Source organism: Diceros bicornis, chromosome 1, assembly GCF_020826845.1.
Source record: "Diceros bicornis minor isolate mBicDic1 chromosome 1, mDicBic1.mat.cur, whole genome shotgun sequence".
NCBI lineage: Eukaryota > Metazoa > Chordata > Mammalia > Perissodactyla > Rhinocerotidae > Diceros > Diceros bicornis.
Window position 1 is genome coordinate 92,059,118 of NC_080740.1, and position 61,036 is coordinate 92,120,153.

Here is a 61,036-nt window from a genome sequence, read left to right on the forward strand (position 1 = left end):
TTAAAAAATCATTTATTCAACACTTATTGAGCACAACTATTTGGTATGTACAGTGCCAGACAACGAGGATGCAGTTTGAAGAAGGGGTTTATAGTCAACGCTGGAAGACACGCTTTATGATTTAAAGGAACCATTTTAAAAGAAATAATGAGTGTCATGAAAAGGGAAGCACTAGGTTTATGCTTTTGTTTTTACCCAATGTGAGCGTCAGTTAAAAATACATCTTTTACAGGTTACAAAATTTAGCCACAGTTTTTTTTTAAATTCAAAAATGTGTACAATAGATTTTAACAGTTCTCTCACCGACCAAGAATAAGCAGCAGCGGGCGGCTAGTCTTCCACATTTTTCAACACATACTCACTTTTCCTTCTTATCATCATTGTCCTTACAATTATGAATAAAAAGGTGCACGAGAAGATACGTGGTTAGATCTGATGTTGCAAGACACGGCTTCACCCTGCTCGGCTCCTAGCATGACCGCTTTCTCTAGTCTTCCCGCCGTTGGCTCTTCTCGGACGCCGTAGAGGGCGCGCCGCGGCGACGTCTGGGAAATATAGTTCGAAAGGAAAAGCGCTGCGGGTCAGCCCGGGGACCCGCCGGCTCTCTCGTGCGCAGGCGCAATTGCGCCCGGCGACCTGGCGGCAGCGGGGAGAAATGTTCCAGCGGTAGGTGTTCCGCTTGCCTCGAGCGCGGTCCGCCGCGGGCCCAGGTGCAAGCTGGCGGGCTCGGGGCGTGCGGCTCTTGCGGCGGGGCCCGGGCAGAGGGTCGGCCGGCGCGAGTCCAGCGGAGTCCGGTCTCGGCGCGTCCGAGCCTCGGCGGCCCGGCAGGTGACGGCGGCCAGGGAGGGGGCGTTGCCTGGGGAGGGGGGTCCCCCACCCCGTGGAGGCCGGAAGCCGGAGCTGCCCCCGGCTAACCCGGGGCTCGGGCCGGGCTCCTGGAGAAATGGCCCCAGAAGGGAGAGGCAGGAAGCCGCGTCTTGTTTCAGCGTTCGTGAGCCTGGGGCGGTTTTCGGCTTGTCTTGTTTGTTGTTTTTTTTCCCCCTGGAGTTTAAACTTAAAATTATTTTATGTTTATCCGTTTTTGCCAGCCTTGCTTGTTTGGCATTGTTATCTTAGAGTGAATCCTAGAGTCATTTAACTATTTTCTTTTTTGTTTAGAGTAATTTTGTCTGCTTGCTAAGTTACTTCCTTTTTCTCTGAATTTTCCATTCGTTTCTAGCTAGTGACGCTGTTCCTTCTGTGTCTTGTATTTTTTGGAGGCGGGGGGCGGTAAGGGGGGTAGGTAATGTTTCCTTATTCATTTAAGGAGCTTTGAGAACTTCATAAAGGAAGCACAACTTCCAAAAGGAAGAGAAGACAGGACTAATTTTTGGTTGGCTATTCCTGAAAGGGACACCAATTCTTCAAATGCTATTGAAGAATCATTATAATCGTAATTATAATTATTATAGGTTAAGATATCTAAATGCAGCTGTGTGGAATATTTGTCATTTCTCATTGATGTAACATCTCTCTGCGCCTGGTGTGACTGCTATTTACTCTGTTAATGCACCTTAGATGGTTCTAATCCCTTAGCTTGATTCATCTTTATTCATAAACCACTGGCTGAAAGGTAGCAGACTCAGTGACTGGAAGTAGCTTGTTGCCCGCTCCTGTTGGCCATGCCCAGGGCTCCTCAAACAGGAGTGCCTTGGTTGTGCCGGTTTCCCTCTGGCTTCCCTCTGCAAGGTACTCAGTGTGTGGAGATTTTAACCTCCTCTGGCCTAATGAGGGGAGAGCAGACAAGATGGAGAGACCTTACAGCTTATTTTTCCATTTCAGGCCTTCTCCAAGAGGGGCAACAGGGAAGGAGAAATGGCTACAAGGTTGTTGCCAGCCCAGGTTCAGGTGAGTGAAGGCTCCCTTTAACTGCCTTCCGGGTTCAGAGCTTCATGCATTGCTGGGCAATGAAGCCGCTGGAGGGACCAGAGGGCCTGGGAAGTGAGGAACTCTGGAAGGAAGGTGTTTTCCTTGTCTCAGGGCCAGTCTCATTGTGAATTCTCCACCTAACAGTGAAGTGCTTGTTGACTAGGAGATGAATGGGTCCCCCAGCCCGGGGCCAGTGCCACACCCAGAGCTTTGTGAGGGATCCTGGTATGTTTCTGCCCTATGGAGGGCAGAGACATGGGGGAGTCAAATAATTCCTTCCGTTAACACTAGGAGTTCAAAGAGGAAAGGCATCGTCTTTACCCTCAAGGAGCTGAGGACCAGTCAACTAGAGTAGTACCTGGAAGAGTCCAGGTGATTTTCTAGGAAGATTCAAGAAAGAAGACCTCTGGGTCTGCAGGTGTGGTCGGGGATACTCCCTCGTACTGGGTGATTTTGGACTTACCAGCTGGACTGGGCTCATATAGATGGTGAAAAGAAAGGAAAATGCAACTTGGGCATTGGTTTGAGGGGACAGATTCAGGGAAGTGAGCCTTCCCTGAGGTGGGAAGCATCTGGGCAACAGTGATTTCTTCCCTCCTTTGCCCTTTCTTGGCACTTGAGGAAATATAATTAAAAACATAATCTTCTCCAATCCAGAAAACCTCTCCACAAAGGTAAAAGAGAAAGAAAACAATGTTATTATTTAATGTGTTAAGCCAGAATGTAATGTGCCTCATAGGCAATCTGCTAAAGAGATTGCGTAGACAGAAAGTTTACTCTTACATAGCTAAGTGGATACAACCCAGTTTTGCAATTTGGATATTTTTCAGGTGACAAGTTAGGCCCATCTCCTTCCAGGAAACTGAGAGACTGGCACGTTCAGAGAGACTTACCAGCTTCTTGAGGAAATGTTCTTGCATTGTGAGGCTGGCAAGTGACTTATTTAGCCATTAAAAAGATTTACATGCATTTGGAAAGGACAGAGAAAGAAATTGAGAAAGAAAACAGTGGCGGGGGTGGGGGTGGGGGGGTGCACGGGCATGGGCTGGGAGTCTCCTGCCTTATTTCCAACAGCCTCTTGCTTTTAATGTCATGTTGGCTCTTACAGGTCAGAGAATATCCCTAGTCTTGTGACTTCCTTTCTGGGTTTTAGGGGATGGTAAAGAGAAAGCAAGCTGTGACTTTACACTTAACACCTCTAGGAAAGTGTCTGAAGGAAATAAGCTTTGCCCACTTTTCTGATGATGTGCAGGGGTGCTCAGTCCAGCGTTTCTAGAGTTATAAAAGTGGAAACTGAAATGCTCACCAGTAGATAAGTAAGCTGATTCATCTATATGATGAGATACTGGGCAGCAAATAAAAGATATTGAGTAGGGTACTGTTATCTGTATATATTTCATTTCTGTTTAAATCTAGAGCAATATTAACATGTAAGAAGTCTGAAAGGACATACTGCAAGGAGTGAACAAAACTTGTTTCTGGTGGTAGAAATTTAGATTAACATTTCTTTTTCTTTTGCTTATTGGTCTTTTCTATTTTTTTAAATTTTTTCCCCCCAAAGCCCCAGTAGATAGTTGTATGTCATAGCTGCACATCCTTCTAGTTGCTGTATGTGGGACGTGGCCTCAGCATGGCCAGACAAGCGGTGCGTCGGTGCACGTCTGGGATCCGAACCCGGCTCGCCGGCAGCGGAGCGCGCGCACTTAACTGCTAAGCCACGGGGCCGGCCCCTTATTGGTCTTTTCTAAGTTACTTTTTAAAAAAAAAAAAAAAGATTCCTATAAGAAAAGAAAGGGGCCACTAGTTTAAAAGGGGCGACTTGTGATGCGGTGAAGCAAGAGAGAGGTAGAAGAGCAACGGCTTCTAGGGTGGAGAGGGAGAGTCCCAGCCTCAGCCTTCTTCCCTGGCTCTTGTTGGAAGGTGATGCAGCCACCACCCTGGGCCCTCTGCTGGCAGAGCCATGTTGGGGGCATTCTCTCTTAACTGTGAATGTCAGTGTCCTCTTGCCGAGGACACAGAGATGGTGCAAGGTGATGACAGAATCCAAGCATACCTGTTCCTCCCTGAGTGAGTGTCCTGGAGCCTCCTAAAACCTGATTCTCATGTCTCACCTGTAAAACGAGGGCTTGGTCTAGGTGATTGTGCATTTTCATGTCTGAAGGTCTGTGTTTCCATCATCCTGATTTTGTTTAATGATTTCAAGCGCTTATCTTGTTGGGCTGCTGTGCTTCAGCTTTCTGAAGGTACCATACTTCACTCACAGTAGATATGTGAAAATATGTGCTCAGCAACTAGGAGGTGGTCAGGAGGTACTTGGCTTGAAATGCTCAGAACCCTGAGTGGTGACGGGGTTGCTGCTCAGACACCCTATTGGGGGGATGGTCCTGGGTTTGCCGTTACAGGAGTCAGTGACATTCAGGGATGTGGCTGTGTTCTTCAGCCAGGACGAGTGGCTGCACCTGGACTCTGCGCAGAGAACCTTGTACCGGGAGGTGATGCTGGAGAACTACAGCACGCTGGTCTCGCTGGGTAAGGACCTTTCCTCCTGATACAGAATCTGCTGGGGGAGCATCTTGGCGCCCTCCAAGGAGGACATTTGGAGGGCTTGGCCAGGTGCAGCCTGCAGCTGGGCTCAGAGGGTGGCAGTTGCTGTTCCCCTTGGCTACTGGTAAAGGTCTCGGCTTAGTCGAGTTGGTGCTGGGTGTCCTTTCTGTGCTGTTCCTGTCTCCTGCCCCCCACATTCTGTCCCCCTCGGTCTCACAGGAGATTCCAGAGTAGAGGAGTGCACAGCCAGAGCCATAACTTTCGTCCTGTTGCTACCTCCTGACCATCCTCCAGAAGCTCAATTTTAAGCCCCTCTCGGAACAAACCTCCCTCCTTCCTTCAACTGTCCCTCTGCCTTGGAGACCCTGGGGCTGGATCTGTGTACCAGGATGGCCACTCATGTCTGCGCCATGAACTCATTCTTTTTCTTGCCTTTGAACAGGGATTCTGTTTTCCAAACCAAAGGTTATCTTCCAGTTACAGCAAGGGCAGGACCCTTGGGTGGTGGAAAATGGAGTTTCTCAAGGCGCATGTCTAGGTGAGCAACAGTAACTGGGAATTGGCATAGCATTTTCTAACTGCCTGGGTGCTGCTGATCAGTGAGGAGCTTGGGCTCAGGAGACATTGACCAGTCTCCTTGGTGTGCCAGCCAGATGGGAGATGCTGGGAAGGGCATATCCTCACTCTACCTTTTTAAGTACTTGATATGGCACATTCAGAGGGACAGTTGAATTTTGTCCTGTGTCCTTTGTTTTTTGTAAAGTAACACAGTATATAATGTGTAAAGTTTTGTGATTTATATCTTCTCTTTTTTTCTTGCTTTTACTGGGTTATTTTCTTAAAATTTTCCTTCTGTGGTTTGAACAAACCTTTTAACACTACAATACATCTCTCATTGTCCATCTTGGGTTGTTGCTTTCACTTTTTTTCTGCAAGTTTATTACACATGCTTCAGCTAAAAAGAAGAAGCAGACGCATGTGTATTTACATACTACACAAGAGACTGCAGGAGTAGCAAAATGGTAACAAATCGAATTTCGGCAGAAGGTTTGCAGATGTTCAACACGCCATTCTCCTAAATCTTTTGTGTGAAAAATTTCAAAATCATATGTTCCAGACCCTGGCTGCTAGGACGTATCTCTTAGTCTCTAAAGCTCCTCTGGGTTGCTGCTTCAGTAAGCTCTCCCTTCCTGTTCTACTTTGAATTTTGCTTTTGTTTCTAGCACCAGAGGATGGCTCTCTCTTTTGAGATGCTACTTATCCAGAATTTATTTCTCTCGATGGCAGGAGACAGGCTTTCTGTTTCGGCTCAGTTTTGTGTTTCCATTCATGATCTCTGTCTTCAGATTTTTCCCTTTCATGTGACTAGAATATTTTCTTGAATAAGGTTTTCAGAAAGGCTCATTTGTGCTATATTTGTGCATGTCTAAAATCAATTATTTTTCCTGTCCTGTAGGAATTATGTTTTGGATCTAGAATTCTGGCATCAGTTTTTTTTTCCTCTTAGAATTGTTCAAACGTTGCTTCACTGTCTTTGGGCACTGAATGTTGTTGATATAAAGTCCTCTGTTAGTTTGATTCTTTTTCCTCTCTTTTCCTTATAGAAAACCTTTTTTTCCCTTTTTCTGTCTTCTGTCTGGAATATTATAGGATATCCTCTTTATCTTTGGAATTCAGAAGATTGATTAGGTTGTATTAAGGAGAATTTTTTTAAATATTGTTGTTTGGCATTAACAGGGCCCTTTGCTTTGAAGACCCAAGTCATTTTCATTTCTGGGATCTTTTTTTCTATTACATACTAACATATATTCTGCCACATTCCACCAACAATTCGAGGAAGCTGACTGCAAGAATAGTGATATAATAAAATAGAAATTCAGTCAGGACCTTAGAAAATAAATATATCTGTTGTAAGGACGAGAATGGTCACCATGAATGAGTTTCAAATTTGGCTCTGAGCTTTCTGGTTGGTGAAAAAATCATTAATAGTGAATTGACTGAGTTCTTTTTTTTGCAGGCATTTAAGAAAATTAATTATTTTTAATTTGTACAAGATATACATGGTATTATAAAAAAGAGAGAGACAGAGGAACAAAAAATGATCCACCTGAAATTTTACCAACCATGATGAACCTTTGTTAACATTTTACTGTTTATCCTTTCAAGCTGTGTGAATATTTATTTGCGTGTGTTTGTATATGAGAGAGAGAGACACAGACACGCACACACAGAAATAGAAACAGAGAGATTGATTATACGTATTGTTCTGGAAACTGTTTTTAATTGTGAATGTCCTTCAGTTATTCAGCCCTCATTAAATAGAGGTCTGCCTTATTGAAAGAACTATTGTTAAGCCATATTTTGTTAAACAGTCTTCCTTTTGGAAATTTTAGTGTCCATTTTTTCTGTATTAATACTGCTGCAATAGCTGTGGAATACAAAGGCAAATAAAAAGAGAAAAAGGTCCAAAGAGCGAATAATTACAGCATGAATATTTTGATTAAAAAGGCAAGGAATGTGAATTAAAAATTCACACAGGATTTTTTGAAAAACTATTCAACTTCATTTTAATCGATGAAATTCAAGCTAATGCAATGAGTAAATAATTACAGCATGAGTATTGTGATTAAAAAGGCAAGGAACGTGAATTACAAATTCACACAGGATTTTTTGAAAAACTATTCAACTTCATTATAATCGATGAAATTCAAGCTAACACAATGAGATACATTTTTTCCTTATTAAATCACCAAAGGTTAAGAAATTCATTTCCAGTGTTTCTCTACCGCTCTGAGTGGTAAGTAGTATCTTTGGTAGGATTTTGGTTGGTATCGTCTTTCTGGAGGATAGTCTGGCTTTATTCCAGGTTTAGAAATTTATCTTAAAATAATTCCATAATTGTGCAAAGTCGCAAAGATGGTGTAAAAGAATGTCTGTTGTAACAGGCATTACTGGGGGAAAAGCAAGCTAAATGAGTCTCAGAAGGGGATTTATTGAATTATGATGTGTTCATGCACTGAAATGTTGTGTAGCCATTAAAATGATATCAACCTACATGTATTGACATGGAGAGAAGCCTACAATTTTTTTAAAGTCAAGTGGGGGCAAGGGAAGCTTAGTTTCAACTAAGCTTAAGTAAAAGTGTTTTTTCATGTTCAGAAAAATTCTGGTGAGCTAAATTCCACATATAACAGTGATTATATTTACATAACGTGTTTATATGTGAACTGTATTTTCATTTTTATAGTTCTCTGTATTTTCTTAAAATGATTGAATATTTTCTTTTTAGTTAAAATAAAAGCTATTTCATAAAATACATTTATTCCTTTTGAATCAGTGATTCCATTTCTTGCACTGTATCCGAAGTGATCAAAGGATGGACAGAAAATTATTCTCAAGAATGTATTCTTCTCCCAGTATTCCCCATATTACTGTATGGCACCAATCTGCATCAGGCTGCCCAAGTGAAAAGCTAGGCATCCTCCTTGAGTCCTCTCACTTATTCTGTACACCTTATGCATAGGTGAACATACCTGGCATCTCCACCTCCAGAATACCCAGTGTGCCCACTTCCATTACCATGCCAGTGCAAACCATCATCACCTTCATCCAGGAAAATTGTGGCAGCCTCCTGATTGGCTGTTCTGCATTTGCTCTTGTTCTGTTTTCCTCCACCCCCAGTTGCAGTCCATTTGTCAACAACCATAAACACAACAAACAATCTGTTTGATCCTTTTAAAACAAAACATCATGTCCCTGCTAACCCCTACTGATCCTTAGAAGAAATTCCAAACACGTTCCTGTATCTTAGAAGCCTCCACATGATGTTGCCTCTGCCCCCCTCTTTCCCTCACCTTGAAACACTCTTCCATTGTTCCTCCTGCTGAGGCCACTTGGACTTCTTTATGTTCTTCAAACACAGAAAATTTATTCCTGCCTTATGGGCTTTGTGGTAGCTGTTCTTTCTAACTGGAATCGTCTTTACACCCACATTTTTGCATGGCCAGCTGTTGTTATTTAGATCTCATCTTTAGTTTTATTTTCTTATCACCCAGTTTAAAATATCAGCTTGTCCACTCTTATTACACATCACCTTGTTTTTGTTTGTTTTCTTAGTTCTCATCATCCCTAGTACTTCTGTGTTTATTTGGTCACTTGATTACTGTCAGGATCGTGCTATTAGAATGTAAACCTTGTGAAAATTGGACTCTTGTCTGGCATGTTCCCTGTGATCCTGAGTCTTGACTTTTGCATGGTGCATAGTGGGCACTCAGTAAATACAGCAGGAGTGAATCAATGACTGTCTGCCACAACATTATTTATAGCACTCAAATGAGTGCCAGAACAGCACCAGTGGAGGCCCTGTGTTGCAGAGAGCTTTTTAGGTGCAATAGCTTTTCCACTTTTTATGTACAGCTTTTCTGCAGTTTTCTTGGATTTACCCTGAGTGCACTGGTGGCTGACGTGGGAGACAAAGCTGAGGAATGACACAACCTGTTGTGCTCAGAAATGCCCTGTTCCCTGCCGACCTGTGCTTTCTTACTAGATCTGACTCCACCTCCTCCTCCTCCTCCTGGAAGAGCTTCCCTCTGAGTTCCTCAGCCCACCTACACATAGGTTTCTTCAGACCCTTCCCACCCAGGCATATCTTCCATTCTGCTCTCTCTTGTCCTTTTTTTTTTGTGAGAAAGATCAGCCCTGTGCTAACATCTGCCAATTCTCCTCTTTTTTTTGCTGAGGGAGACTGGCCCTGTGCTAACATCCATGCCCATCTTCTTCCACTTTATATGGGACGCCGCCACAGCATGGCTTGCCAAGTGGTGCGTCGGCGTGCGCCTGGGATCCGAACTGGCGAACACTGGGCCACCAGAGCGGAGCACGCGCGCACTTAACCGCTTGCACCACCAGGCCGGCCCTTCTCTTGTCCTTCTTTTCCCCATCATTTCCTAAGTCTCCCAGGATGTATTTGTTAGTTATCCTTGTATATTTTGATGTTACTTTTCTTTATTTCCATTGCAAGGGAGACTTACGTGTTTTGTTTATTTTAGGGTGGGAGAGCTTATTTGAAACCACAGTTTCCAAAGAAGAAAATCAGGAAATAATGAATAAACTCATAGGTGATGGTCCTTTTGACTTCAAGTTGGGAAAAACGTACATAAATGAGGACAAGCTAGAGAAGCAACAAGGTAAAAAGAACAAATCTTTCAGGAAAGTCTTAGTTACCATCAAAAAAACCTACATGAAAGAGAGGAACTTTACAGGTATTGAACTTGGGAAAAATCTCGATCTAAAATCTCACCTTATTCGAAAACCCAGAATCGTTTCTAGAGGAAGGAAACCCCATTCACAGCAGTATTCAGTTCTGTTTAAACAACTGGGAGTCAACACAGTTCGTAAATGTTACAAATGTAATATCTGTGGGAAAATCTTCCTCCACAGTTCTTCCCTGAGTAAACATCAGAGAATCCATACTGGAGAGAAGCTCTATAAATGTAAGGAATGTAGGAAAGCTTTCAGCCAAAGCTCATCTCTAACTCAGCACCTGAGAGTTCATACTGGAGAGAAACCTTATATATGTAGTGAATGTGGAAAAGCCTTCAGTTTCACTACATCTCTCATTGGACATCAGAGAATGCATACTGGAGAGAGACCCTATAAATGTTATGAATGTGGGAAAACATTTAAAGGTAGTTCATCCCTTAATAATCACCGGCGGATTCATACTGGAGAAAAGCCATACAAGTGTAATGAATGTGGGAGAGCCTTTAGCCAGTGCTCATCTCTTATTCAACATCATAGAATTCACACTGGAGAGAAACCTTATGAATGCAGTCAGTGTGGGAAAGCCTTTACTTCAATATCACGGCTAAGTAGACACCATAGAATTCATACTGGAGAGAAGCCCTTTCATTGTAATGAGTGTGGAAAAGTATTCAGTTACCACTCAGCCCTTATTATACATCAGAGAATTCACACTGGTGAGAGACCTTATGCGTGTAAAGAATGTGGGAAAGCCTTCAGCCAAAGCTCAGCTCTTATACAACATCAAAGAATTCATACTGGAGAAAAACCATACAAATGTAACGAGTGTGGGAAAGCTTTCTCTTGGATTTCACGGCTTAATATACACAACAGAATCCATACTGGGGAGAAACCATATAATTGTAAAGAATGTGGAAAAGCCTTCAGTTCCCACTCAGCAGTTAATACTCATCGAAAAATCCATACTGGAGAGAAACCTTATAAATGTAATGACTGTGAAAAAGCCTTCAACCAAAGCTCGGCTCTAATTCAGCACCAGAGAATTCATACTGGAGAGAAACCATTTAACTGTAAAGTATGTGGGAAAGCTTTCAGACAGAGTTCATCCCTTATGACACACATGAGAATTCATACGGGAGAAAAACCTTATAAATGTAGAGAATGTGGGAAAGCTTTTAGTCAGAGCTCATCCCTAACTAATCATCAGAGGACTCATAGTGGAGAAAAACTATAAATCAAATGCATGTGGAAAATCTTCCAACTGAAGTTCATTCCCTACTGAATATCAAAGAATTCATCCTGGGGAGAAAATGATAAAAAATAGTTAATTGTGGGTTAGGCTTCAGAACTTAGACCTCATCAAACATCCAAGATTTCATGATGCCAGATAACCTTAGGAATATTAGGAACACTTCCATAAAATGTTTTTTCATATGTTCTTAAGTTATTACTGACTATGAAATAGAGAATTTGTAAGATCAAAAGGCTGATATTTTATCTTTTTTCTGGTGATGTCTGACAACAGCCACCAGCTGTCAGAAGCATCATTGGGAAACGTTGATTTATGTAAAAGTGTAGCCATAAAATCCAGACTTCAGATTAACCTGGGAATCTATTTTTTGAAACTACATTTAAGTGTTATACAAGCCAGTTGTGCTAAGGAGAATGTTTTGGAGAAGAAATGTAAGCAGGTGACCTGCAGCTACCTCACTGTCACTAAAATTTGTTTTTGTAATAGTTTAAAAGCAAATTGTGTACTTGGTCGTTGTTAAAACTTTTGGGTTGTTTCTCCTTTGCTTTCTAAGCCATTCACCTGAAAAGAAAATCACTCTGTAAACTATGCAGCTATAAGTCCTGTGAGTTTTCTCCACGACTACTTGTTCCAAACTCTGAATCAGATCTAAAGTCGCTTTATTTTAAATCACAACATGCATGGTATTTCACTTGTTTTTCTCATCAAGTGATCACCTTTGCTGTTTTAAGTTGAGAATTAAAGGTTATTCAGACAACTACTGCTTTTGCAAGTTTATTTACTGATAAGTATTGTTTAAAGTTATCTTACAATGTGTAGCCATAGGGAGCATGACTCTTGGCTCCCAGGCTGTGCCTGCTTACTTGAGCTGTCTGGGTACCAGCCACTTCGAAGGCCCAGGAACAGTGTGGAACTCAGGTCATCCTCCCTGCAGGTAAAGTGAACAAGTGATTTTCACCCTGACGTTCTACCTTCACCTCCATCAGATCATCCCCATTCCCTCCCCACACTCTGAAGGCCACTAGGCAAAAGTTCAGGCTTTAAGTTCAGATGCTTTTTCTCCAAAAAATGGGCTGTTATATCCTTTAACAAGTTATTTACCCTAGTTCAGCATTTCTAAACTGTGAATAATAAGTTGAGCAAGTCAAAAACAGTTATCTCAGAAGTTAAAGTAAAATTGTTGAACTTTACAGAGGTCAACATCATCTAGTTTGCCCAGTTTATCAGGAGTAGGCAAGCACTTACAGACTGAAACACTTATTTCATTTTAAACAGTTTTCATTTCTTTCTCTTTGATGAGAGAGAGAGAAAAAAAACTTTAAGTTAAAAAAAAAAAACTCAGAAAAGGTGATGTTGGGGGTGGAGACTAAGCAAAGCAAAAATCATTCATTCATCTTTTGCCTCCTAGAATTAATCGATCTCATTGTTTCAGACTTGTGAGGAACAGACTTTTCTAGGTTATTTAATGCTCCATCTGCAATGCCTCTTTCCCCACAACCATTCTTTAAATTTTCTAATTCCTGGGAAAATTCCTAGGAGAAGATAACATACCTGTCTATTTGGGCTGCTATAACAAAAGATCGCAGACTGGGTGGCTTATAAACAACAGAAATTTACTTCTCAGAGTTTGGAATGCTGGGACGTCCAAGATCAAGGCACCAGCATGGTTGTGTCTGGTGAGAGGGCTCTTCTTGCTTTGTAGCTGGTACCTTCTCGCTGTGTCCTCACATGGTGGAAGGGGTGATAGAGCTCTCTGGGGCCTCTTCTAAGGGCACTAATCTCACTCATGAGGGTTCTGCCTTCATGACTTAATCACCTCCCAAAGGCCACATTTCTAAATACCATCACATTGGGGGTTATGTTTCAACATATGAATTTTGGAGGGACACAAACATTTCAGACCATAGCATTCTCCAAGTATCAATAGTCCTAAAATTATCAAAAAACAAATCTGAATAAAATCACACAAAATATTAGCCCCAGTTATTTTTTTTTTTTTTTTTTTTTTTTGTGAGGAGATCAGCCCTGAGCTAACATCCGCCAATCCTCCTCTTTTTTTGCTGAGGAAGACGGCCCTGGGCTAACATCGGTGCCTATCTTCCTCCACTTTATATGGGACGCCGCCACAGCATGGCTTACCAAGCAGTACTTTGGTGCGCGCCCGGGATCCGAACCAGCGAACCCCGGGCCGCCGCAGCGGAGCGCGCGCACTTAACCGCTTGCGCCACCGGGCCGGCCCAGCCCCAGTTATTTTTAAGGTGAGGTCTATCAAACTTGCAAGTAACATCATTTAAGTCTTATGTAAGATCTTCCCAAGGAGGTAATGTATAAGCACAATGATTCTAATATACCAGTACCCAAATCAGACAAGGCAAGTACAAGAAAGGAAGATTGCAGGCCAATATCCATAAACCAAAATGTAGAAGTCCTGAACAAAGCGTTAGCAAATGGAATCCAAAAATACCTAAACATAGTTAATACATTGTGAGACAGATTTTTCATAGGAATGCACAGGTTATTTAACATTAGAAAACTTACCGATGCTGTGTACCATCTTAATAGATTAATGGAGAAAAATCCATATGCTTATCTCAATAAATGCAGAAAAAGCAACCAAAATACTCAGCCCCTACTCACCATACAAACTCTGAGCCAAGCAGTAGTAAGAAGGAACTTCCTAACCAGGTGAAAGGGTATTTACCAAAAACCCACTGAAAAAATGGTAAAACCTTAGAGGTATTCATGACAGACAAGTATGGAGAAAGAATGAACTATTCAATAATGGCTTTAAGAAACAGAAATTGGTTCATCCACATAGAAGAAAATTGGATGCCTGCCCTTACCATACAAGAATTATATGAAAGGCAAAACTATGACTTTTGGAAGAATAGGGAAAGATTTCTTAAACAGGATACAAATAAGCTATATAAAATTTTTTTACATTATTCACATTAAAGAATTTCTGCTTATCAAAATAGACCAAAAAGGAAGTAAAAAGTCAAGACACAAAATAGAAGGAAATCTTTTCATAACATTACCAACATGCTATCATCTGGAAAATTTAAATAATTTGTACAAATCAATTATAAAAAGACAACCTAATAGCAAAAAGTAGTCTGAATACATGATTACTTATTTCACAGAAGAGGAAATACAAATTCCCAAAAATATGAGAAGATGCTCAACTTCATTAGTAGTTTAAAAATGTAATTAGGACCACAGGTATGATTTTACAAGTACAGGTAGACAAAAACTAAGATGTGTGACAATATTGAATTTTGGAATGTATGTAGAATAACTGGCACTCATACTTTACTAGAGGGAGTATAAATTGATACAGATCATTGACACCTTGTAAAGTTGAACACGTACATACTGTAAAACACGGAAGTTCCACTCCTACATATATATGCTAGATGAATGTTTGCATATGAGCACCAAGAGTCATGTCTAAAGTTGCTTAGTAGCAGTGATCATAAGAGCAAATATTAGCAAGTAGTCTTAATGCCCATTAATAGGAGAATGGATAAATTTTAGAAAACACAGTAGAACAGCAATGAAAACGAATGAACCAAAGCTATATGCAAAACAGATGAATTTTGAAACACACTAATGTTTTAAAAAGCCATAGGAAACTACATATGGTGTGATACCATTTTTTGCAAAATTAAATTTATATTAATAATGATATACAAACATGGTAAAGATAATAAAAACAGCAAGTGATTGAGAAGGCATTCTAGTTATCCATTGCTGTGTAACAACTCATCTGAAAATTAATGGTTTAAAACAACAATTTATTAGTATCTGTCTTGGTTCCATGTTTGGGCTCAGCTTGGCAATTCTTGGCGTATCTAATGCATTTGCAATCAAATGGCAGCTGGGGCTGAAGGCTCAACTGGCCTGATGTCCAAGATCACTGGCAGTTGGTGATGACCCCTAGCTGAGAGCTCAGTTGGGCTTCTGTATGTGGCTTGGGCTTCTTACGGAAGAGTGGCTGATTTCTGAGAAGGAGTGTCCCAAGAGTGAGCATTTTACAAGACCTACGTAGAAGTTGCAAATCTTATAACTGAGCTTTGGAAGTCACACAACATTAATTCTGCTGTATTCTATTGGTTAAAAATGATTCACAGATTTGGCCCAGATTCTAGGGGAGAAGGGTATACAAGTGTGTGAATACCAGGCTGCATGGTTCATTGGGGGATGGTCTTTGGAGACTAGCTACCATCTAAACACAAAAGTCAGGATGGTGATTATCTCTGGGTGTGAGGCAAGGGAATGACTTGGGGAGGAGCATAGAGTTCCTCAGCTTGCTTGATGCCTGAAAGAGTCTCCCTTGTCAGGAAGAGGCTGCCCAGGCCAGCCAGAATGATGATCAGTATTTAGGCCAGTGTGTATATCAGTAAAAATAATTAAACAGAATTTTTTGACCCAACTCAGTGCTGAGATCTTAATGCCTGATCACCCTGGATAAAGTGAACATCAAGTTTAAGATGTAATGACTTCAGAGTTTGTACCCAAGGGCCATCCCCAAGGTCATAACGTTCTTCAGGCCACTATTGGATTTAAATGTGTCTCATTAACAAAACTATCAACACTTCCTTCTCCTGTCTGTACCTTTTCTTCTCATTCATCTGCCTAGATCACCAGAGGAAGAGAATATTGGTTCCTATCCCAAGTAAGGAAACACATAGTAAACCAAAATATGCATATCATAAGAGAACTAGGCAAAGAAAGAATTAACAATCATCACTAAATTGTCAACAGATTTTCTTTGCCTTTGTTGTTAGTGCTGTCAAGTAGATTAAGCTCCCCTGTAACCTGTCCACTATGGGTGACCCTGCTAGTATTTGAAATCCTGGTGGCATAGCTTTCAGCATCACAGCAACACACAGCTGTCACAGTATGACAACTGACAGATGGTGTGGTTCCCTGACCAGAAATGAACCTGGGCCTAAGTAGTGAGTGCTGCTTCTTAACCACTAGATCACCAGGGCTGGCTTTTCTTTGCCTAATTTCTCTTATTCTCAAAGAGACTTGTTCAGAATCTAGATAAAAGAGAAAAATGTCCATTTTCATAGAGTTTCTTAATAAGCCATTTTCAAAGCAACCTGAAAAAGCAAAATGTGCTTTAACTTTTATCATATGGTTGACAAGCTTGATATATTGTATTGATAGTATTCAAAGTAATGAAATTATTTAAAATGTCTATCTTTTCAGGTGGTTTGGGCTGTTGTCTCATTGGCTGTTGCATTATCAAACAGATGTTTTCTCATGAAAAGATCTGTGAAATGAATAGGCCATTTTTTTCCTAGGCTGTTCCCCCATTGGATTTGTCAGATGTTTCCTTATGATTAGATTTATGCTATGACCTTTTTGGCAAGAAAACCACTGAACAGTATTGTATTCTTCTCAGTTCATTATATTTTCACATTAGGAGGCTTGTGATGTTGACTTATCCCATTGCTGGTAATTTTAACTTCGCTCTCTTGGTTAAGAGGGTATCCCCCTGATTTCCCATGGTAAAGTTACTATTTTTCTTTGTGTAATCTTGAGTATCTTGAGAAGAAATCCTATGAGTGTTCGCATATGTATTTTTACAAGTCAAACTCCCCTCCACTAGTTTTAGCATCTATTGATGACACTTGCTTTAATCAATTATTATTATAATAGTTTCCAAATGGAGATTTTATAATTCCATCATTTCTTCTACACTTATTCATTGGCTTTCTACTTTAGGAAACAGTTTTATCTTCTCTCTGTTTCTATGATTGGAAGCATTGTTTCTTATTTTATCCAATGGACTGTAATCTGCTAATATCATTATTTATTTTGATGCTGAAATTGTCCCAGACTTAGCATCTGAGAGCCCCTGCAAGCTGGTTTCTATGTCCCTTCTGTCACAACAAGGTTGGGTTATAGCCAAGATTTTAATTCAGGTACACCTACTTCAGTCTGTGTAGCAAAGTATGATTTCTTGACTAGATGACTTGGGGGTTAGGGGGAACAATTGTGGGGTTAAAAACATTTTGGGAGATTTTCTCTTTTTTTCTTCAGGATATTGTATTTCCTTCTCTTGTTACTTTCCCTCTTGACACATGGTTTCCACACCTCTACCTTTCTGTTAATAATCTTCTCCCCATGAGGTATTACCTTCCCATGGATGCCTCCTCACATCCTGCATATACTTTTTTTTGTGTGTGTGAGGAAGATCAGCCCTGAGCTAACATCTGATGCCAATTCTCCTCTTTTGGCTGAGGAATATTGGCCCTGGGCTAACCTCTGTGCCCATCTTCCTCCTTTATATGGGACGCCGCCACAGCATGGCCTGACAAGCGGTGCATCGATGCGCTCCCGGGATCTGAACCTGGGCTGCCAGCAGCAGAGCGCAATCACTTAACCGCTACGCCACGGGGCTGGCCCCCCTGCATGTACTTTAAAAAAAAAAAATGTGGTGAAATATATATAACATAAAATTTACTATTTAAACCATTTTTAAGTGTATAATTTAGTACATTCACAATGTTTTGTAACCATCAGCACAATTTATTTCCAGAACTTTTTCATCATCTCAAACAGAAACTCTGTATATATTAATCAATAACTCCCCATTCCCCACACCCTGTCCCAGCCCCTGGTAACCTCTATTCTACTTTCTAGAATTTGCCCATTTAGAATTTAGAATTCTAGAATTTGCCTATTCTAGGTAACAGATATAAGTGGAATCATATAATATTTGTCCCTTTGTGTCTGGCTTATTTCACTAAGCATAATGTCTTCAAAGTTCATCCATATTATAACACGTATCAGAATTTCCTTCGTTTCTAAGGCTGAACAATATTCCATTGTGTGTATAGACCACATTTTGTTTACGCACTCCTCTGTTGATGGACCTTCGGGTTGTTGGCATCTTTTACCTGTTGTGAGTAATGCTGCTGTGAACACTGGTTACAAGTATGTGTTTACTCTCTGCTTTCCATTACTGTCCCTGTAGTTTTGCCTTGTACAGGATGTCATATAAACGCAAGTATACAGTATGTTAGTATGATTCTTTGTTTGCGTCAGCTTCTTTATCTTAGCATAGTGCATTTGAGATTCACCCATGTTGTTGTGTGTATCAGTAGTTTGTTCCTTTTTATTGCTGAGTGATATTCTATTGTATGGATGTCCACAGTTTATCCATTCTCCATTTGAGGAACATTTAGGTTCTTTCCAGTTTTTGGTGATTATGAATAAAGCTGCTACAAACAGTTGCATACAGGTTTTAGTGTGAACATATGCTTTCATTTCTCTTGGGTAAATGCCTAAGAGTGGGATTACATAGTCAGATGAGATGTGGATATTTAACTTTATAAGACACCAACAAACTGTTTTCCACAGCGGCTGCACCATTTTACATTCCCATCAGCAACATATGAAGGTTCCAGTTTCAAGGTGGGTTTTTCTACATCCTCACCAATACTTGTTATTTTCTGTTTTGTTTTCATAATAGCCATCCTAAAACGTGTGAAGTGGTATCTCACTGTGGTTATGATTTGCATTTCCCTAATGACCAATGATGTCGAGCATCTTTTTATGTGCTTATCAGCCATTTGTATATCTTCTTTGGAGAAATGTCTATTCAAATCCTTTGCCCATATTTGAGTTGAGTTGTTTTGTTGTTGTTGTTGAGTTGTAGGAGTTGTTTATATATCCTGCATGTACTTTTAAGCATGTACTTATATTTAGTTCTCTTATATACCAGTATACTTTTGCATATTTTCACACACAGGATGGATTTTCTCTTTCTGGTGGTGATTTTATATAAATTTTAGGAATACCACTGCCTCTTCTCTTTTCCCTTGCATATCCTTTATTGTTTTTTTTTTTAAAGGATATGATGGGAGTTTTACATTTATATCACCATCACTGCCTCACCTACCAAGAGTTACCTGAAGAAATATTTTTGTCATCCACTTAAACAACACATCATTTCTACTCCATTTTTATTTTTCTTCATTCCAACAATATTCTTTAAGTACCTACTAAGTGGCATATCCAAGAAATTAGTTGTACCTAAAACAGAACAAACCCTTGTCATGCCTGTGGCAAGAGGAATAAAAGCTGCCAAGTAGTTCTCCAACAGTTGCTTTGTGATCTCTGCTTCATTAGAAAGATATGGGCAAAGAAAAACAAGCTAGCAAGACTTCAATTTCTTTTAAGCAAATAGATTTAAACACAGTCAAAAAATTGTTTGTAGGTTTTCATGACTCACCCCATAAATTTACAGGGTTGTGATGGAAACACCAGAGAGAATTACCCTTGGGCACCTTTATTTCAGCACCATCCTGTCCACACATCTCTTTATCTAGGTCATTTGGGTTCTTTTTCCTAAAAATGTTTACAATTGCTTTTTTTTTTTTTGAGGAAGATTGGCCCTGAGCTAACATCTGTTGCTAATCTTCCTCTTTTTCTTTTATCTCCCCAAAGCCCCAGTACATAGTTGTATATCCTAGTTGTAGGTCCTTCTTGTTCTATGTGGGACACCACCTCAGCATGGCTTGATGAGCAGTGAGTAGGTCTGCGCCCAGGATCCAAACCAGTGAACCCCAGGCCACTGAAGTAGAACATGCAAACTTAACTGCTACGCTGCCAGGCCAGCCCCTGCAATCACTCTTGATTGTGGTTGTACAATTCTAATATCATTTAAGCTTCTACAAGAGTTTATACAGGACAGGAAGATGTAAATAGCTCATGGCATGTTTCTATCACAACATTCAGGTTCTCAGGAGGATCTGGATGGCATTTGAAACAGCACATCTTGTGCTCCTCAAATCCAGCTGGTCCATCTGCCTCGATTCAACACAGGGATGGATGCCATTAAGATCATCTGCTGATTAAGAGAATCAGATTGAAGAGGAACAGTAATCTGATTTTAAACATTGCATATACTTTGTTTAGCCTTTCAAATCCTGAACGGTAGTTAGGAACAATTCCCATTTCTCCTTTTCTACAATTTTTCTTTTTATTTCCTCACTGTAAAGAGAAGGAAGGGAGGGAGGAAAGAAATGAAGGGAGGGAGGGAGGGAAGGAAAAATAGCCCATCTCTAGTTACACCACACTGGACCCAAGGGGCCTGCTGCGTCAGGAGAGCGGGTTTCTTACTACACATTGATGCCGTATGCAGTGTAGACATTTTTTCAAATAAAGTAGATGTGAAGCTGGGTACTTGAAGGTTACTGTAGATATTTAATAAGAACATGATTGCCTTTTGACCTTGTTCCCAACACAGACATAGATGAATCTTGTCAATTTGCTGTTTTCTTTTTTAACTTGAGAGGTGACTCGGGTCTTGAGGATTTGTGAGCTTGTTTTGCAGAAGAAAGAGAATGCCTTGGGAAGGCTGTGATCACCAAATGGCTGGCCCCCAGCAGCCACTGCAGATTGCCCAGGGGCTTATCGGGAGTGACCTCTTTGTTTCTCTGAAGCCCCTCCTGCCAAGCCCCTCAGCTCTATAAACCCCCTGCTTTCTGCTCTTGAGGAGGCAGATTTGAGCCAACACAGGCTCCCACCTGCTCGTTCTGGCCAATTCGAATAAATCTTTCTCCATCTCCAAGCACTGATGTCTCAGTGTTTGGCTTGCTGTGCATGGGGCACACAAACTTGAGATTAAGAGGTTTGGTATCAGATGGTCATTTTTTTTTTTAAAGAATAAACTATATTAGAAAGAGAAAGTCACAAAAAAATCATTTTAGAAATTGGAAGCTGTAAGCTTGGAAGATAAATTTGAAGAGTCCTCTCAGAAAATAGAGGAAAGAACAAAGAATTAAAATGTAAGACTATCAGAGATATGAAAGCCAGACACTAAGAATAACAGTTTAATATGTTGCTAATGAAGAAAGCAGAAAAAACAGGACAGAGTCTTATCTTTTTTTTGTGTCCCAGACAAAAATAATGCAAAAATTGATCGTTAGATATAGGAGGGAAAAAAAAGCAATACTTACAGATACAGGAAACAAGAAAAAAATTATGCGTGAGTGTAGAGAAATAAACAGCAACAACAAAAGGTTACCTACAAGAGAAGAAAAATCATACTGACCTCAGATTTCTGCAGAAAACTAAGTACAAGAGGCCTGTTGGAATAACAAAGTGCACTGATAAAAACTAGGCTATGCCAGTAAGAAAAAGGAACAGAAATATCAAGACCAAAAGAAAAACAAAATTAGAGAAGCAGTGTTATAGACGTGGCCAATAAAGAAACAATTTAAACTTTAATTTTAAACTTATAAGTTTAAAATTTATAAAATTTATAAAAAAAAGTTTAAACTTATAAGTTTAAACTTATGATTTAAACATAAGTAAATATAAAACTCAGGGAAATCGCCAAAATTCATAGTTGAGAGAGAAAATGGAAGATGGAAGTATTAAAAGTGGGTTCTAATGGTCCTGGTCTATTAGCTCATGTTAAAATCCTAAATGGAACAGAAAGTAAAATAAATTTGCTTTTGGTTAAATGTAGAAGAAAGTCAGAAGAGAAGCTAATTCTTTTTTTTGTGTGTGTGTGAGGAAGATCAGCCCTGAGCTAACATCCATGCCAATCCTCCTCTTTTTGCTGAGGAAGACTGGCCCTGAGCTAACATCTATTGCCAATCCTCCTCCTTTTTATTTTTCCTTTTTCTCCCCAAAGCCCCAGTAGATAGTTGTATGTCATAGTTGCACATCCTTAGCAGCTGTATATGGGATGCCACCTGAGCATGGCCGGACAAGCGGTGCGTCGGTGCGTGCCCAGGATCCAAACCCAGGCCGCCAGTAGTGGAGCACGTGCACTTAACCACTAAGCCATGGGGCCGGCCCCCAGAAGCTAATTCTTAATTTTCATTATCAGAAAAATAGAGCATAAAGAATACTTTTAACGTAATATAATTACCAGGGCTATTTGAAAAGAAAAGATATACTTCATAGCTAAAAAACATTATATTCTAGGGGCCAGCCCGGTGGCGTCATGGTTAAGTTCACGCATTCCGCTTTGGCGGCCCCAGGTTCAGTGGTTCGGATCCTGGGCGTGGACCTACTCACCGCTCATCAAGCCATGCTGAGGTGGCGTCCCATATAGAAGAGCTACACCTCCGCAGCTATGATACACAACTATGTACTGGGGCTTTGGGGAGAAAAAAGAAAAAGAGGAAGATCGGCAACAGTTGTTAGCACGGGGCCAATCTGCCTCAAAACAAATAAACAACAAAACCCAGAAACCTTAAAAAAAAAAAAAAGAAAAACATTATATTCCAAATGTTGTTAACATCTTCATCTTTTCCATATTTTGAATTTTGAACTTTTCCAACCACTTCTCATAATTTCTACTCAGTCCAAATGGCTGTCTTCTCTCACAGAGACTACTACAGTAGCCTTCTGACAAGTCCTAGTCTTTCTGCTTCTTTCTTTGACCCTTTAGTTTATTCTCAGCACAGCAGTCAGAGTGATTACTTAAAAATGGACATCAGAGTATGTCTCTTCACTGCTCAGAGCATTCTGTTTCAGAGTAAAATCCAGTGACATCATAACCACTAAGAGCCTACACATTCCAGTCCTCTTGCCTCTGAGCTACTTCTCTCTCCCTTTCTCTTTCTGCTTCAGCAACAGTATTCTTATTATTCCTTGAACAGGCCAGGCATGCTCTCAACTCAGGGCATCTGCTTTTCAGTTGGCCAGGAAGTCTTACTGCAGATATTTAACTTAGCTCATTCCTCACCTTTGCAGGTCTTTTTTCAAATGTCACCTTCTCTGTCAAACGTTTCTTAACCACTTTGTGTAAAATTGCAACAGTCCCCTCCACTTCCACCAGGGTTGCTGTTCCCCTTTCTTGTTCTTGTCAGTGCTCATCCCTATCTAAAAACATACCATTTATTTTTCTTTTTTATTATCTTTCTTCTCCATTCCCCACGAGAATTTAAGCTGCATGAATGCAGAGGTTTTGCCAGTTTTGTTCACTGGTGTATTTCTAGCATCTAGAACAACGTCAGGCACAAAATAGGTATTGAATTTTGTTGTTGTTGTTGAATAAATGACCAATGGAACCTTATACTGAAAATGAATGCTCTTTGCAGGTATCAAGATAGACAAATCTAAAAGTTGTTACACACAACACAACAGGCTTAAAATGGATTTGCTCATGCAAAGCCCCATGTCACCAAACCAAGACTTCATTATAGTTTTGGCTCTGGCAGGAATGGAATTTTAAACCAGCCAATCAGGAATCACCCGATCGGCTTTAGTTAGGGAATCTGTCTGATAAACCCCTGCCATCTTCTATAGGGAGAGTAACCTTGCAATAACCAATCTGCTTTTTGCCTAGTATAACTTCCTTGTTTCTACCCCTTTCTGCCTTTCATAAAGTCTTTCATTTAGTACAGCTCCTCGGAGTTCCCTTCTGTGTGTTAGATTGGATGCTGCCCAATTCATCAATCACTGAATAAAGCCAATAAGATCTTTAAAATTTACTCAGTTGAATTGTTTTTTTTACAAAGTGTTCACGTTGAGCATATAAGTCTCAAATGAACATAGAGCACATTCCATTTATATAAAGATCAAAAACCTTGCAAAAGTACGCACATTGTTTTGGCACACATATATATGGAGTACCCATCAAGCTAAGCAAGGGAATGCTTAACAATTTAGAAAAATGACTGGAGAGCATTGTGCACAAGGCTTCAAAAATTCTGGTCAAGTTGTCTTCTGTAAGCAGAGTATTGGATATATGGGTATTAGTTTTATTCTTAATCTGTGCCTATGCATACATTATCTTCTGGTTATGGGACACATTAAAAAAATTAAAAATAATCATAACTAGCTGGTGAGAGCTATGGCGCACTGATCTTCCTAAAGGCGTGTAAACTCAGGTTTTGTTTTTTCAAATCATTTTGCCCGCCTAACAAAACAAGTCTCCCAGCTGATTTAGGCAGGGAGGCTCCCACTGCCTTATTCGTCACACGCCCCCGCTCGCATTGCCTGCACCACGTGGACAGCATGGCAAGAGTATTTTCTCCCGCGCTGGGAGAAAATACTCACTGGCCAGACGTCGCTCCGCCGCGGCGCCCTCTGGGAAGTGTAGTCGGCGCGGAGCCCGGGGCATGCCGGGAGTCGTAGTTCGCCTGGGGTTGCGGGGTAGACTCGCCGCTGCCGCCGCCGCATTTCTGGGGCTCGGGGTGAGGGTGATCTTGGCTCGGCTACGGCGGCTTGCCTGGGGCTGAGAAGCTGCTGGTTGCATCTTGCGGACGGCGGTCGGGGCCAGCGCCTGTCTCCATCTGGGTGGGGAGGTGCGGAGCCGGGCGAAGCCGCGCGGGCACCAGGGAGACGCCGCGGCCCGGGTCAGGAGGCCTGTCCGCGCCGTCTGGACGGCGGTGCCCCGCGCGTCGCTGGCGCCCGGAGCCTTGCGGGGACGGAGCGCCCGTGCCAGGTGAGCTGGGCGGGCCCGGGACTGCGGTGGGGGGTGGTCTTTGGCGGGGTCTTTTCTGAGACTTCTAAGCGAAGCCGACGACGAAAACAATGGCTGCTGCCTGTAGGGAACGTCCGTGCGCCAGGCTCTGGTCTAGCGCCTGGGGTGGAGTGACTCAATCCGCCAATAACGGGGAGGGTGGCGGTACGCCGCCCTCATTGTGCAGATGAGGAAACTGAGGCACAGGGTGGCCAGGAAATTTGCCACATTTAACTGGGGCCTTGAACTCGGACCAGGATTCCTTTCCTGCCTCTACTGCTTACCTTTTTGTTTCTTTGGGCAGGTCGCTCCGACTCCCTGGTTCTGTCTCCCTCAGTCGTAGAGTGTGGTCGCAGTACTCCCTGTTTAGAGTGTTGTGAGGATTAAAAATGGTAGATGAAAAGCCCTCAAGATTCCCGGCGTGGAGCAAGTGCCTCGTAGAGTATCTTCTGACTGTGTCATCAGAAGTGCTGACTTCTGCAGCAGCTTCCCTCAACTGCTGAGGGCACCAGCCCGAGGTTACACCCCGTACTGGGCTCGTTGGGCCCTCACGCCGGGTGCCGCACCCCGAAGAGCCCACTGCCAGCTCAGGCAGCTAGAGCAGGCGGCTGTGGCCGACACTTGTCTTACCTGCTCTCTCAGTTGGGGTTCGTGTACGAGGAGTGGGGGTCTGTTTCAAATCATGGATACTGTAAGAGGTGGCACCTGTGGAATTTGTGTTTAGGAGGGGCAGCAGAGAGCAGTCTGGCGTGCATCTTGTGTGAGAGGGGGTATTTTAACCATATTACCCTGGGTGAGCTATGGTAAGGCCAGACGCAGATCGCCAGAGACAGAGACAGGGAAGGTTCACGGATTGTGTTTTACTCGTAGTTAGCCGGGGAGCACACAACGCTCCACGCGAGGCCACTCAGGGGAAGCACCTGGGTCGGTCATGAGGCAGAGAGAGGACAAATGTTGTGGGCAAGCACCTTTATTGTGGTTTCTTCACGAAGGAAAGGGTGAGGCAGGGCAAGCAGGCTTAGGATTGGCTAGCTGTGTTTAAAAGTGGGCAGTCCAGGAAATTCATGTTCACTGTGACTGTTAAGAGTGTATAGTTTAAAGCTATCTAAGGACTCTGGATATCTCTGGGTGAGTCACAGTTTTCATAGAGATAGCTAATAGACCTTAGGTGGATGTTAAAGCGTCAGTCTATAGAAATTGGAAGTATGCTTAATACAAGGAGGAGATGGGGACTGGGAAAATATCTTAGAGCTTCATTGGCTTGGTAAGCACACTTTTTACAGTCATGCGCGGCATATTGGTGTTTCAGTCAATGACAGACTGCATATATGAGGGTGGTCCCATAAGATTATAGTGGTGCTGGAAAACTACTATTGCCTAGTGATGTAGTGGCCGTGGTAACATCATAGTGAATGCATTACTGATGTGTTTGTGGTGATGCAGATGTAAACAAACCTTCAGGTCCTTCAGGAGGTATTCCAGAAAAGGGCATTGTTATCATGGGAGATGACAGCTCCATGCATGTTATTGCCCCTGAAGACCTTACAGTGGGACAAGATGTGGAGGAGGAAGACAGTGATATTGATGATCCTGACCTGTGTAGGCCTAGGTTACTGTGTGTGTTTGTGCCTCAGTTTTCAACGACCAAGTTTAAAAAGTAAAAAAAAAAATTTAAAAATAGAAAAAGCTTATAGAATAAGGATATAAAGAAAGTGCTTTGTACAGCTGTACAATGTATTTGTGTTGTAAGCTGTGTTATTACAAAACAGTCAGAAAGTTAAAAAAAATTAAAAAGTTTGTAACGTAAAAAGATTACAGTAAGCTAAGGTTAATTAGTTATTGAAGAAAGAAAAATATTTTTATAAATTCCACGTAGTCTAAATGTCCAGTGTTATCAAGTCTGCAGCAGTGTGCAGTAATGTCCTAGGCCTTCACATTCACTCACCACTCACTCACTGACTCACCCAGGGCAACTTCCAGTCCTGCAGGCTCCATTCATGTAAGTGCCCTATACAGTGTATCATTTTTTATCTTTTATACCATATTTTCACTGTACTTTTTCTGTGCTTAGATATGTTTAGATACGCAAATACTTACCATTGTGTTAAAATTGCCCACAGTATTCAGTACAGTAACATGCTGCACAGGTTTGTATCCTAGGAGCTAGGTGTGTAGTAGGCTATCCCATCTAGGCTTGTGTAAGTGCATTCTATGATGTTCACACAACAATGAAATCTCCTAATGACACATTTCTCAAAACATATCCCCATTGTTAAGCAATGCACGACTGTACTTGGTTTGCATCATTTATGTGAGGTGGCTTTGTTGGGACCTGATGGACATTATGGGTCATCATAACTTCTTCTTTCCAAGCCATCCCTTGACACTAGAGTTCCTCATGACACCTCTTTTCTCTCCAGACCTACCTTGTCAGCACTCTGCTCTCCCTTGACAGGAAGACTAAGAAGGAAAGAGTGGCAATGGATTTGCTACCCACTGAGGTGACAGTAAGTGAAGTTTGTCTTTTTCATGAATTGCCTTCTGGGTTCAGAGATGGTGGATGTGTTTCCATCCTTTGGGTACTTTTCTTTCCCACAAAAGCTATGGAGAATCCAGAGCCTTGTAAGTTTTCTGCAGGATCCAGAATTTACCGAGGGGCTGCTGAGGAATGTGCCTCCTCTGTCCCCAGGTCACTCTTAATTCACCCTAAACTCACTTCATGATTAAAGATTGTCAACCCTGAACATATACTTCTGGCTGCCGTAAGTGCTTGGTGAGGAGTATGGAGTATTAGACAGTCTTTGTCTTCACAGAGGATATAGTCTCACTTGGGGCAAAGATGTGGAAGGGTCAAAGATACCCTCAGCAAACATTTATTGAGCACTGACTATGTACAGGATACTGTGCAGGGCACTGGGGATTCAAAGAGGAAAGATGTTATTTCCATCTTCAAGGAGTTCATGGTACTGATCTTAGGAAATGATTAAACCTCCAGGAAGAGTCAGGGAAGAGACCCTAGAAGTGGGGTCATTTTGAGCTGGTACTGAAGGTCAGGACTGATACTGGTGGGCATCCAAGAAGGGGTTCAGCTTGGTGTGGGCTCTGAGGCTGGTGCTGGGGAGGACGAGGGCTGGGACTTGCCCAGAGACCTTCCCTCTTTGTTAGGAATTCCTCTGCATAGTGCGACTGTGATGTCAAACTGTCTACAGGTTCCTCTTATCTGTCTGACTGATGCCTCTCTTCTCTGATTCTTTTTTCCCCTGCTACTTTAGACTCCCCTCCTGGGCCCTTTTTTCTTGCTCTTTCCCCTTTTGCGATCCATTTTCATTACTTTAACTATCACCTTTCTGAAGATCTTTCCCAAATTGCTGTCCTCAGGCCTGAACTTTTCCCTGGAGTTCAGTCTTTCATTCCTAAACTCTTTGGAAATATTTCCACATGGAAGTCCCATCTTTCCCCCAATACCAGCTCCCTTTCCTATGGATTTTCTGTTCTGCCATACCCAAAGCCTCTCTTTTTCATTGGCTGCTTTTCGAAAAAGTGATGGTAGCCCATAGGGAGTTCATGATTTAGGAAGTTCATGATTTTGTGAGTTCACATCCAAGCTAGGGATGTGACTTCGGTAAGTTATTTTATCTCTCTGTGCCTCATTTCTTCATTTGTAAGTGGGGTTAATTATGTACACACTTTTTGAATAGACATTTTCCCAAAAAAGACATACAGATGGCCAACATGAAAAGATGCTCATCATCACTAATCATCAGGGAAATGCAAATCAAAACCACAATGAAATACTACCTCACACCTGTCAGAATGGCTGTTATCAAAAAGACAACAAATAACCAGTGTTGGAGAGGATGGAAAAAATGGAACCCTCATACACTATTGGTGGTTATGTAAATTGGTGTAGCCACTATGGAAAACAGTATGGAGGTGTCTCAGAAAATTAAAAATAGATCTGCCATATGATCCAGGAATTCCACTTCTGGGTATTTATCCAAAGAAAACAAAAACACTAATTTGAAGAGATATATGCACCCCTATGTTTATTGCAGCATTATTTACAATAGCCAAGATATGGAAGCAATCTAAGTGTCCATCAATAGATGAATAGATAAGATGTGGAATATATATACAATGGAATATTACTCAGCCATGAAAAAGAATGAAAGTTTGCCATTTGGGACAACATGGATGGACCTAGAAGATATAATGCTAAATGAAATAAGTCAGAAAGAGAAAGACAAATACCATATGATCTCACTCATATGTGGAATCTAAAAAACAAATGAACAAACAAAACTAAACAGAAACAGACTCATAGATACAAGAAACAGACTAGTGGATACCAGAGTGGGGAGGGGATGGGAGGGCAGGCAAAATAGGTGAAGGGGATTAAGGGGTACAGACTTCCAGTTATAAAATAAATAAGTCATAGAGATGTAATGTACAGCGTAGGAAATATAGTCTGTAATATTGTGAGGCCAGCCCCATGGTCTAGTGATTAAGTTCAGTGTGTTCTGCTTCAGCAGCTCAGGTTCAGTTACCAGGTGTGGACCTACACCGCTTATTGGTGACCGTGCTGTGGTGGTGACCCACACACAAAATGGGAAGATTGGCATGGATGTTAGCTCAGGGCAAATCTTCCTTAAGCAAAAAGAGGAAGATTGGCAACAGGTGTTAGCTCAGGGTGACTCTTCCTCAGCAAAAAATAATATCGTAATAACTTTGTATGGTGACAGATGGTTACTAGACTTACTGTGGTGATGATTTCATAATGTATATAAATATTGAATCACTATGATGTACACCCAAAAATAATGGGATATTGTATGTTGATTATACTTTGATTGAAAAAAAGTATTGAAAAAAATGTACATACTTCATTTAATCCTTCCATGAGGACTGTTAATATCTGCATTTTACAGATGAAGAAACTGAGGCACAGAGAAGTAAATAACTTGCTCAAAGTTGCACAGCTGGCTTTTGAACCCAGACAAGACAGTCTATCCAGTTAGCATTGTGCTCTCAGGATGGATATGTAAAGTGCTGAGAACAGTGCATGGTACCTATTAAATCTCAGTAAATCCTAGCTGTTACTGTTAGCATCAGCAGCAGCAGCAGCAGCATTATTTTAGGACCTGTCAAATTTGGTATGTCTCTCCTCACTAGGCTAGACTTTATTTTGATTCTTTAATTACAAGGAGATGGGTGTTTCAGGAAATCAAGATAGAAAGACTAGAAAATGCGTCAAAGCAATACCCAGCTGTTACTGGGATTACCTTCTGTGCAGAGGTAGGACTCTTCACTGAACTTCCCACAACCCCTCGCTGCAGAGACTGACTTCATTTTAGCTAACGGAAGCTGTAGAGGAGGATGTTTGCAACTCAGAGCCAGTTTTTATGGACAGCTAATTTAGTATCTAACCGTTTTGATTATTAAGTCTCCTAGGGACCCGAGGAGACCCAACCACAGGTCTCATTACCCTATTTGAGTCAGTTCAATGGTAATATCCAATCTCAACTTCTTTCATTAGGGAACTGAGGGGCAAATTTCTCTCTGTTCTTTTAGAAAAATCAAACAGCAAATAAGCATAATTTTTGGAAAAAGTAGGATCTTTGTGGATTTTACAAATACTCCTTATTCTATTGTATTCCCAGGTAATATATAATTTATCTTGTTGGAAAAAGTCACATGAAACTTGTTGTTTATTGCTTAATAGTCATAGTTCATCAGTTACATCTCTTTTTTTTGTAGGAAATTTGTTTTTCATATTGTCACTACTTTTTTAAAAAATAACTTTATTTTTTTAGAACAGTTTTAGATTTAGACAAAAATTGCAAGGGTTACCAGTGTTACCATATACCCTATACCAGTTTCCCCTGTTATTAACATCTTACATTAGTATGGTACATTTGTTATAATTAATGAACCCATATTGATATATCTGTAGTAACTACAGTTCTTTCTTTATTCAGATTTCTGTAGTTTTTACTTAATGTCCTTTTCTGTTCCAGGATTCCCTTTAGGACACCACATTACATTTAGTCATCATGTCTCCTTAGGCTCCCCCTGGGTGTTAGTTTCTCATACTCTCCTTGTTTTTGACCATAACCGTTTTTGAGGAGTATTGGTTAGGTGTTTTGTAGAATGTCCCTCTGTTGTAATTTGTCTGATGTTTTTCTCAATGTCAGGCTGAGGTTATGGTTTTTGGGAGGAAGACCACGGAGGTAAAGTGTCATTCTCATCACATCATCCAAATTACATTCTAATAACATGACTTGTCACTGTTGATGTTGACCTTGATCACCTGGCTGAGGTGTGTTTGCCAGGTTTCTCCACTGTAAAGTTACTATCTTTTTCTGCCTTCCCGTGCTGTCTTCTTTGGAAGGAAGTCGCTATGTGCAGCCCACACATACGGAGCAGGCAGTTATGTTCCACCTCCTTGAGGGCAGAGAGTCTGCATAAATTATTTGGGATTCAGTGTGGAGGATTATCACTTCTCCCCCATTTGTTTATATCTGTATGGACTCACAGATGGCTATTTTATACTTTGGGTTATAATTCAATACTACTTTATTCTTTTGCTCAAAGTCTTCCATCTTTGGCCATTGGGAGCTCCTTCAGTTTGCTCCTCTGTCCCTTTGACATATCCCCATCAATGTGCTTTTTTTTTTCTTTTGTTTTTGGAACATTTCATCGCTTTTGACACCACAAGATGCCTTAGGCTCATTTTGTATTTTTCCTGGCCCAGTCTAGAATCAACCATTTCTCCAAGTAGCCCTGGTTTCTTTTCTTGGAGAATGGTTTTAGAAAACAAGATCCGGGCCCTAAGTTTACTCATTGCTACTGTGATGTCTTTGCTTTGAGACCTTATAAGCTGACAGAGCAAGGATATGTATGTGTATACTAACCTGTGTGTGTGTCTGTGTGTCTGTGTGTGTATAAATACTTCTGTATGTACCATCTATATATGTGTGTGTGTGTATATACATAAAACCTTCTATATGTGTGTATGTGTATATGTATTTCTATATGTAACCATCTGTATCTATATTAAGCTAAATATAAGTTCATACTGATATCTCCAACTCTAATTCATTACATGGGTCATTGTAGCCTCATCCCCTTCCTTATCTGTAACCCCCTGCTCCAACAGTGAGAAACCTGACTCCCACCATCGGCCACCCATTGACTTTAACCATTCACTTCCAGTATACGTGTATAGCAGCATCTGAATTGTTAACCCATACCCCCGTGGGAAACTACTTTACCAACCAGAGTTGATTGCTTACGTGCAGTTCCTTTTGTCTTACAGACTCCACTCATTTTACTTGGGTTACTTAGGTCAGCACCTTTTCCACCACCTCCTTCATAAGGTTGTATCATACATTTGTATTGTATTTAGATTGTTTTGTCACATTCTGCATTTCATTCTGGGATCCACTGATATCCTAAATGATATTTTTAAAATTTGCCTACATTAAGTTTCACTCTTTGTGTGGTAAATTTCTGTGAGTTTTGAAAAATGCATAGTGTCGTGTAGCCACCATTATAGTATCATGCAGAATAGTGTCACCACCCTAAAAATTCCCCTTCGCTTCACCTATTCAACAATCTTCCCCTACCCGACTCCAGACTCCTGGCAACCACAGATCTTTCCACTCTCTCTACATATTAATTATGCTTCTTTTAAAAAAAATTTTAATGGTTGCCCTGAAGTTTGCAATATAAATTTACAACTGATCTTTGTTTTTAAATAACACTATACTATTTCCTGGGTAGTGCAGATGTCTTATAACGAAGAAATCTCAATTCTTCCCACCCATCCGTTATCCCCATTTCACTAAACATATGCTATAATCACCCAATCATTGTTATTACTTAAGCAAACAGTAATCTTTTAGATCAATTAAGAATAAGAAAAATAAAAGATTTTATTTTGTCTTCACTTATTCCTTCTTTGTCGCTCTTCCTTTCTTTATGTAGATTCACGTCTCTGACCTATATTATTTTTCTTCTCCCTGGAGAACTTCTTTTACCATTTCTTGTGGGGCAGGTCTGCTGGTAATGAATTTTTTGTTTGTCTGAGAAAGTTTTTATTTCTCATCCCTTTTGAGAGATAATTTTACTGGATATAGAATTCTAGTTTGGTGATTTTTTTCTTTAAACACTTTAAATATTCCACTCTCTCCTTATTTGCATGGTTTCTAATGAGAAAATCCACTGTAATTCTTATCTTTGTTCTTCTATAGGTGAGATGGTTTTTTCTCTGTCTTCTTTGAAGATTTTCTACTTGTCTTTGGTCTTCTGTAGTTTGAATATGATGTGCCTACCTGCTTGGTATTCTCTGAGGTTCCTGGTGTCTGTCACTAATCTTGGAAAATTCTGAGCCATTATTATTTCAAATAGTCCTTTTGCTCCATTCTCTCTTTCTTCTCCTTCTGATGTTCCAATTACAGAGCAATTTAATTGATCAGATAGTGTTGTATTTTTAACATGGAAGAATATACATGACATATCAGTGAGAAACTTAGGGGTGGTGAAATAATAATCATTATTTCTCACAGTTTCTCTGGGTCAGAAATGCAGACAGGCAGCAGAAACAACTTATCTTCCCTATAAAAAGTCTGGGGTCTCAGCTGAGAGACTCAAAGGCTAGGGGCTAGAATCATCTGAAGTCTCATTCACTCACCTGTCTGAGAGTTGATGCCAGTTCTTGGCTGAGACTTTAGCTAGGGCTGTTGAGTGGAACATCTGCCTGTGATCTCTCTGTGTGTCTTGGGCTTACAACATGGTTGCCAGGTTCCAGGGATGAACATCAAGTGAGCCGGGTGGAAGGTATATTCTTTTATGACCTCTCCTGGGAAGTTACATAGCATCACCTCTGCTGAATTCCTCTGCTCACGGTGCTTATAAGCCCATGCACGGATTCAAGGGAAAGAAACATAGGCCTACTTCTTGGTGGGAGAAGTGTCAGTGCCACATTATAAAGGAACATGTGAGATGGGAGATATATTCGTGTGGTCATCTTGAGAAAGAACAATCTGCCACATCTGTCAGAATTAAAAATACAAATATCCTTTGACCCAATAGTTCAGTCTCTGCCAGTTGACATTAAATATAAGTGGACATGTACCCAGAGAAATCTGCATGAGAATTGTTATTGTCCATTGTATGTGGCAGCGAAAAACAGAAACCATCTAGATAGTCATCAGTGAGGAAAATGGTAAGTTATGGTATTTATACAGTGGCATATATCATGCAGTTGTTAAAAAGAATGAGGTTCGTATATGCAGATGTGGCAAGATCGATAAGATATAAGTAAAACAGGATTCAGAATTTTTCCAAAAGAAGGATACACATACGTATGTGTGTATTTGCACAAAACATTTCTGGAAAGAAAGAAACTTGATACCAGTTTCTTGTAGGATGGAACTGCTAATCTGGGATAGGAGGGGACACTTAACACATCATGTGCTCTTTTGTACTCGTCGTATTCTTTGGCTTGTGGCTGTTTTCCTTTTGTTTAAAAAATGGTCAAAAGAATATATGGATGTGCAATTATATGAATTCTGGAATATGTTCTTTTTTTTTTTTTAAATTTTTTGTTTATTGCAGTAACATTGGTTTATAACATTGTAAAAATTTCAGGTGTACATCATTGTACTTCTATTTCTGCATAGATTACATCATGTTCACTACCAAAATACTAATTACAACCCATCCACCACACACATGTACCGAATTATCCCTTTCACCCTCCTCCCTCCCCCCTTCCCCTCTGGTAACCACCAATCCAATCTCTGTCCCTGTGTGTTTGTTTATTGTTATTATCTACTACTTAATGAAGGAAATCATACGGTATTTGACCTTCTCCCTCTGACTTATTTCACTTTGCATTGTACCCTCAATGTCCATCCATGTTGTCACAAATGGCTGGATTTCATCGTTTCTTATGGCTGAGTAGTATTCCATTGTGTATATATACCACATCTTCTTTATCCATTCATCCTTTGATGGGCACTTAGATTGCTTCCAAGTCTTGGCTATTGTGAATAACGCTGCAATGAACACAGGGGTGCATGTACCTTTACAAATTGGTGTTTTCAAGTTCTTTGGATAAATACCCAACAGTGGAATAGCTGGATCATATGGTGGTTCTGTCCTTGATTTTTTGAGGAATCTCCATACTGTTTTCCATAGTGGCTGCACCAGTTTGCACTCCCACCAGCAGTGTATGAGAGTTCCCTTCTCTCCACATCCTCTCCAACACATGTTGTTTCCTGTCTTGTTAATTATAGCCATTCTGACGGGCGTGAGGTGATATCTCATTGTAGTTTTGATTTGCATTTCCCTGATAGTTAGTGATTTTGAACATCTTTTCATGTGTCTGTTGGCCATCTGTATATCTTCTTTGGAGAAATGTCTGTTTAGGTCTTTTGCCCATTTTTTAATTGGGTTGGTAGTTTTTTTGTTGGTGAGATGCATGAGTTCTTTATATATTTTGGAGATTAAGCCCTTATCAGAAGTATGGTTTGTAAATATCTTCTCCCAATTGTTAGGTTGTCTTTTTGTTTTGTTGATGGTTTCCTTTGCTGTGTAGAAGCTTTTTAGTTTGATGTAGTCCCATTTGTTGATTTTTTCGATTGTTTCTCTTGCCCGGTCAGACGTGGTGTTTGAAAAGATGTTGCTAAGACCGATGTCGAAGAGCCTACTGCCTATGTTTTCTTCTAGAAGTTTCACAGTTTCAGGTCTTACATTCAAGTCTTTAATCCATTTGGAGTTAATTTTTTTTTTTTTTTTTTTTTTTTTTTACATTTTTATTGATATTTTAATGGTTTCTAACATTGTGAGATTTTGGGTTGTACATTTTTGTTTGTCCTTCACCCCATATATGACTCCCTTCACCCCTTGTGCCCACCCCCCACCCCCCACCCCCACTTCCCGGGTAACCACAGTCCAGTTTTCTCTGTCCATGTGTTTGTTTATATTCCACATATGAGTGAGATCATACAGTGTTTGTCTTTCTCTTTCTGGCTTATTTCACTTAACATAATACGCTCCAGGCCCATCCATGTTGTTGCAAATGGGACGATTTTGTCTTTTTTTATGGCTGAGTAGTCATTTGGAGTTAATTTTTGTGTATGGTGTAAGGTAAGGGTCTACTTTCATTTTTTTGCATATGGCTATCCAGTTTTCCCAACACCATTTGTTGAAGAGACTTTCTTTTCCCCATTGTATGTTCTTGGCTCCTTTGTCAAAGATTAACTGTCCATAGATGTGTGGGTTTATTTCTGGGCTTTCGATTCTATTCCATTGATCTGTGTGTCTGTTTTTGTGCCAGTACCATGCTGTTTTGGTTACTATAGCTTTGTAGTATATTTTGAAATCAGGGAGTATGATACCTCCAGCTTTGTTCTTTTTTCTCAGGATTCCTTTAGCTATTCGGGGTCTTTTATTGTTCCATATAAATTTTAGGATTCTTTGTTCTATTTCTGTGAAAAATGTTGTTGGAACTTTGATAGAGATTGCATTGAATCTATAGATGGCTTTAGGAAGTATGGACATCTTAACTATGTTAATTCTTCCAATCCAAGGGCACAGAATATCTTTCCATTTCTTTGTGTCTTCTTCGATTTCTTTCAGAAATGTTTTATAGTTTTCGGTGTACAGATCTTTCACCTCTTTGGTTAAGTTTATTCCTAGGTATTTTATTCTTTTTGTTGCAATTGTGGAATATGTTCTTAAAGCACAAACAAAACTCATCCGTGAATAATAGGATGTAGTGTGATATATTTTTTGTTATTGTTTTCAGTTTTTTTCTGAAGTGATTATGTTTAATTTGTGCACTTTTTAAAAAGCCAATGAAATTAAAAAAGAAAAAATGCCATTTTGCCGGAAGTGTTCCAAGGCCCGGGGAGATGGGACTGGAAGTGAAGACAGAGTGTGAGATTGCTGTGAGTGCTCTGCTTACAGCAGCAAGGAGCCTACGTTAGTCTGCTCAGGCTGCCATAACAAAGTGCCACAGACTGGGGGACCTAAACAATAGCAATTTATTTTCTCACAGTTCTGGAGGCTAGAAGTCCAGGATCAAGGTGTCAGCAGGTTTGGTTACTTCTGAAGCCTCTCTCCGTGGCTTGCAGATGGCCACCTTCTCACTCTGTCCTCACATGATCTTTCTTCTGTGCAGGTCTGTGTCTTAATCTCCTCTTCTTATAAGTACACCAGTCATATTGGATTAGGGCCCAATTTAAAAACCTCATTTTAACTTAATTACTTTTTTTTTTTTTTTTTTTTTGCTGGGGAAGATTCCCCCTGAGCTAACATCTGCTGCCAATCTTCCTCTTTTTGTATGTGGGTCGTCGCCATAGCATGGCCACTGACAGATGAGTGGTGTAGGTCCGCACCCGGAAACTGAACCCGGGCCGCCAAAGCAGACCACGCCAAACTTAACCACTAGGCCACCAGGGCTGGCCTTAATTACTTCTTTAAAGACCTTATCTCCCAATAATGGTTACATTCTGAGGTACTAGGACTTAAACACATGAATTTGGGGAGGGGGGCAACACGCAATTCAGCCCGTAAGAAAGTCCTTTCAGCTGGTTCCTGTTGAAAGATTACTCTAACTACCATCTCCTCCATTCTTTCAATTCAGACATATTTGACATAGTTCAAAGGCCTCTCCCTGTAAGGCTCTCTTTCCTGTGGTCTCTGGATTATAGAGGGGGTGGTTCCTAAGCCTAATAAAGCCTGGGCTGAGGCAGGATCTCTGAGCCCGTGGCTGGGCCTGGCTCCAAACACCCAGGTCACCGGCTCTAGTCCCAGCAAAGCTAAGCAGCTCGTCTCCAAGAAGCCACAACCCACAACCAGGTTAAGTAAATATGGAGTTACCACACAGCATTTTTTGACAGTTTAACATCTAAGCCACATTCCTTTGTTTGGGGAACTCCCCTCTTTTTGAGTCTTAGGAAACAGAACCCACCTCACATTGTAGAAGCGAAAATCACCAGATACCTGCTTTTCCAGCTTCTCTTATAGATAAGGTACAGGTATGTGATCCGAGTCTGGTGAAGCAGTTGTACTTGCCCCAGACTTTGAATCGGTAATTAGGGTGTAAAGAAACAGCAACAATGTAGCGCACACTCTGGTGGTTGTGGCAGCAGCAGTAACAGTGAGTTTGTAGAGAAAGGAGGGGGAGTACACAGCAAAAGCAGTGTCTGTCTAGTGGACATGGGGGTGATAAGAATATACTGTCTGCTTTCCCACGGTAACAGCAACAGTATTCTCACAAGTCTGGTTTTCTAGTGTGATCCTGGCTGTGGTCCAGAATGTAGCCTGGCCTCTGCTAGTTTCTGCTCATTTCTAGGCCTAGTTCTATGACTCTCAATGATCTTGCAGCTACCCAGTCCGTTTTCTTTATAAACGAGCCAAAGTCAGTTTCTGTTGCTTGAAGTCTGACGAATATACTTCTTATAAAATCACCTGCTGAAACCTAGATTCTCATTTTGCATCTTTAAAATACAGCTTATACTACCAGTGTTTCTAAGTGGGATCATTTTAGCATTTTGGATGAAGCAGTCTTTCACTGTGCAGGGTTGTCTTGCACATTGCCAGATGATTAGTAACCTTGATCCCTTCCCTTAAATGCCAGTAGCACCTTCCTTAGTCATTGTGAGAAACAAAAACACCCTCACACATTTCCAAATTTAACTTGGGAATGGGAGAAGGATACCATACACTCATGAGAACAACTGACCTAGATGATTGATAAGATGTCTTTCAGGTCTGCAGTTCCAGGATTCTGTCATTTTGTTATTTCTTAATGTTTCATGAGCTAGTCTAGACTCACTGAGTGTTTTGTTTTATATTTAAAAAGTTATACATGGGCTTTCAGCTTCTGGGAATACAAGAATAGCTCCTATCAGACCAGTTCATCTGTGGATAACAAGTAAACTCTGGACAAAATATATGAAACAACCACTGAAGGCTCTGGAGAGAAACCAAATCAGACAGATACTGGACAACTGTCTACATTTGGAAGAAGGGACTGTCACAGTGTAAATAGTGCAGTTTTTATAGCATTTTGCCTAGGGACAGACCACTGTGAGCACCAACAGAATGGTTAAAACTTGGTTAGAAATCTGGAGTCTTACTAGTGTGAAGAATCACAAGACAGAGTTTGGGGCAACCTTAGCATCTGGAAAGTTGTGAGGGACCTTGGAAAAGAGAGAGCCAGAGAGGGAGAGCCCCAAATTCTGTGCATAAACTCTGCCCAAATCTCTGGCTGACCCTTGAACCACACATGCACAGGACAGACTCAAAGTAGCCCAACTAAGAACTGAACAGAGATTTTTGCTGCTGCCTACTACACAGATGACAGAGTTTGAAATTTGAGTACAGCCAAATTAACTACCTACTTAAAAAAAAATCAGTACTCTTTAAAGAAACATAAAACAAAATCCCGAGTCTGCATTATATACTACACAATGTCCAGGATAAGGTAGACATATGAAAAAACAGGAAAATGTGACCAATATTCAAAAGAAGGCAATCAATAGATACTAATCTCAAGGTGACCCAGATGCTGGAATTAGCAGGCAGACTTTAAAACCACTATTATAAATATGTGCAAGGACTTAAAGGAAAATATGCCTGTAATGAACGAATGAACGAATAGGTAATCCAAGCAGAGAAACAGAGACTGTGAAAAAGTAATAGAAATTCTGGAACTGAAGAACAAAATATCTGAAAACTTAAAAATAAATCACTGCATAGGCTTGACTTTTAGAAATGAACATAAGGAAATGTCACTGAGACTTGTAGGTAGATCAGTGGAAATTGTCCCATCTGGAGAACAGGGATGAAAAGAGCTTCAGTTACCTGTAAAATAATGTTAAAGGTCTAATATACATGTAATTGGAGTTCAAGAAGGAGAGGAGAGAGCAAATGGGGCAAAAAATATATCGAAAGGAAATAATGGCCATAATTTTCTCAAATTTGGTAAAAAACATATTTACAGATTCATGACACTGAACCTCAAGCAGAATAAATACAAAGAAAACCACAGGTAGGCACATCATTGACCAGTGCTGTGCAATAGAAGTATAATGTAAACTATGAGTAGAAACCACATGTGTAATTTAAAACCTTCTGGTAGTCACATTAAAAAATAAACAGAAGCAGATAAATTAACTATAATAATATATTTTATTTAACCCAGTATATCCAAAATATTATTTCAACATATAATTAATATAAAATTATTGAGGTATCGTGTGTATATGTGTATATATATGTTTTCTAGTAAATCATTTGGAATGTATTTTACACATAATAGCACATCACAATTTAGATTAGCCACATTTCAAGTACTCAATAGCAATTTTTTTCTAGTGCCTACCATATTGGGCAGAAAAGTCATAGACAAATCACTGAAAGCCAAAGATTTGAAAGCAGACAGAAAAAAGAGAATCAGTATTTCAATGTCTGTTGGCTTCTCCTCAGAAACAACAATGGCCAGAAAACAGTAGAATGACATGCTGCAAGAAAAAAAACTCAATCCAGAATTCTATAGCCAGTGAAAGTATTCTTCAAGAATAAAGGTGAAATAAAGACATTTTCAGATAAAAGAAAATGAAGCTAGTTTATCATCAGCAGGCCTGCACTACAAGATAGCCTAAAGGAAGTTCTTCAAGCTAAAAGGAAATAATGCCAAATGGGAACTCTAATCTTAGGAAGGAAATGAAGAGCATTAGAAATGGTGGCTATTTGGATAAATATAAAATACTTCTTCCTCTTGATTTCTTTAAAATGCATATGGTTGTTTAAAGCGAAAATACAATATTATGGCTTTTATATGTAGGTGGATGTAATGCATATGACAACTGTGGATATAGAATTCATTTATGTCTGGACTGGAAAAGCTCTGTCTTTGTCTGGGGATGCCTGGATGGCTGTTTTTTGACTCGTGGCCAAGATAAGGGCGGTGGACGTGCTATTCAAAATCTAAATGCCACTGGCCATCCCCAGGGTTGTTGTCTTTACTGATAGTTTGCAGCTGGCCTAGATGGTTTGCCAAGCCTTGCTTGATACACAAAAGGTCCCTGCTGAGAGTTTCTCCTTTGAGCTTTCTCAAAACCAAGATTCCTCATATAGATCCAGTGACACAGCATAGTCTCTGTGTACAAAAAAGAGAGATTGTACATGGAATGGCTCTTGCACTCTCTTTATCTACTGTACTGTACCCTTTGCCTTCCATGAGTGTGCTCAGTGTGGTATGTTGAGTCCTGTCAACTATCTGAACTGGAAAAGTCTTTAAAACAACTATAGCAAGGTGGGAGTGCAAACTAGTGCAGCCACTATGGAAAACAGTATGGAGATTCCTCAAAAAATTAAGGATAGAACTACCATACGATCCAGGTATTCCACTGCTGGGTATTTATTCAAAGAACTTGAAAACACCGATGCGTAAAGATACGTGCACCCCTGTGTTCATTGCAGGGTTATTCACAATAGCCAAGACTTGGAGGCAACCTAAGTGCCCATCAAGGGACGAATGGATGAAGAAGATGTGGTATATATACACAATGGAATACTACTCAGCCATAAGAAACGATGAAATCCAACCATTTGTGACAACATGGATGGACATTGAGGGTATTATGCAAAGTGAAATAAGTCAGAGGGAGGAGGTCAAATACTGTATGATCTCACTCATTAAGTAGTAGATAATAACAACAACAAACACACACATAGAGACAGAGATTGAATTGGTGGTTACCAGAGGGGAAGAGGGGAGGGAGATGGGTGAAGGGGATAATTAGGCACATGTGTGTGGTGATGGATTGTAATTAGTATTTGGGTGGTGAACATGGAAACATGATGTAATCCATGCAGAAATAGAAGTATATTGATGTACACCTGAAATTTATACAATATTATAAACCAATGTTACTGCAAGAAACAAAAAATTAAAAAAATAATAAAATTTATATAGGAAAATAAAAAAAAATAAAACAACTATAGCATGAAGAAGGGGTGGTGGTGGTCCCATATACTTGCAAGGTTCTTCATTCTATGTGAAATCATATAGTAGCTCTAAATAGACTATAAATAACTAAGAATGTATATTATCATTCTCAGAATGACCACTAAAAATGCAGAGATATAGCTAAAAAGTCAATATAAAGATTAAAATGGAATCTAAAAAAATTCAAAACACACACACAAATGTAAGCCTAACAGAAGAGTATAAACGAATAAGTGAGAGATTGCTTTCCTGCCTCTCTCCACAGATGTCAAAGAATATTCAGCGTGGACAGCTTGTTGTGTTCTTCCAGATATTTTTGTATGCACATAAGTACATACAGATAAAGAGTAGATTGTTTTGCAGCTTGCTTTTTCGTGTGAATCAACAGTATGTCAAGGCCAAATTCAGGTGTCAGGCATGCAGATCTACCTCATTATAATGGCTGTATAACATTTCATGGAATAAATGCACTATAATTTGCTTATCCATTCCCTTATTGCTAGATATGTAGGTTGTCTTCAGTTTTTTTACCATTGTATTCATTTCCTGTTGCTGCTTGTAACAAATTACCACAAACTCAGTGGCTTAAAATAACATAAATTTATTCAGATCAGAAGTCTGAAATCAGTTTCACTAGCTTAAGGTCAAGCTCTCAGCAAGGCTGTTTCTTTCTGGAGGCTCTGAGGGAAAATCTGTTTCTTGGCCTTGTTTTCACCTTCTGGTGGCTGCCTGTTTTCTTGGCTTGTGGCCCTTTCGTCCATCTTGAAAGCACATCACTTCAGTCTCTGCCTCCATCATCACATCGCCTTCTCCCCTTCTGACTCTTACTCTTCTTGGGCCCTTCTCATAAGGACTGTTGTGATTACTTCGGATCCACCGGGATAATAATTATCTCCCCATCTCAAAATTCTTGATTTAAACAGATCTTCAAAGTCCCTTTTGACATATATGTCACATTCACAGGTTCATTATTTAGCCTACTACAGTCATTAACTTATAAGTAACATTTCAGTGAACATCCTTGTTCAAATATCCGTACCCAGTTGTGTGATTATTTCTTGTAGTGGAATCCTAGAAGTAGAATTGCAAGGTCAAGATGATGTACCTATTACATTCTGATGGATTCTCAACAAAATACCCACCAAAAGCATTGTGCCATGTTTTACTCCCTTCACCTCTTTCTTACAAGAATTGCTATCTTCCCAACCTCTGCTTTCTCACATTTTTGGGTTTAATTGGGGTTCTCTTGGAAGAAACTTACTTTCTCAACTTAGTTCGTTCTTGCACCTGCAGTGTCTTGTACAGTCCTTTGGTTTTTTTTAATTTTCATAGTCAGTGGAAACCCATCTGACAATATAGCTTAGAGATCTGTCTCCCTGTATTCAGATCCGAGCTCCGCCACTTTCTAACAGTATTACCTTGGGAAGGTTACTTAACCTTTCTGAACTGTTTCTCCGTCTGGAAAATCATTTAATCATAGTATCTACCTCTGAAATTTAGAGACTATATACAAAGTTCCTTTCATAGTCCCTAAGTATTTAGTAAACGTGAACTAATATTAGTTTTATTATGTGTCAGAAATTCCCTTATGTTTCTGTTCTGCTGATGGTATTTTCCCCAGTTTTCCAGCATTGCTCTAAATGTATTCTGATTTTTTCCCTTCCATTTAATTTGGATTTTGAGTGGGAGGGAGGAGGTAAATGTATCTTTACAGGTGACATGTATCTTTGCTTCCAGTGGGTACTCAATAAATATTTGTTTAATAGTTAATGGGTGATTCCAAAAATGACATAAATAGTTGATTTGAAATACTTAGAATCCTGAGACATTTTCAGAATTGATTGCTACACATCTTAATGTCACCTTCTTACCGAGTCTTCCAGTGGCGAAGATGGTCCTGGGTGAACAGGAATGGGTTTGCGTTACAGGAGTCAGTGACATTCAGGGATGTGGCTGTGTTCTTCAGCCAGGACGAGTGGCTGCGCCTGGACTCTGTGCAGAGAACCTTGTACCGGGAGGTGATGCTGGAGAACTATAGCACCCTGGTCTCGCTGGGTAAGGAGGTTTGCCTGTAAAGAAGAATCTGCTGTGGGAACACCTTAAGAGGTCCCTCTTTGGGGTTCATAGTGTGCAGGTTTCTACCCTACTGTGCCTCGGGAAAAGATGAATCTCTGTAGAGATGGAAGTGTACGTTTTTGTGTGATGCCCTTCATGCTCTTCTTTTCTCCTTCCTGTGCCTTCCTCCCATGCCACCTCCCAATCAAAGTTTCCTTCTACTCCAATGACTAGATCCCGGTTTAGATTCTGGAAAACATATAGAGCTCCTAATCTTAGAGGCAGCATAGCCAGGGCCCTATATTGTTTCTGAATCGAAACCCACCTCCTGATCCATCCCCTGAAAGCCCCAGTCCCATCAGATGTGCTTGTGCTGCCTACTCTGCCTCCCAAGGCTTGCCTTCTCTGCCCTGTAGGTTCTGGTTTGTGAATTCTGGGATTTCTCTTCCTACCATTTGTTCAAACTCCATTTCCTTTCTCACGAGCAGGGATTCCATTTTCAATGCCAAAGGTGATCTGCCAGCTGCAACAAGGAGAAGATCCCTGCACAGTGGAAAAAGAAATCCCTCAAGACACCTGCCTAGGTGAGTGAGTGACTGGGAAATGGGCACAGGGTGTCTTTATACATGAGCAGGCCATGAAGAGGCAGTGCTCTGGAAACTTTCCTGGAAATTCCGAGCCCTCTTGAAATGCTCAGGGCCACCAGACAGAAGCCCCCTTGGTTGTAATGGTTTCCTCTGCATCGAGAAGGTCCTTGTCTTCATGTCTGTCTTCTCATACTGCTCCCTGCATTCTCCATCCCTCTCCTCTTTTTGCAGCCTCACTCACTTCTACCATCTTTGACCTCTTGCTCTTCATGGTTTTCTTTCCACCTGTATTCACATATGTTCATGTCTGACAGATTTCAACTACTTTCCACCTTCTGCTGCCATATTTTGAATTCTTTATAATTTTTTTTTCATTTCTTTCACCAACCACATATTTCAAAGTGTTATCAACTCTCCTTTGTCTCTGACTTCTGAACTCACGTTTCCCTTTTATCTCCTTGGAGACTGGGTGATCTTCTCCCACTGTTATATTCAACCAGCTCTCATTAACATCACCACTGTAGCCCTTCTAGTCGAGGGGTCCACACACTTTTTCTATAAAAGGCCAGATAGCAAATATTTTGGCTTTGGGGCCATATGGTCTCTATTGTAACCATTTAACTCTGCTATTGTAGTGCAAAAGCAGCCAGAGACAATACTTAAAAATACAGATGTGGCTGTTTTCTCATAGAACTTTACAAAAGCAGATGGCAGCTGGATTTGGTCCAGAGACCCGTAGTTTGCTCACTACTCTTCTAGCCTATTCTAATCTAGTTGGTCTTTATCATAAAACTATAGGTTGTTGGAGCTGGAGGATCACTTAAAGGTGATCGAATTTAGATACCTCTTTTTATATCTGAAGACACAGAGCATCAGAGATTTATACATACTTCGGTCACAGAACTAGAAAGCTGAAATGCAGTGACAGAAACTTAGATCACCAATGTCGTTTCTATTCACCATGTGACAGAGATATGCCAATAGTTTGCTTTTATCTTTGGTTTGACCTTTAATCTAGGACTTTTGCCTTCATTGACGTCTTTTTTTCGCTCATTCTTTCTAAAGATACTTTTCATCTTTATTAAAATACAATTTTCTCCGAATACAGAGTTAGTAGGCAGTGCAGTAGAGTGTTGAAGATCGTGGTTTGCATTAGACGTTCCTAATTTTGGTGTACCCCTACCACTACTTACAAGTCTAATGAGCTGTGGGAACGTTATCTACCCTCTCTGGGCCTTGTTTTCCTCTCCCACCTTCCTTGCCACCAGCAGAGTGATCGTTCTGAAACTCAGGTGTTTATCCTATACCTCAAGAGAGGTCATTGTTTCCCCATTATCCACGGAGTAAAGTAAAATTTGTTAATGTAACATTAAACCTACTTCATAGCCTGTCTCCATATTCCTTTTCAGTCTCATCAGTGGCCACTTCCACATCAACTCCATGTTCTGGGCAAAACTGCATACTCATTAACATTTGTATGTTGTTCCTTCAGCTTGAATTACCTCTTCCATCTTGTCCACTGGAAAACTACTTATCTTTCAAGATCCATCTGTCTGCCTAAAATGCCACCCCTAATATTTAGGTTTCTCCTTATTTTTCCTACTTCCCAATCAGCATTAATTTTTCAATCATTTGCATTGATATAGCACTTTCTACATACCTTGGAACATATCCATTACAGTGTCCATCATAAAGAATTATAGTTATTTTGTTGTTATTTATTTTCCTAATTAGATCATGTATATTTAAGGGAGAGACCAGGTCCTTGAATTCTGTGCCTCTGGCATCTAATACCTTGCAGTTAGTTAATTTTTTTTTAATTTAATTTAATTGCCTCTATGATTAGCTCAGTGGCGGTGAGGCTCACAATCAAGTACTCAATCCAGCTAGACTATTGCAACTTCGTTGTTTTTCAGATTCCATTCTGTCCTTCTTCTGATCCAAGCTGCCCACTAAAAATGACCATTTTTTTCTTACCGTTATCTGCGTAAGAACTTACAACCCCTCCCGTTATCTACATTATTATCTAAATTCCTCGGCCAGTTGTTCAGGAACTCTGTGTTTGGCCTCACCCTGCTGAACCAAATTTTTAACTAATTCCAGCCTGGATTTCCTTCTTTAGCTGTTAAGCTTCCCCTGATATGTGTACTTCCCCACAGATGACTTTGATCAGGCTTTCTTTCTGATTCACAGAATCCTCTTTTTCTGTTGAAATCCATATCATCTTTATTGTCCAACTTCCTTCATAAAACCATTCTTCACTAATATGGTTGATATTGGTATCTTCATTCTCTGAACTTCAAGCCTGAATTATACAGTTGAGGCTGTACACATCATGGAGAAATTAACTATTACTGTTTGGTCATTTATTTATTTCATATTCTCATTGCTGATTATTCAATGTTTGTTCAGTAAATGACTGATTGAGTCTCAGGAGTCCAGTATGAGAGGAGAGAATATCTTTTCATTTTTCAGGTCACCTGCCCTTCATAATAATTTTTCCCACTAACTCATTCTGCCCATTCATTGATTATTTTTTTACTTAAGACATTCTGATTATGTACTTGTGTTGTGCACAATAAGGAATTAACGAATAATCATAAAACATATCCACTGTTCTCATTGAACAAATGAATTATTTTCATAAACGTATATGTAAGGTAAGGTGATAGAATGTGTAAGTAAAATATGTTTTGAAATTCTAAGAAAAATATGGTCAATTGAGGCTTAAATAATTTTCTGAAGAGAAATGGGATCAGAGTAGAATTTCTGGATGGCCGGGGAAGGTCATACTGTAGGAAAGGACAAAAAGAGAGAAGGTACCCTGGTTAATCCTTGAAAGCCCAAACTGCTAGGTTTTCCAAAGATATTAACTAAGAAAAATCTGTATTTTTATACAGATTTATAACCTGTGTTTCTTGTTCCTCTTATTATTTAATTTCAGTAAAATAGATGGATTTTTGTAAACATAAATAATCCAGTTATATTTTATTTAAGTTATATAGTTTATTTAAGTACATACAATTATTTGATTTTAATCTATTTTCAGTCATGGATTGATTAAAGAAAGCCAGGTTTTAACCCAGAGCTCCTTAGAATCTGCTCAAGCTAAATCATTTCACTTAGCATCAGATCTAAAGTTGGGGCTTGGGTATATTTCAGGACTTCAGGACATATTGACTTCCGGTCTCTTGTAGACTTTCATTAGTCTCAAAAGATTCCTACAAAGAGAGGTCAATCTTCTGGTTGCAGCTTGTTAGAAGAAATGCATGTGTCTGTTTCTCCTCACGATCAAATGGAAAGGGGAAAAGTGGTGGCAGGGTATGAAAAAATTGTTATTCCTCCCATTGCAAGGGGTAGATTGTGGCACATGGCTGATTTGCTCCATATTTTCCTCTTTATAATTAGCATCTTGAACTTAGATCGGATATCATCAACACAGTCATGCTTCAGGGCTGCTGTAAGTTTTAAAACATGAACTTCCTCTTTTTAACACACTGTTTCCCCTTGTAAAGACTAGGATATGAAATCATAGTCACATACAAAATCACAGAATTTAAGAAAAACATTTTAAATATTTAGAAATTATTGTGTATAGAGTTTCAGTGAGAACATAGGGGAAAATGTAATAAAAGCAACATGTGAGTTGAAAGGAGAAAGTAAAGACAAGTTACCTGCTTCTAGTGCATTCAGAGTAGGAAATGCAGATAACTGAGGTGTCCCATAGTATTCAGCTTGAGCTTATCAGCTGACATTTTTCGGTACCTTCACACCTCCTGCTCAGCCAGTTCTGTGTCTACCTTTACTTCTCTCAAGTTGCAGTCTCTTCATTTTCAGTGTTAATTTGTCCAGTGTATTGTCCCATACGGCTCCTTAACCTGTTTACCTCTCTTTCCATTCCATCTTGTTTTTCTGCAGATTCAACTCTATATTTGAGACCAGATGGTTTGAAACCTCTTTTATATGTATTTTTACCAATTTTATTGAACCACTGATGCATGTTTGCATCTTCCAGCAAAGGAGGCATTAATTCTTCTTATTCATTCCAGGTTTCAAGACTTGGCCTGAAATAGAAGCATTGCCTCCCAGACAGGACATTTTTATAGAAGAAACATCTCAGGGAATAATGAATAAAAAGGCCATTAAGTTTGGTCATTGGGACATAAAGTTTGGAGAAGCTTTGGAATTTGAGAGCAGGACAGAACAGGAGCAACAGAAGAAGCCTCTTAGGCAAATGGTAGCCTCAAACAAGAAAACCATTAGTGGAGATGGAAACCATACAAGTCTTGAATTGGGGAAAGGCTTATTTATAAATACAATTCTTGTTACACAACAGAGTGTTCCTGTAGAAGGGATACCTAATATATATTATAATTTTGGGAAAGATTTTAAACAGGATTTTGATCTAATGAGATGCTTCCACATTTATCCAAGAGAAAAACCTCATATTTGTAATGAATGTGGGAAAAGCTTCAATCAGAGTCTTCATCTTATTGAACACCAGAGAATTCATACTGGTGAGAAACCCTACAAATGTAATGAGTGTGGGAAAAGCTTTAGCCATAGATCGTCCCTTCTTGCCCACCAGAGAATTCATACTGGAGAGAAACCTTACAAATGTAATGAATGTGAGAAAGCATTTAGCAGCAGTTCAACCCTTATCAAACATCTGAGAGTGCATACTGGGGAGAAACCCTATCAATGTAAGGAATGTGGTAAAGCCTTTAGCCAGTGTTCAACCCTCACTGTACATCAGAGAATTCATACTGGAGAGAAGCTGTATAAATGTGGTGAATGTGAAAAGGCCTTCAATTGTAGAGCGAAACTTCATAGACATCAAAGGATCCATACAGGTGAGAAACCCTATAGATGTAGTGAATGTGGGAAAGGTTACAGCCAGCTTACATCCCTGGCTGAACATCAGAGGCTTCATACTGGAGAACAGGTGTGTAAATGCTTGGAATGTGGGAGAACTTTTACACGCATCTCAACCCTTTTTGAACATCAGCGAATTCATACTGGACAGAAACCCTATCAATGTAATGAATGTGGGAAAACCTTCAACCAGTATTCATCCTTTAATGAACATCGGAAAATGCATACTGGGGAAAAACTTTATACATGTGGAGAATGTGGGAAAGCCTTTGGCTGCAAATCCAACCTTTGTAGGCATCAGAGGATTCACACTGGAGAGAAACCCTATCAGTGTAATCAGTGTGGAAAAGCTTTCAGCCAGTATTCATTCCTGACTGAACATGAGAGAATCCATACTGGAGAGAAACTCTATAAATGTATGGAGTGCGGGAAAGCCTACAGTTACAGATCAAATCTTTGTAGACACAAAAAAGTTCACAATCAAGAAAAACTCTATAAATGGAAGGAATATGGGATCACAGATTTCTTAGAGGAGATAAGCCATGTGAGGTTTAATTCGTCTCTCAAATAATTCAAGACTTCTCATTGGAGACGAATCAGGAGAATAATAAATAGCACACAGACTCCTGATAGAAGAAGTCTTTTTTATTTCTCCTGGAGAAAATATGCTAGTTACCACTAAGTAATGGTGAAATTGATCAATGAAAATATGAAGAGCACTGCCTTGCCAAATTTTATAAGAACCATTAAATTCTAAGGTTTCTAAAAACGTATAAAAACTTCTAAATTCATAGAAAAAATGTAAAAGGCCTTTTTTTAGAAAAACATGAAAATAATGGAATGTAAGTTTTGTTTCATTAGATTTTATTCTCTTTCTAAGAGTAACCTTTAAGATGAATTTTCTTTATTAAGCTCACTTTTTATGAACTGCCTTACCAGCAATTATATATATAAATATGCATATGTACACGTGCACGTATGTATGGTGTGTACATATATACACACAGTTTTTGAATATATATATATTTTTTCCAAAAGTCTTTGATGATTTAAAAAATGTGGTTTTATTAATTTAGAATTTAGTTTTGAAAGTTAAAATTTTCCCAAATGGAGTCTCTCTTCCTTTACCTTTCCTTCATTATTTCTTAATTTGATACAATTCCACGTACTGAATAGAGTCATATTATAGTATTACAGAAGGTGGAGTAAAGTGAAGCAAGTAAAGAGACTCATTGCAAATACTTTCTTAGACCCAGATTTTGGTTTCTAAATGCCATTCCCCACTAAAAGGAAGAAGGACTCCTTGGAGAAATGGCTGATTCCCTATTTGGAGTGTAAGCTGTGCCTGGAGGACCTTTTTATAAAACAAAACAAAAAGAAGATAGCACTTGGAGACTAAGGGGAAAATGTCAGAAGGACATGAGAGCCAACTTGAAGGCACTCCGACTAGTCAAATTTAGGACAATTTAAACATCAAAAAGAATAATCACTAATTACTTATAACATGGTAAGTAAAAATAAAGTAAATCCGTGATGAAAAATTGAGAAAAAAGGAAAGCTCTTTATAAACTTATTTGAAGAATGCCATCTTTTAATTGTACATGGAATGATAGATTTAGAAAAAAATAATCATTTACAATGCTTAATGTAACTAAATCAGGCACATTCAATGGATGGTAAAACCCATTAGGTGAAAAAAAATTAAAGATCATTATTTACATGGTGTCTAAAGATCACAGATACCAATTGCAAAGGAAAGGTATGCCTTTATCATGGAGAGATCAGGCTGTCAAACTGAGTTTCACTACTAGTGGGACAACCTGACATTATGTGACTCCTGATGAGATGCAGCATGAAGCACACATGATCATCCGTGATGTATTCTTGCCAAAAATGTTCAATGAAAATCTAATTAAATCTCTTATCTAGACTTATCTTCCTGTTTGCAAGAAATATAGGGAATAGAGGAACAAGTTGAATTACTCAGTGAGGAAGTAGACAAACCCAGAGTTTCGGACATTTTACAAGACAACTGTTCTGGATTTTTCAAAAAGTCAGTGTAATAAAACAAAAGGTGGACTCTTCTAGATTAAGACATTCAAGAGACATTACCAAATGCAAGGTGTGATCCTTAATTGGCTTCTGATCCAGAAAAGTTAAAACAACTATGAAAGACATTTGGGGGGACACTTGGGGAAATATGAGGGTGAAATGGGTAGTAGATAATGTGGTATGTTTAAACTTCTTATAAGTGATAATGGTATTGAGGTATATAGGACAATGCCTTTATTCTTAGGAGATGCATGTAAAAGTTTTCAAGTTTGAAAAGTCATGATATTTGCAGCATATTTTCAAATAAAAATGTAAAAGAAATAGTCAACTGTTGTTGAATCTTTGCGGGGGATATAGAGATCTTCATTGCTCACCCTTTAAACTTTAAGCTTTTCTGTATGTTTAAAATTTTAATAATAAAAAATTGAGGCAAAATGTGACCAGATAAAGTGAGGAATATGCAGCTTCCAGTCAGGATTCTTCCTTTATACTCTCATAAATTTCCTGTTTGAGAGTGTATCCTCTAGGGATGTAATCATTGGAAATAAAATAACTTTTGGTTGGTTCTCGTTCCACTTTAAATGGAGTAAGCACACACCACCTTATCTCTCCTACTAAGTATAACTAAAAACCCTGGAGAGAATGCGTGGAGCAGCTGTCTGAGGACCCTGAAAAGAAATGGTAGTAGGCAGATTTGGGAAGGAAACCAGAATTTGAAGTAAGACCAGTTTAGCAGATCCACACATTCCTGTGGTGAAGACAGTGGTGGCTGAGCAGGCATTTAAACCTCAGAGAGAGAAGAACCCTTGTCTCTGGTCAGTGGAACTGTGGGCCAAAAGGTTGGGGAAAGCCCCATTACCTTTCTTCTGTCACTGTCTTCCTGGTACTTGGACCTAGAGGTAGATGTATCTATGAGATGTGTAGCAGAGAGCAGAACCTGAGGCCTTAGATTTTTAACCAGAAGACCATGAAAAGGAAGTGGCCCCTGGGAGCTGGATGTGTCAGGGTGGTGACAGAGAAAAGGAACCTCAAGAAAGTGATCTAAAGTTGAGTATGTGGGCCGGCCCTGTGGCTTAGCGGTTAAGTGCGCGCGCTCCGCTGCTGGTGGCCCAGGTTTGGATCCCGGGTGCGCACCGACGCACCGCTTCTCCGGCCATGCTGAGGCCACGTCCCACATACAGCAACTAGACTATGCAGCTATGACATACAACTATCTGCTGGGCCTTTGGGGGGACAAAAATAAATAAAATTATAAAAATAAATAAATAAATAAATAAAGTTGTGTATGTAATCCTAGACTCACCCCTGAGCTGGACCCAGAGTCTCCTAATGTTTAAAATGTCCAGGATATAATGCAGAATTGCACAAAATATAAAACAAAATATTCAACAATTCATAAGGAAAAAGACAACAGACACTACCCCCAAGATAACACAGATGTTGGAATTATAAAGTAGATATTACAACATTGTTTCAAAAAGTGTGACCATTTTTTAGTGGAAACTTAAAAATTCTCTTCAGGAAAATAGATAATATATAAAAAGGAACCAAATGGAAGTTTTAGAACTGAAAAATACAGTAACAAAATTAACAAAAAAACCATTGGGAGGACTCAGTAGCAGAATAGAGATGACAGAAGAGTCAGTAAAGTTAAAGATAGATTGACACATATTATCCAAACTAAACAAGAAAGAAAAAAATAAATGATCACATCAGTTGATGCAGAAAAAAATATTGACAAGATTAAATACCCACTCATGATTCAAAACTCAGAAAATTAGAAATAAAAGAGAAATTAACCTAATAAAAGGCATATACCAAAAACTGATAACTTCATACTTAATGGTGATCAACTGAATGATGTTAAGATCAGGAACAAGTCATGATGTCCACTCTGAACACTCCTATTCAACCTCCTACTGAAAGTCCTTGCTAATGTAATCAGGCAAAAAAAGAAAGAAAAGGCATTCAGTTTATAAAGGAAGAAATAAAATGGTCTCTTATTCAAAGATGACATGATTGTCCACTTAGAAAATCCCAAGGAATCAACAAAAAAGCTCTTAGAACTAATGAGTTCAGCAAGGTCACGAGATACTAGGTTAACATGTAAAAATTAATCTATGTGTCTATGTACTAGCAATGAACAATTAGAAAATAAATTTAAATAAATTCCATTTGCAGTAACTCCAAAAGAAAAGAAAAAGAGGAAAGAAATACGTAGATATAAATCCAGCAAACGTACAGGATCTCCATGCTACTACAAACTTGAGTGAATCAGAAAACTACAAAATGTTGATGAATGACATCAAAGAAGAGCTAAATAGACATACCATGTTTCAGTTCTCATCAATTTAATCTTCAGATTTAACACAATTCCAATAAAAATTTTAGTAGGATGCTTTTGTAGATATAGACAGGCTGATTCTCAAATTTATGTGGAAAGGCAAAGGAAGTAGAGTAGCCAAAACAATTTTGAAAAAGAATAAAGTTGGAGGACTCGAACTACTCAACTTTGTCTCATTATAAAGATACAGTAATAAAGACACTGATATTGGTGAAGGGGTGGACATGCAGATTACTGGAACAGAAAGAGTCCATTTTAAAATTATATCCTGAAATTCTTTGATAGGCTTCCCTCCAAGAGATGAAACTTAACTATCCTGCCCTTGAATGTGGACTAGACTTAGTGACTCATTTCTAATGAATAGAATATGGTGGAAGTAATGGTATGTCACTTAAAATATTTGGTTATAAAAAGACTGTGGCTTCTGTATTGGGCATGTGCTCTCTTGGATCATTGTCCTTTAGGAAGCCAGTTGCCATATTGTGAGGACACTAAGACGGTCTAGGGAGAGTTTCATGTGGTTAGGAACTGAAGCCTCTGGGCAACAGCCAACAAGGAACTGTGGCCTTCCAACAACCATGTGAGTGAGTGGAAGTGGATCCTCCCTCACTTCAGCCCTCAAGTAAGACTGCAGTCACAGCCAACAGTAACTGCATGTGAGACACTGAGCCAGGAACACCCAGCTAAACCACTCCTGGATTCCTACCTCCAGAAAGTGTTAGTGAATGTTGGCTGTTTTGACCTGCTAAGTTGGGTTATTTGATATGCAGCAACAGGTAACTAATGCAGATTTTGATATTTGGAGTGGGGGCGCTGTAATGAACACCTACAATGTGGGAGTGGTTTGGGCTGGGCAGTTGGCAGTGTGTGCTAGTAAAACCTAAAGTGCTTTAAAGAAACTGCTAATAGAGAAGGTGCATGGTCTTTGACAAGGCTGCAAACGAGGACTTGCAGAAAAGCAAAGTCAGTGTTATTGCAAACTGGAGGACGAAGGATCCCTGTACTGTAGTGGCAGACCATTGAGCGCACTGTCACCTTCAGTGGTGTGGAAGGTAAAACGTGCCCGATAGGATCTCACTAAGAAGATTTTCAAACAATGTTCAAGGTGCCACCTGGCCTCTTGCTGCTTATAGTAAAATGTGAGAGATGTAAACTATGGGAAAGGCTGTTAAACAAAAAGAAGCCAGGACTTAATGGTTTTGGAGATTCTCAGCTTCACCAAGACAAGCAGGATATGCTAAAATTAAGAAACAGCTTCCAAGCAAAGATCAAATTTAGGGCACTGCCTGGAAACCTTTTTTTTTTTTTTTTTTTGTTACTCGCATTTTTGTGTGCTTGGCCACTGGGAGCTCTTTCAGACTTGCACCTTTGTTGCTTTCACATGCCTCTATTATGTTTTGGTTTAGCTCTCCTTTATTTTCTGGCACTGTCAGATGCTCCAGGCTCATGTTGTATTTTCCCTGCTCCCTAAAGTTATCCCAACCCTTAAGTTGTTCATTTCTCCAGGGATCCCTGGTTCTTTTATAGAGAATGGTATTTACAAACCAAGATCTGAGTACAGAATCTAAAATTAAATTCACACAAATACGGCCAATTGATTTTTTACACAGATGCGAAAACAGTGCAGAAACAATAGTCTTTTCAACAAGTGGTGTTGGAATAATTGACCATATGCAAAAAAAAAAAAAAAAAAAAGATGAACTTCAACTTAAACCTCACATCTTCTGCAAAAATAAACTAAAAATGGATCATAGATCTATATGTAAAATGTAAAATTATAAGGTTTTAGGAGAAAACAGGAGAAAGTCTGTGAACTTGGGTTAGGCAAGAGCCGTTAGATGACACCAAAATCATAATCCATGAAAGAAAAAAAGTTGGCTTTCATCAAAAGTAAAATTTTTTTCCTCCTTGAAAGACACTGTTAAGAGAATGAAGAGACAAGCTACAGCCTGGGAGAAAATATTTTTAAATCATATATCCAACAAAGAACTGTATCCAGAATTATAAAGAACACTCAAAATTCAATAAGAAAATAACCCAATAAAAAAATAGGCAGAAAGTTTTCACAGACACTAAAGAAGATATTCAAATGGCAGATAAGCACATGAGAAGATAATCAATGTCATTAGCCTTTAGGGAAATGCAAATTTAAACCACAATGAGATATCACTGCAGACCTATTAGAATAGCTAAAATTGAATTAAAAAAAAACAAAAAACAATACCAAGTGCTGGTGAGGATGCACAGCTATTGGGACTGTCATACACTGCTGGTGGAAATGAAAAACGTTACAGCATTTTGGCAGTTTCTTATAAAGTTAAACACACAATGTGACCCAGCAATCCAATTCCTAGGATTCACTCTAAGAAGTGAAAATTTATGTTCATACAAAAGCCTGTACATGAATGTCTATAGAAGTGTTATAATCACCAAAAACTGGAAACAACCCAAATGTCCTTAGTGGATGAAGGGATAAACAGATTGTGGTACATCCATACAATAGAATACTACTCAGCAATAAAAAGGTATGAACCTGTTGATACATTCTACAGCATGGATGAGTGTCAAAGGCATCATGCTATGTGAAAGAAGCCTGTCACAAAAGCTTATATGCTATGTGATTCCATTTAAATGGCACTCTGGAAAAGGCAAAAACTATGGACATGGAGACTAGATCTGTGGTTGCTAGGGACTAGAGGTGAGGAGAGGACTTGACTACAAAAGAGTAGCACAAGAGGATCTGGCCCAGTAACGTAGTGAAGTTCACATGCTCTGCTTCAGCGGCCTAGGGTTCGCAAGTTTGAATCCCACGTGTGGACTGACACACTGCTTGTCAAGCCGTGTGTGGTGGTGTCCCATATACAAAATGGAGGAATTTGGGCACAGATGTTAGCTCAGGGCCAATCTTCCTCACAGACACACACACACACACAAAGTAGCACGAGAGTTTTGTGGGTGATGGAACTATTATGTATCCTGATTAGTGGTGGTTATACAAATCTATTCAAGTGTTAAAACTCAGAACTCCAATAAAAGTCAAATTTATTGTATGGGAAATTTAAAAACAATTTTTAAAAACAAGAAAAATATGTGTCCAGGATCTGTGTGTTTGTGTCTTTGCATGCATAAAGTTGTATTATACTATGGATGAACCATGGAAGTGCCTATTGTAAAAGGCATTTCAAGGCCAAAGAGGTGAATTTTGTACCTGAGTTAATATGACAGAAGCAACCAAGAGAACAAACAGGAGTCTGAATTCATATCAAAATTCACAGCTAATGGAAAAATGAAGTTGGTACAGAGTTCACTTGTAACCCTGCAAGGCCACAACCAATGAGAAAACCTGAAGATGGAAGTCTTACAATTGAAGGCTGTCACTGCCCCTGTGGGAAGGTGATAGGGCTCACACGTGAAGCTACAGAAAAACAACCTGAATGTGTTTTGGTTTCAAACACGGTGCTAAGATGTTGTAGAAGGAACGTTGGTTTCAGAACCAGAAGACTTGAGGTTAAAGAGCTGGTTTTACCACTCACTGTTGTGAACTTGGGAAAGTTTGATACTCTTTCTGGATTCTAGTTTTATGTATCTGTGAAAACAAATCTCGATAGATGATTGATAGATACGGACCAGATGAGTTGACAGAATATTTTCATTTATATCATTGAAATATCCTAAACTGAAGAAAACTTCCTCGCCTGTCTATGTTTCTGCTGAGTGATTTTCTTTCATTGTTGTACCAAGAAGTTCCCAATTGGATTCCCAGCAATTAGTTACTTAATGCCAGAAGGCTCTTTGCTCATGTTGGTCCACATCCTGTGTCTTCTAGGGAACATTCCATCCCCTTCCATCTCCCAGTCGTTGCTCTTCCCTCTTATAGGAAGGGTAAAGAGGACTGTGGCAAAACAAGTGAGAATAAACGTTTTCAGAATGAGCGCGGGGTAAAAACAACTCTTTCTCCCAACCTTATAATCAGTATCTAGGAAGTCCTAGTGTAAAAGATGGAAAGATTTGTGTGATGTACACCAAAGAGGGCTGCTGGTGGCTTTTTCTATTCTGTCTTGCTGGGAGACGAGCTTGTAGAGAGGTTAGTGGAGAGAGAAGTTTGTTTCCTATGTTTGCTTGTGACACTGTTTGGCATGACAGCTCGGTACTGCTCTCTGCTGCTCCACCCACTTCCCTTAGTTCTTTCTTTCTTCAGCCACAGAAATCACATTTCCCACACCAGAATTAACAGATATTTTAAAGGGCTTTGTTAACTGTTAGTTACAGTTAGCAAAGATCCCTAGTGATGGGGCTGAAACTGGAGATAGATCCTGAAAACCTAGACTGGGATAAGAATTGAATTACCTTTAAAAGGGAGGAGAAACCATGCTCATCTTAGAAAAAGCTGCTCCCTCTAGAAAGGAAATTGGTTTTTTAGGGTCAGCATAACATTTCCCCTATAGGATAAGGAGGCAATCTACAACCAAGTGGAGAGATGAAAGACAGCAAGCGTAATGAAACCGAAGAATGAATTTGCTCTCAGAGGAAAAGAAAGGCAATGTCACCCTTCCTGGGTTTGGGATCCCAGCAGAGCAAAAGTGTAGGGTGAAATGCTATCCCAAGCAGGGCAGCTGCGTCCTGGTCCTCAAGCTGGCATCTATGTGAAATATCCTCTTGCTCTAGAATGTGTATGGCTCTGCACCTGAGGTTCCAAAACAGTAGTGGTGATAGCTGTACTATAATGATCTACATTTATATCACAGTAGGCATTTGTTAGTGTTGATAGGAGTTGTCTCTGAAATTCTCATGTCACTCAATAACGACTTACAAGTTGTGTATTAATTGGAGTCCTGTAGAATGTAATTGATCTTAAGGTTCACTGTGGAAGACATTGTATAATGATCTAAAGCAGGAGTCAGCAAACTTTTTGGGCTAGATAGTAAATATTTTAGGCTTTGTGGACCAAGAGGAAAAATTAAGGATGTTTTGTAGGTACTTTATAGCAAGAAAGAAAACAAATTTCCACAATTTTTTTTATATCTTCATGACGTATTTATTTTATAACTGGAAGTTTGTACCTTTTGACCACCTTCACCCATTTCACCCACCCCCGCAAGCACAAATTTTTAATGATGAAATTCAAAATACAAAAACAGTACTATTTTTTGTAGTATGAGCCTACTAACAAGAATAATGGATATCTTTTCTGGGGAGGGGTAACCATTTTGCTTAAATGAGATTCAAAGTTAGTGCTTCCTATCATTAAAATTTATTGCACCAAGACAATCCAATGGGAATGAACAGTCTTTCAACAAATGGTCCTGGGACAATTGTATACAAAAGAATAAAGTTAGACTCTTATCTACCATATACAAAAATTAACTCAAAATGGATCAAAGACCTAAATGTGAGAGCTAAAACAATAAAACTCTTAAAAGAAAACATAGGCATAAATCATTGTGATCTTGGATTAGGAAATATTTTCATAGATATAACACCAAAACTACAAACAACAAAAGAAAAAAGTAAATACATTGGACATCACCAAAATTAAAAACTTTTGTGTACCAAAGGACACCATCAAGAAAGTGCAAAGACAATCAGCAGAATGGGAGAAAAATTTTGCAAATCATATATCTGATAATGGGTTTATATCTAGAATGTATAAAGAACTACTACAAGTCAATAGCAAAAAGACAACCCAAATAAAAGTGGGTAAAGGATCTGAATAGATACTTCTTCAAAAAAGATATACAAATGGCCAATAAGCACATGAAAAGATACTCAACATCATTAGCCATCAAGGAAATGCAAATCAAAACTACAAGGAGATACCACTTCACCCCTAGTAGGATGGGAGAATAAAAAGGACATAATAAAAAGTGTTGACAAGGATGTGGAAAAATTGGAACTCGCATACACTGCTGGTGGGAGTATAAATGGTGCAGCCTCTTAGGAAAATAATCTGGCGTTTCCTAAAATAGTTATAGCGTTACCATATGACTCAGCAATTCTACTCCAAAGTATATGCCCAAGATAAACGAAAGGAAAACATACATTCATACAAAACCTTGTACATAAACGTTCATAGCAGCATTATTCATAATAGTCAAAAAAGTGGAAACAACCCAATGTTAATCAACTGATGAATGGGTAAGGAAAATGTGCTATATTCATACAATGGAATATTATTTGTCAATAAAAAGAAATGAAACATTGATAAATGCTACAACATAGACTAACCTTGAAAACATTGTGCTAAGTGAAGGAAACCAGTCACAAAGTACCATATATTGTATAGTTCCATTTATGTGCGATGGTCAGAATAGGCAAATCCATAGAAACAGAAAGTAAAATTGGTTGCCAAGGGCTTGGAGGGTTGGGGAAAATCTGAGGTGCCTGCTAATGAACATGAAGTCTCTTTTTGGGGCAATGAAAATGTTCTAAATTGATTGTGCTAAGGGTTGCACAACTCTGTAAATATACTAAGAAGCATTGGATTGTACACTTTACTGGGTAAATTGCATGGTATATGAATGCTATCTGAATAAAGTTGTTGTAAAAAAAATTGGTTGCAAATGCTTATCTGTTAATGCTGATCTGTAGTGAAATTTTATGTATCTCATCTTTGAAAATGTTCTTTCACAAAGGTATGCCAAGTAGTGATATCAGTCCATGAGCATATGATGATTTTAATTGAACATAGTCATTGCTTGGAAGGCATTTATATAATTCCATTAGATTCTTCTTTTGATATTTTCCTTTAGCATATCATTACATTGCAGATTAATCACTTCTAGTCAAAGGTTAGGTGGATGCTCCTCCGTTGCACTGTTAAATGAATTTTGAAATAAAGGAAATTTCCTTTGCACTTGCATTGAGATCTAAGAAAAAGATGCTGCTGGAACTGAAGTTTGTGCTCAGAATCTAGACCTGTGTTGGGCCGGCCCCGTGGCTTAGTGGTTAAGTGCGCACGCTCCGCTGCTGGCAGCCCGGGTTGGATCCCGGGCGTGCACTGAGGCACCGCTTCTCCGGCCATGCTGAGGCCACATCCCACATACAGCAACTAGAAGGATATGCGACTATGACATACAACTATCTACTGGGGCTTTGGGGGAAAAAATAAATAAATAAAATTATAAAAAAAAAAAAAGAATCTAGACCTGTGGAAAGTATTTGTGGGAATTGAAATATCACTTCTTGTTTTAAATTTTGATAGCACAAGACATGTATAAAGCACCTTGACGTTACTTGTGATTCAAATATTAGTTGTCATTGAAATGACTACAACAGAATAAGTTTTGCATATAAGCTCTGATTTGCCTCGCAGTTTTAGGTTGAATTCATTAAGAAATGTGTCAAGTTTGTAGCAAAAGCTAATTTTCAAAGCCATCTCATGTTTAATAATAGTGGTTGAACACAATTCTCATCCAGAAAAATTTCATTGTCAGCCCTGAGTTTTAAAAATTGCAATAAAACTTTACTACTGCTAAGTCATTGAAGTGCTGTGTGGCAGAAGCAAGTGAGGATATTCAGCTTCTATCTCTGGGAAAAAAAAAATTCACAGAACTGACAATAGTTAAGTCCACAAGAGCAAATAAAATTCATTGTTGGCACTAATTGTTCAATAAGACATGATAGGCTCAAATATTTTCTGTATATTACCTGCTGATGAATAACCACAGGTTTTAAA

General features: G+C 39.5%; 1 protein-coding gene across 11 annotated transcripts; it reads left to right on the forward strand.

The window, feature by feature from the left end:
• The first annotated feature begins 613 nt into the window (after positions 1-613).
• Positions 614-52,174, forward strand: LOC131409944 (zinc finger protein 879). Of its 11 annotated transcripts, none has more exons than XM_058547703.1 (6): positions 614-666; positions 1,822-1,887; positions 26,837-26,923; positions 43,377-43,503; positions 43,992-44,087; positions 48,140-52,173. In XM_058547703.1, exons 2-6 carry the CDS (start codon positions 1,855-1,857, stop codon positions 49,534-49,536), a joined length of 1,740 nt encoding a protein of 579 aa, XP_058403686.1. In that variant the 5' UTR covers positions 614-666; positions 1,822-1,854; the 3' UTR covers positions 49,537-52,173. The 11 variants fall into 11 exon arrangements, with proteins under 11 accessions (XP_058403686.1, XP_058403711.1, XP_058403705.1 ...); XM_058547698.1 differs by lacking the exon at positions 614-666 and adding an exon at positions 726-828; XM_058547708.1 differs by lacking the exon at positions 614-666 and adding an exon at positions 935-987.
• Positions 52,175-61,036: the final 8,862 nt, after the last annotated feature.

What these genes read in the sequence shown, in the direction of transcription:
- LOC131409944 (XM_058547695.1), top strand. Translation starts at nt 944, where the DNA reads ATGGCCCCAGAAGGGAGAGGCAGGAAGCCGCGTCTTGTTTCAGC. An exon ending in TGTTGCCAGCCCAGGTTCAG is followed by an intron (nt 1,888 to 4,348) that starts GTGAGTGAAGGC and finishes TGTGTTCTTCAG; the next exon opens with CCAGGACGAGTGGCTGCACC. An exon ending in CAGCACGCTGGTCTCGCTGG is followed by an intron (nt 4,438 to 4,894) that starts GTAAGGACCTTT and finishes GCCTTTGAACAG; the next exon opens with GGATTCTGTTTTCCAAACCA.